Raw genomic sequence first — 72,089 nt, 5'->3', positions numbered from 1 at the left:
CATCATCACCCTCAACACACACATTGGATTTGAAACTTTCACACACAAGCATCAAAGATGACAATTGGCTTTCTAGCTCTTCATTTCTCCTTCTTCCCTCCTCAAAACGCTTCTCACTCTTTTTCATCATCTCCAATTGACTTCTTAAACAATCAAGAGTCGACTCCTTTTTAGGCCCAAGATCGTCACTAAGCTCAGGATGCCTAATTTGAGTTTCCAAGGTAGCAATAAGAGATTCAAAAGGTGTAGAAGATTGAGGCTCAACAAAAGAAGTACAACCAAAGGTAGGATCATCATTATTACAAAAATGAGCATTTTCATCAAATAGGGGATTGGGAGCATTTTCAAATGTATGAGATTTGTTAGCTTGAACATGTAACACATTATCATGAACAAAAGAGGAAATAGAATTGGAAGCATTTGCTCTAGGTTCAACTAAGGGGTCATGTGACATATCATGGTAAATCGTGCTAACATTGGAAGAATTAACACATTGCACATCAAAAATAGAAGCACGCTTACCCTTATTATAGACTTCCCAAGCAAACCAAACATAAAATTTACAAGCATCTTCAATGGAAAATGCTCTAAATTTACCATTATGCATTCCCTCAACTATATCTCTAGTTTGCTCATTCAAACCATGATAACAAATCTCACAAGCCTCCCAAAGATTACAGCGATTATAGTCTATTGAAATATTCACAAAAAGGCTCATCATCATGTTGAGAAAAAGATAGACATGCCATTTTTTTACAAAGGAAACAAAAAACAAATAAAAGAAAAGTATACACAAAGAACTAGACTCAAGCAATCAAAAACACTCAAACATAGACATCGTTCCCCGGCAACGGCGCTATTTTGACGAGGGGAAAACTAGGTCGTTGGACTAATCCTCCCTAAGCCAAACAAAATTTATAAACACTCAACTAACCTAAATACAAGTATAGAGGTAAGCCAAGGGTCGAACCCAAAGGAACGGTAATGTCTAAGGTGGGGATCTGCTTGGATTCCAAGCTCAGGTCTTCTCTGATGAGAGAGAAAGTGGATTTAATAAATGATTGTGAATGACCCAAAATGGGGGAATATCTCCCTATTTATAGGGTCATGGGGAAAAGTGCCCTCCCTTAGGTCATCTGACCTAGGGCAGCTGGGCTGCGCCGCAAAAGTGCGGATTTGGGGAATTGGGCCTTTGAAGGCCGCAATTCTGTAGACATATATGGGAATGCCACGTGTCAGCAGGAGAGTGGTCAGGGGTGACTTGACAGCCTCTGACACGTGGTAGGCCCTTATTGGTCCAAGTGTCTAGGGTAAAAATCCCCTAAACATACGTGGCAGGCCACGTGGCGCCTATGACACGCGTCACCCCAGGAGGGGTGAACAATAAAAACGACTAGGTTTAACGGTAGCTTTTCTATTTCAACTGCCTATAAATAAGGGTTTACCCCCCCCCCCTTCTCTCCTCTCACTATTTTCATCATTTTCATTTTCATTTTCTAGAGAGAGAAAGAGAAGTTTTTAGAGAGAGGTGCTCTGACCCCGGTTGCGTACTTGCGATTCCCAGATTTCCTTGTGCTCATTCAAAGTCACCTGGTCACCGGCTGTTGCGGTTTTCAGATTTTCAGAACTTTTTTAAGAAAGGTAACTATCTGTTTCCTTCTTTCAGTCTTTTTTTCTTTTAGCTTGTATACATCCTTTTCCGTCTGTATACATTCATTTTCCAAAATAAAAATGGACTCTCCATCCACACACACAGCACTGCCTAGGACGCTCAGCTGGTCTCCTGGTACGGCTGAGTCTAGAACCGGGGGTGCCTTTTCCAGACAATCGGAACTTCTTTGCTCATCCCCGAATCCCTCCCTCTCTGTGTCTGTGAAGGACACAATGGCCAGAGTTAAGCAGACGGCTGTTAAGCCCAAACACCGGCGCGCTAACAAAGTGCGTGCTGAAGATGTAACAAGGGATGAGGACTATGAGGGTCCGGATGAGCAAGAGAGCTCTAAAAATGGCGCCCCCTCCCAAAATGAAGAGGGAGTCAAGCGGTGAAGATGTTGCCTCTTCCTCTGAGATGGAAGAGGGTCATGCGGCGATGAGGCTGCTGAGATATCAGGGTCAGAGGCTTTTGGCTCTGAACAATAGAAATTTGCGGCTGACTATCAGGTGCCGGCAAAGACCTCTACCAGCCCTGACCCAAAGAAAATAAGGATGTTGCCGGTTGATAGAGCCTTGCTGAATAGCAGCTTCCAAGCCTTCAAACAAAGACACCCATTTGGAGACGGGTGGTATATCACGGTTCCGCCTGCGGATGTCGTCATGGCCTGGGAGGACAACATAAAGAACGCAGACAATTACTTTGTATGTTTCGTGGCGGTCATTGAAGCCGGCCTCCGATTCCCCCTCCACACTGGGATCAGGAAGATCCTCAAAGGGTACGATCTGGGGGTTTGGCAGTTAACTCCAAATTCATGGGGGAATATACTGAGCTATATTGCCGCTTGTGAATTCCAAGATATAGAGCCTAGTTTCTCGGCCTTTGCTCACATGCACTACTTGAGCAGGGCCCCAGGCGGTCATGGGGCTTGGTATACTCTCACTACCTTGCCCCAATATCAAATAAATTTGGACAAAGTGTCCAAATGGTCCGGATGGAGGGAAAAGTTTTATTTGATTTCCTCTCCCTCACTTGCCCACAACCGGACACTGTGCCAACAATAAGGAACTGGCTCTCCTGGGCAGGAAGTGTGCCCTCCCGGAGCTCTCTTCACGAGCCCGGCAGCAAATAATGGACCCGGGTTTCTTCAAAACCACAACTGAGCCCATGGGGGAGGGGACTCAGATTATTGTGGCCAAGAACTGCATCCCCCATCCGGATTTTTTCAAGGACGAAAGGTTCTTGTCCGCCTGCGGACTTAGCCCCGTGTTTCCTCAGGGTAGATCCACTTTACTTGACGAATTTGCTTTGTTTTTCATAATCATTTTTGTATTGCTTTAACTGATGTTCCGCCTGCCTTTTTGCAGCCGAAGCTAAGAGAATGGTAGATCCAGAAAAAACTCAGGCTAAGTCTACTACGCTGCTGCGCAAGGAGTAGTTGCTTGCCAAAAAACTAACTCTGGAAGCAAAGGACGCCAAGAAAGGCGGGGTAAGACCGTCTATCCTAACGTTTTTCACTAAGTATTCTCTAAGTATTTTTGCCGGCTACTGACTTTTAACTTTTCCTTTTGCAGGGCACCGGCAAGGTCATTCCTCGCTCCTTCTCCAAACACATCAAAAGACCGGGAGAGGAGCTTCAAAAGATTCCGGCTGCCAAGGCCCCTAGAAGGACCCCTTCCTAGAAAACCTCTTCTGCCAAACCAGATCATCCTAGAAATGGTGGCAAATCCCCTTCTAAGGTGAAGGCTTTGAGTGAGAGCTCAAAGCAAACAGGGGAGAGAATGCCGGATGCCTTAGAGGCATCAAAGAGTGGCGTGCCACTCAATGCTGCAGTCGGCACTGCAGCGGCTGGGGAGGGTGAAACCCCACAGCCCCAAACTCAAGGTAAGGCTACCAATGAAATCCCTTACCCCCTTGACTTCATGCGAGTCAAGACTAAGGTAGACCCATCCGGAGGCTCAGTGAGCAGCTGGCAACAGATTAATGCTGCCTATGCTGCTTCCCTTTCACCAAGTACTTCTTTTGGTGCAGATGCTACGTCCGGGGCACCTGACTTCACGGCTTTTGCCAAGAGGATGGTGAGGACCCTCACCCGGACTGAGAAAAATTTAGTACCTGATCTGTAGGTAGTGGATTTTGACCGGATTATGGGCCAACTGGCGGAGGTAAGTTGTTCTTAACTTCAAGACTTATATTTTTTTATTTCATTCCATTAAGTACTAACTTTCCCGGCTGACTCATCTAGGTTATGCTGAGAGTATACGGGCTCCGGGCCCTTTTCAGGCAGAAGCAAGAAGAGGTAATTGACGCCAAAAGAAGGGCAATTCAAATTCTCAACTCTGCTGAACATGCATATTATATGTCTAATCTTGCAATTAAAGCAGTGGAGTTGAAACAGGAGGAGCTGGTTCAGACTCTGACGGCTGCTAATGAAGCCGCGAACAACCGGGCCAACGATCTTGAGCTTAAACTGAAGAATGTTGAATCTGATCTCAAGGCGTTGGAAGATGCTAACAAAGAAAATGCCCAACTCCGGGCGGATGTCACCTGGTTGGGGGTGGAGATGGTCAACCTACCAGCATCGGGATGAAATGTCCAAGGAGCAGAACCAGCTGGTGGAGGAGAACGAGCGGGACACTGAGGCCCGCCTGAGGATGGCCTGGAGACTTCTCTACCTAGAAGTGGACTTTGAATATTACAAGCTGAGGTATGATTATGCCATAGTGGCATATGATGCCTAAGTTCTGGGAGAGGAAGCACCGCCTCGCTTCAAAGTCTGGGCTGAAGAGCAGGGATATGAAGTCTCTGACGATGAAGCGGAGCAGGCGGGGGAGCAGGAAGAAGGTCAAGAGAACCAGCCTGATGAGGCTGTGAACGCTAAAGAGAACCTCCCCCCGGTGCCTGTCCAGCCGGAGCAGAACTAGCCGGAGCAGCAACCTCCCCAGGAGTAAATCAGCTCTTGGTCTCAACGGCAGTATGCCAACCAACCATTTCTTCTAATCTTCTTTTTTTTCAGTGGCAATATGCCAAGTTTCTTTGCCTTTCCGGCCTGTGTGCCGAGTATTTGTGTAATTTATCGACTAGGGAGTCGGGTTGACAATTAATTTTCTCTGTATATCGGATATCATTCCGGCTAACAATGTTGATTGGCCTTGCGCCATTTAATTTTATGAAGTATACCGACTCAATCGGTTTTTCTTATACTTGCATATATACTTGTGATTATGCCTAACTTATGAAAAGCATGCGGCAGGTACAAATCCGGCTGTCCTTGCCCTTGGACGGCTGTGTGGTTGGTTTCATCTGAAACTGATTTATTGTCTTGGAAACTTCTTAAATAGCCGGCACATAACCTCTGCTCTAGACAGTTTAGGACCATCTGGGTGTTCCATTATAGCCTTTACGCGAAAAGTTTTGCCCCAATAGGGGGCAGTGCGTAACTTAAAAACTGAAATAATCCTAATTAAAAGCATGTGATAGTGCGCCGGCTGATGTTTAAGGACATCCGGAATTTCACAGTCTTAAAACGTTCTTAGGAGCAGTTCGAGTCAGACGGCTATGAGTTGGCTAATTTAGCCGTTCAATCGTTGCCGCCTGCATGGGTACTTAGTTAGAGCAGGTAGGCTGTTCTCTGCGACGATTGCACCTAGAGGGGTGTCGCCGGATGCCTAAATCCATGTTTGGATAGACGAATTTATAAAAAAGAAAACCAAAAGGCCATTGGCCTCTGGTCTAGTTAGAGACCAGCTGCATAGCCACTAGGCGGTTTTGTGCCTAGCTTCAGGATCTGGCTATTGGCCTCGTGTCACTATGGAAATCTAACTTTAAATACTAAGTATCAAACTTAGTTTGTTATCCGGCCATTGGTCTCATGTCATTCACACATTAAATTTGCTATTAAGCTTTACAATACTTGTATGGGTAAAACCCAGACGGAAATAAAAAGACAAACATAATTGAAACAAAAAGCACTTTTCATTAATTCCTCTTGTTACAAAAAACTTTACAATACTTAGAAGTAGTACTTTTTCAAGTTATCTACATTCCAAGTTCTAGGCAAGCGTCTACCGTCTGGGGTTTCCAGGCGGTATGTGCCATCTTTAACTTCTTCATAGATCCGGTAGGGGCCTTCCAAATTAGGAGTTAGCTTTCCAAGCTCATTGGCCATACCGGTTACCTCCATTTTCCGTAACACAAAATCGTCCACTTTCAAAGGGCATTTGTGCACTCTTTTGTTGTAGGCTCTGGTCATTCTCAGACGGTATATCTCATGACGCAAGGCAGCATTTCCCCTGCGTTCCGGGAGAGAGTCCAATGCCAGCCGCATGGCCTCCCAATTTGTCTCTTCATTATAGAGCATCACTCTAAGCGTGGGCTCATAGTGTTCAATGGGCAAGACGGCTTTAGCACCGTACACCATGAGAAATGGAGTTTCTCCGATTGACCCCTTAGTAGTTGTCTGGATGGCCCATAGGACATGAATCAATTCTTCAGCCCATAAACCTCTGGCTCTTTCAATTCTCTTTTTAATGTCGTCTGAGATGAGTTTGTTGAATGCCTCAACCTGACCGTTTGCTTGAGGATGGCCGACTGAGGCAAAGTTACTTGAGATCCCTTGATCTCCCAACCAAGTCTTGAGCTGGGGCGTTTCAAACTAAGGGCCATTGTCAAATACCATAGACATAGGTACTCCAAACTGGGTGATGATGTTCTTCCAGATGAAAGATATGACATCCTTTGTCTTGATATTCTTAACTGCCTCCGCCTCCACCCACTTGGAGAAGTAATCTACAGCCACTAAAATATAGCGCCTTTCGCCTGGTGCAGGCGTATAAGGACCCAAAATGTCCATGCCCCATTTAGCAAACGGGACTGGGCTATGGATGGCCGTCAGATCAGTAGCCGGGCGATGTATTAGCTTGCCAAACCTTTGGCATTTATCACATCTCTTCACAAAATCTTTGGCGTCTGCCTCGAGGATAGGCCAAAAATAGTGCCGCCTGGCTTTGACGGCTAGGGACTTGCCTCCTACATGGGAGGCGCAATATCCCGCATGCAGCTCTTCGAGAACTTCTTTCCCCTTTTCTGGGGTAACACACTTCAACAAGGGCTTGAGAAACCCAGCCTTGAAGAGTTCTCCGTTTCTCAACTCGAAGCTAGCTGCTCTCTTCTTCGTGACGGCTGCTTCTTGTGGTGAATCAGGGAGCGTACTGTCTGTTAGATACGCTCGGATGCCATCCATCCAAGTAGAATTTTGGTCTAGAATTCCAATGGGCTCCTCATATATACTTCTTTTTTCAAGAACTTCCCAAAAGACTAACCGAGGCGTATCATGACAGGCGGAAGATGCCAATTTTGACAATGCATCCGCTGGGAGATTATCTAACCGGGGCACTTGACTCAGTCGGAATTCTTCAAGTGTCCCGGCCTCATCTTTGACAGCCTGGTGATATTTGATCATAGCCAGATGAGTTGCTTCATAAGTGCCCTCATACTGGCAAACAACCAACAGAGAATTAGAGTGGGCGTCAATATTTGTTGCCCCTGCTAACTTACGCATGCGGATTCCGGCTAGCAGGGCTTCATACTCTGCCTCCTTATTTGGGGCCTGCGGATTCCGGCTAGCAGGGCTTCATACTCTGCCTCCTTATTTGGGGCCTGAAACTTGAACCGTAGTGCATACTCATATTTATCTCCTTCTGGAGATTCACAGACAATGCCTGCACCACAGCCGTTCTTTGTAGAGCTCCCATCTACATACACCTTCCAAACTTGATCAATATTATCCGGAGGAACCAGACGAGTCATTTCAACAATGAAGTCGGCAAACGCCTGACCCTTCACTGCCTTCCTTGGTTCATAGGTGATTTCAAGACTTTGCATTTCAATAGCCCATTTTAACATTCTTCCGGATGACTCCAGAGTGGACATTGGCAGCTTGAGGGGCTAGTCGGTGTAAATTACAACCGGATGTGCCAGAAAGTATGGCTTCAACTTTTTGAAGGCCATGTATAAAGCAAGACAAAATTTTTCACCATGGGGTATCGGAGTTCAGCATTTTTTAACACATGGCTAATGAAATATACCGGGAGCTGAGTGCCGTCTCGCTCAGCAAGGAGAACGGCACTGAGGGCATGGTCTGAGACGACTAGGTACATATACAACTTTTCTCTAGGCAAAGGACTAACAAGCCTTGGCAAAGAGCGCAAGTGTTCTTTCAATTTCTGGAAGGTCGCCTTAGCATCATCCCCCATTCAAATCTAGTCTTCTTCCTGATTGCTTGGAAGAAGTAAAGGCATTTGTCACCTGACCGGCTGAGGAACTTCCCCAATGCGGCCAGGCAACCGGTGAGTCTCTATACTTCCTTGACAGTACGGGGTGACTTCATGTCAATCACTGCCTGTATCTTCTCAGGGTTATCCTCTATCCCCCTTTGATCAATAAGGAATCCGAGAAACTTCCCAGACTCAACACCAAAGACGCATTTCTTAGGATTTAACATGACCTTATGCCGCCTGAGTGTGGTGAAGGTTTCTCGGAGATCAGCAAGGTGATCCGCCTGCTGCTTGGATTTGACTATCATGTCATCAATATATGCCTCTACGTTCCTCCCAATTTGATTAATGAAGACTGTATTAATCATCCGTTGGAACGTAGCCGGCGCATTCTTCAAGCCAAACGGCATCACAGTATAACAGAATAACCCCTGACCAGTGACGAAGGCCATCTTCTCTTGATCTTTTTTCCACAGGGGTATTTGATGGAAGCCGGAATAGGCATCCATGAAACTCATCAAGGCATGACCGGCTGTAGAATCGACTAAACTGTCAATTTTTGGAAGTGGATAACTATCCTTTGGGCATGCATTGTTGAGGTCTATGTAATCTATACACATCCGCCAGGTACCATTCGGCTTCTGTACCAGCACAATATTCGTCACCCAGTCAGGGAAATTACATGGCTGAATGAACCTGGCATCCAGCAGCTTTTTTACTTTGGCAGCTGCCGCCTGACTTCTTTCCTCGCCGTGATTTCTTTTCTTTTGCCGGATGGGCTTCATTTTTGGATCCACGGCGAGTTTGTGGACAGCGAGATCCGGGCTGATGCCTGGCATCTCCTTCACTTCAAAGGCAAAAATGTCTTTGAATTCTTTCAGCAAAAGGTGCAAGTCTGCACCCAGAACAGCATGAGCAACCGTCCCAACCTTAACAGTTCGCTCTGGACGGCTGTCATCCAGAGCAAGATCAATACTTTCACCAGCCGGTTAGGGACGGAGCTCCTCTGACCGCTCACCGGTCAGTGATTGCTATTTCTTTTCTTTTTTCACCTCCACCAGCTTTGCAGCTTTCCTTTCCTTTCCGGCTGCTGGTGGGGGTGAACTGGCATCCCTGACATTTTCAAGGTCTATTGGTTCCTTCCCTTGGCCGTCTGTGGCTACGGTATCTTTGACGGCTGAGAGATAACACTCTCGGGCCGTCTTCTGATCCCCGTTAAGGGAACCAACAGAGCCGTCATCCCGCTCATACTTGATGAGCATAAGAGACGGGATGATTACCGCCCTGGCTTCATTGAGGGTTGGCCTCCCAAGAATAATGTTGTAGGCAGTCAACTCCTCAACGACCAAGAATCTAACGATAATATGTCGTCCTTGGCCTTTCTCTCCCAGCCGGATGGGTAAGTCCATTATTCCGGCTGGGTGGACCATCCCACCCCCAAAACCAACCAAGGGGTGGGTGGCCGGATGCATGCTGCTGGTGTTATATTTCAGCTTCTACAAGCACCGGAGGCTGATGATGTCCGACGAGCTGCCGGTGTCAATAAGGATGCGTCCAACCAATTAGTTGGCGACCTTACATTCAATGACAACCGGGTCGTCATGCGGACGGCGGACGCTGCCCCTGTCCTTCTTAGTAATGAGGACATCCGGGAAGGTGGAGCTGGCAGACGCCTTCTCATCATCATCCTTATCCATCTTTCGAAGATGGCTTTTGGTGCCCCGGATGGTAGGGCCACCACAAGAGAATCCGCGTGCTATGGTGTAGACCGGATCCTTGTCGGTATCCGAGCTACTAGTAGGCTGGTGGGTAGTCTTGGAGGACTGACCCTTATTTTTCTTTTTTTCCCTAGCTGGGGACTTAGAAATATAGGACTTCAACATCCCTTTGTCAGCCAGACGGTCCAACGCCCGCTGAAGACTGAAGCAGTCGTTGGTGTCATGGCCAACTTCCTCATGGAACTGGCAGTACTTGTTCTTGTTCCGTGACTGGACGGAACTCTTCATTGGATTCGGCTTCTCAATAGACAGCCGGTCCTTTACCTCCATGAGGATGGAGTTGCAGTCTTTGTTAAACTCGTACCGGGGGACGTACGGTTTAAACTCTTTTTTCTTCTTCTGGGACGGCTGCTCAGAATCACTGACCGCCCAGACTTCTTTTCTTTTCTTGCTCTCTTCTTTTTTCTTTGCCGGCTGAGCAGACCGGCTCTCTTTTTGCTTGTCAGACTTTTTGGAGTCCGATTGGCTGCCAGGCGTGCAGAGGTCGGTTGCTTGAATATAGCTTTCCGCCTCCCTCAGGGCCGCCTGCAGCGTAAATGCCCCTTTTCTGACAAGGTCAAACTTAAAGTTGGACCCGTCTCTCAGACCCTTAAAGAAGTCTATAAATTCTACCTCGTCAGACAGCCCCTAGATCTGAATCCTTATCAGGTTGAACCGCCTGACATATGAGCGTAGCCCTTCTCTCTCTCCCTGCTTAATGGTGCTCAAGTCTAAACTTGTTTTCTTAGCAGGGATGTTCATTGAGAAGTTGGTGGCAAACAAGAAGGCTAGCTTCTTGAAGCAGTCAATAGATCCGGCTGGCAAGTTGCCAAACCATTGTTGGGCAATGCCCTTCAATGTAGCCGGAAAGCAACGGCACCAGGTGGCATCGTCCCAACCTTGTAAGCACATTAAGTTGGTGTATGCCATCAGGTGATCTTCTGGGTTGGTGGTACCATCATAAGTACCCACCAACACATTCTTAACCTTGGCCGGCTAGGCCGCCTCGGTTATATTTGCAGCGAAGGCAGACGGCTGTTCGCCAAGCTTCATCAGCCGTAGCTGCCAGTCCAGTGGCTGAACATTGTTATATGCCGCCGGACCTCCGAATGGGAGTGGCTGCATAAACTGGAGGCCATATTGCCCATACTGCGCCTGGGGTGCGTATGGCATAGACCCTATAATGAGTTGAGGTTCGGTATTGACGGTTTTACCGCCTGTCCAACTCTCAAGTAAGGACATTGAATTCCTTGCAGAAGCTTATCTGAAGCTGTCTGGAAAGCTTGAGGTAGAAGCTGACTCAGACTGTTGATGTCTCCTTCGATTAATGACATGTCGAGCATCGAAGGCAGACGTCTTGTTGGCTTCCGGCTGGGGTTGCCGATGCTGCCTCTAAGGCACCAGAATTTTAGCCCAGTCAAGTTTTGCGACTGCCTTCTCCTTGGGATGAGGAGTTGGCTGCCTGTCCTTGACTGGATTCTTCTTCCCATCAGTGGGAGTCTTTTTAGCCGGCTGACTCTTGCTAGAGCCAGCCTTGTTTTTGTTGATCATCTCCTTGATTTTACCCTTGAAGGAATTCATAAATTTCATGAGCTCATTCTGGGTGACTGGAGCTTCTCCTCTAGTCTTCCGGGTTTCCCCGTCTGACCTCCCAGGGGGCCGCCTTCTTGGACCCGCCTGGTCTTCGTTACGCTCCAATTGATCCTTGGAACGTATGGACTTAGAGATGAGGGAGCCATTTCTGGTTGTATAGGCCTCCACATCATCATCCTCTTCATCTTCCCCTCAGTAAAGACCTCCGGTTGAGGCTGAGGCTGAGGTTGAGGAATTCCAAAGCCCCCCGACTGAATAACCGGTTGAACATCAAGGTTACCCGTCTAAGTAACCGGCTGCAGTGTAGTGGAGTTAAAAATTGGTACAGAATCTTGAACCATCTTGAGGTACTCTCCCCACAGACGGCGCCAAATGTTTTGGGTGTTTTTGTCCCTTGGGAGAGTTACAGCTCGAAGACTGGTCCTGCTGGCTCTGTATCTGCAAAATCAACGAAGACACCGGTTGGGTGGTACTCCGCCTCCAACGCTCAAGTTAGTAACTTGAAGAAGGATAAAAAGTGCGGAATTTTAGGTGGGGATCCTTGGATTCCAAGCTCAGGTCTTCTCTGATGAGAGAGAAAGTGGATGTAATAAATGATTATGAATGCCCCCAAAATGGGGGATTTCTCCCTATTTATTGGGTCATGGGGAAAAGTGCCCTCCCTTAGGTCATCTGACCTAGGGCAGCTGGCCTGCGCCGCAAAAGTGCGGATTTGGGGAATTGGGCCTTTGAAGGCCACAATTCTGTACACATATCTGGGGAATGCCACGTGTCAGCTGGAGAGTGGTCAGGGGTAACTTGCCAGCCTCTGACACGTGGCAGGCCCTCATTGGTCCAAGCGTCTGGGGTAAAAATCCCCTAAACAATAGCAATGAACATAGCTAATTGGAATAGGAAAGTCGACTAAGTCAAGCAATGTGAGGGAAGATCAATCATGTAACCAAAAGAGCATATCAAGCTATTCACCTAGAGGTCTAACTAGCGTCAACTACGATAAACTCTAGCTAGGAAACATCACAAGACACCTCAATTGTGTAAATGCAAGGCACAAATCAATGGTCGGTATCAATGTGAACTTACAATGCAATCTAGTGGAACAATCAAAGTTAGCTACTCTTTAATTAATCACACACATGAACATGATCAATTAACCAATTTAATCACATCATCAACTCCATCAATTATCCTCAAATTACATCAATCCATCACATCATATAAGCTTCACCATACCCCTAACCAAACAACTACTCTAACAACATCATCAAATCAACTAACAACTAAAGAAATCAACAATCAACAATCTAAGAAGAGCAAATACACTAATCAAATATCAATCATCAAATTCCAATCAAAATCAAACAATCCAAACATGAATATTAAACAAAACAATAAATGAGATAGAGTTTAGAAATGCTCATTGATAATAGAGAAGATCTCCAATACAATTGTCACCATTGAATCTTTAATCTCTCAATCACCATTGAAATTCCTCACTTTCTTTCTCTATAATCTACTCCTAAAACTAACCCCTAAATCTAAAGAGAGAAGCTCTCAACTAAGCTAAGATTATGATCTAATTCTCTTTCTTAAAAACTTCCCCAAAAATCAGGTTTACAAAGGTATAAATAGAGGTGCAAAAACGTCAAAAAGCGAGCAAGAAGAACCCACGGCGGCTGCACCTAGCTGGGTTTCTTCGATTTCTCAAGGCTTCGAGCATTTGCGATGGGTGCATGACTTATGATGGTGATGAACACTAGAAGTGGCAGTATCTAAGGCTTAATATTGGTAAGTACACAACCCCTTTGATGGTAGCACCGCATGGGAGCGCAAGAAAAGAGCCAAGACTTGGAACTTCCACTTCTTTGCATCTTGAGCTTCCCGAATGCCATGAACTTGATCCAAAAGCTTCCTCCACCTTAGTGGGTCACCAAAATTAAGACCCGAACCTCGTTCAATACCTACAACCACGAAAATAGAGCAAATAAAGGAGAAAAGGCTAGAAAACCAACGAAATCCACGAAAACTACAAAATAAGAGAGGAAAGGTAAAACTAAGCAACAAAGCATAAAACTAAGCATTTATTGAGCATGAAAGCTATGAAAAGAGGATAAAAAGGACCTAAATACTCCTCAAATGGGTGCCATTTATGACACCCATCACATGTTCACTTGCACACACAATCTCAAACAAAATTATTAGTAGCATGGCTACAAATGTAGCTTAAAAGAAAATCTTTTTGTATTTTTGAATAAGATGGAATAAACTCAACAACAATACACAATCACAACACCGTTCCCCGGCAACGGCCCATTTTGATCAAGGGTCGAAGCTAGGTCGTTGGGGCTAACCACTACCCAAGGTCAAACAAAATTTATAAACACATAACCACCCTATACTAGTATATGGTAAGTCAAGGGTTGAACCCAAAGGAATGGTGAGCTATTGTTTATTGCATATAGTCAAGCTACTCCGAAATCTAATGATAGGGTGTAAACTCTATACTAGGTCAAACACAACTAGTAAGCTAGATGAAATCAAATGTATAGGTGCTAGGGTTCGGGATCCACATGTAGTCATAACGAATTCAATCAATTTGGGAGGTCAATTGACCAAGTCAAGCAATGTGAGAAAAGATTAATTTTGCAACCAATAGAGCATATCAAGCTATTCTCCTAGAGGTCTAACTAGCGTCAACTACGAAAAACTCTAGCTAGGAAACATCACAAGACACCTCAATCGTGTAAATGCAAGCCACAAATCAATTGTCCGTATCAATGCAAACTTGCAATGCAATCTAGTGTGAATAACTAGGGTGAACAAGCCTATATCAAACACACACATGCACAAAATTGATTGACCAATTTAATCACATCATCAACTCAATCAATTTTCCCAAATTAACTTAAATCCATTACTCATACATGCTTCACCATTACCCTAGCAATCAAACTACTCACAATCCATTAAGAACATCAAAATCAAAGCTAATCTAACCAAAAAATTCATATTCATCAATTGAAATCAAACTAAATCAATCAAACTATTAACAAACTTGAACAATCAACAAAACAATTGAAATAAAAAAAAAATTGAATTAAGGTGAAAAAAGAATTCTTACAAACTTGATCAAATTCAAACCAAATGTAGCAATCTTCAATCATCAATCATCAAACCCAAAGTTTCTCTCTCTAAAAATCTAATAACAAGAGTTTCTCTCTCTAACCAAAATTCAATCTAAACTAATTCTAATTCTATTCTAATCCTTCTCTCTCTAGAAATAGAAGAAAAAGCTATATATAGTAAAACTAACTACAGAGAAGTTAGTTAGATCGTCCAAAAGAAACCCCGGAAGATGCGGTCGCACAAGGGAGAAAAGCGGCTGCGGGAAAAAGGGTACAGAGCAGGGACCCAGGCAGGTGCGGCCGCACCAAGCTGATGCGCGGCCGCACCCTACATGTGCGCACCCGCACCTGGCAGCAAGACACATTTCCCCTTCTTCGTCCTAGCTCATCCTCGTGCGCTCGTCTAGGTGATGATGATGAACACTAAGGTAGGCAGTCTTGAAATAGACATTTTGGTGGGTTTGTGGCAAAGATGATGCCCCCACCGCATATGTGCACCGATCTCTTGACTTGCTCCTTGTGTTCCTTCAAACTTGAAGCTCCAAAAGCGAACACGAGGCACCCAATTTGATGAGAAATGTGAGAGGAAGGCTCGGGAATCCTTGGAAACACGATCATAACCTCAAAACAAACCAAAAAAAACAAATAAAAGGGAAAAAGAACAGATAAACAAAGAAATGCACAAAACAAGGAAATTAACTACAGAAAGCACAAACTAACGAAATAAAGAACAAAACTAAGAAAAACTAAGGAAAAGAGCTATAAAATAGAATAAAAAATCATCCTAAAAGAGACCAAATGAGTGCCATAAATGACACTCATCAGACACGGCCGCGCATGTGTTTCGCGCCCGCGCTCCTTTGGGATTCTTCGAGTTCTTTGGAGCTTCGTGCGCTCACTAATGAGTTTTCGTGTGCGCTTGCAAGGTCTTCATGATAGTCACTAAGCATGGAAGATTCAAATGGACTTGACAGTAGGTTCAACACCATGGTTTCATGAGAGCGCGACATAAGAACGCAAGAGCTAGAACTTGGAGCATGCCACTTTCTTACGTCTTGAGCTTTCCCAATGCTATAAAATTTCTCCAGAAGCATATTCCAACTTAGTAAACTACCAATATCAAGACCTGACCCTCGTATAATACCTACAACCACCAAAAGAGAGAAAATAAAGGAGAAAACACTAGAAAAACCATAGAAACACAAAAAACGAGAGAAAAAGGAAAATAAAGAGAAAATACATAAGACTAAGCATTTTTTATTGAAGAAATCCATGTGAAGGAGGTAATAACAACCTCTAAACTCATCAATTAAGTGCCAATTATGACACTCATCAATTATTCTTGTCAATTTTTCCTAAATCTAAATTAAATCTTCAACTTTTAGAAACTGATGCATCTAATAAATAAATCAAAGGAATTAAAACATTTATTGCACATAATGTGTAGCGTCCATTTTTAGTAAGTAAATGTTACCTATAATGTAATACTACCTCCGTTTTTTATAAGTTGACATGTTTTGACTTTAGCACTATTCACACACTCTCCTTTGACCATGTTTTGTGATTTATACGTAATGAAAAATATAGTCGTGTGGGGTCTTGTTAGATTCGTCACGGTATATATTTTCAAAATATCAACTTTTTATAATTTTTACTTATCGGTAACTCAAGATATTAACGTTTTGATTTGTGCATTAGCAAACGTGACTAAAGAAACGTGTCAACTAAAAAGAAACGGAGGAAGTATGAAACAATGGTTGTATTTAGGGGTATCAATTTGGGTTCATTGAACACTTCGATTTTGGGTTGGGTTTATCGGTTTTAGATTATAATGGGTCAGTTTATAACGAGTTAAAATCAGTAACGGGTCGGTTCGAATCCATATTGAAAATTATTTGGTCAGTTGAATTTGATTTTATTATTGCAGTTTCTATTTAGGTTGGGTCTTAATCATGATGGGTTGTAATTGGTTCCGAACATAATCAGTTTGTGTTGAACTAGGTCGGTTTGAATTGGGATTTGGGTCAAAATAGATTGAGTGAAATCGGGTGGGTCATTATCGGTTCAGTTCATAATCGGTTTGGGTTGAATTGGGTTAGATTGAAAACGAGTTTACCTAGTTTGAAGCGGGTTCCGATTCAAATCATATTAGGTTAAAATCAAATCTTGTGATAACTGAGTCGAGTTAATCAGATAATGGGTAGGAATGGGTTAGGTAATAATTGAGTTAAGTCTTAAATAAGTTTAGTTTATCAAGTAGTGGGTTGAACAAATGTGATCGTAAACATATTGAGTTAAGGATTTTAAACAGCTCAATAATATTGAGGTAAACATTGTTTTTTTCCCAACAAGTCAAATACCCTATCTTGTTCTAGAGTATAAAGGGGTTGCTCTTTTTGTTACCGATTTCAAAAAAATATTGATAATCTTGCTAAAGTAACAAAACAAACAGTAACTAAGTTTTTTCTCAATAAACTTAAATAAGTTAGATTGCTAAAAAAACGAGTAGATAAACACATGACAAAAAATGCAAATGCTTTCCATTAATTGAAAGATAAAGTCATGTCTCTTGTCTTTAAAGCAATTTAGTTCCTACTTCTTAGGCTTCACAATTGGCCTTTGTTCATAAACCATATATACCCCAGCACTGGATCAAGCCTTTGCATTGTTTTCAAAATCGTTTTCCTTAGTCATCATGCATAAGGCAAGAAAAGTCAAAATTTTAAATTTTAAGTGTAACAACAGGTACCTGGTTGGAACGGTTTGGGTTTTCGGATTTTTGGCGGGTTTAAATGGCTACGTTTTTATATTACTATTAGTTTTGGATGTAAATGGTTTGGGTTGTTTTTTATTTTGGTTTGGTCCAATTAAGTTTCGGGTTTGAAAAAATTAGGTCAGGTCTGTTTTCGATTATTTTAAAAAAACAAGTCTTGGACAATTTGATTCGGGTTAGAAATTAATAGCACTAGTAGTTTAAAATGTTTTTTTTAAAAAAAAAAAAAAAAAAAAAAAAATGGTGTCACCTTTATTAAAAAATTAGAGTTAAGAAAAATGAGTTATTAAATAAAAACAAAGAAATTAACATGAGTAAAAATACTTAGGTTGTGTTCTTTTGAGCTTTTGGGCAAAGCAAACTAGAACAGAACAGAGTAAATTTTAACAGAATAAAGCAGGGATCAGCATAGTAGAACAAAGAACATAAAGTCAGCAAATTAAGGAGAGCAACTCTAAGGCCCTGTTTGGTAATTAAGGTTTAGCTGATTGGTAAGAGCTGGTTGTATTAGCTATTTTGACTAGCTGATTTATAAGAGCTTTTAATGTAGAGTTGTTTGGTAAAATTAGCTTTCTATTTATAGTTGTTTATTAGTTGAACATATGAATTGACAATTTAGGATATTGATGATTTTTTTTTATTTGACTAGGGTAAGAAATTAGGAGGACAAGAATGCGAATTAGAGTAACTTTTAGGATATAATTGTCTTTTGACATCCATTACTCAATAAACTAATCTGAAAGGCTCTATTTTTATAACTTTTTACAAATTAGTTTATTTGCCTCAATAAGCTCATTTAAAAAGCTCTTTTACCAAACAAACAAATTAGATGATTATGTAGTCAAACCCCTAAATTGATCAAATAAACTCATTTTTAGTCAAAACTCTAATTACCAAACATCGCCTAAGCCACTAAAGTACGAGAAAGGCTACACATACAAGCCTAGTATGTGGGAGCCACATACAATTTGACATGTCACATTTTGATTGGGTGTTAAACTGGGGTCCAATATTTACTAATTTTGAACTTTCATTTGAATTCAAATGAAATTTCTAATTACCCTAATATTTGAAATCAAAGTAAATGTCATCTTCAATGCTTTTTTTTTAACTTTTTATTTTTCAGTTTTCATTTCACTTGTTTTTCATGAACACCTTTGAAAGCCCAGAAACTAGATGAAATATCGATTCCTTCAAAAGACAAATCTAAACATGTTATTATTTGCAGAAAATTATGATTTATTTCTTCATCATGTAATTGATTTACTCTTCTTTTGTTTAATTTGGATATTTTTTTTTTCCATTTCTTCACCACCATAAATGTTGAATGGTGAGCAGAATACTTCATGTTATGTTTTAATTGGGTGTTTTTAATTAGAGGGTTTTTTAATTGGGTGTTTTTCGATTTGGGGGTTTTGTAATTGGAGGTTTTCGATTTGGGGGGTTTTAATTGGGGGTTTTTCGAATTGGGAGTTTTGTAATTGGGAATTTTTTTATTGTTCATCTTATCTCTTTAATTAATTATCAAATTGTACATCGATTCAAGATCTAAAAATAAATTGCTATAGAATTCCTAAATATATTATTCATCCTTGAGAATGCAGTCTAGAAGTTTTATACCCAAAATGGTGAGTTCATCTTCTTACTATATTTTTATTCGTATATGATGAAGTTTATTGTAATGTTTCAAGTACTAGATTTACGTTATTAAAATTCTATTGTTTAGTTTTTCTTTTTGCAGTCTGACGATGAAATTGCATCCAACCAAATGTAATTGAAGGGATTAAATTGAATTACCTTGATGGCTCAAATTATGTTTTTAGAGGTTAATTCAATGTAATTTTTCACTTGTTGAATCAATGATTAAAGGAGTATGATTCCTGGCGTATTATCGAGTACCGACTACATGACGGTGATTATCTTTTGGATTTGCAAATGGAGTATAAGTTGTAAAATCATTTTGTTGGTAGATTTATTAGTTTCATTATTAATTATGTTGATTACTTTGTACTATTGTTGGCAATTCTAGATAATTATCTTGGCTACTTCATTATATATGACATGTACATTTTCTTTGGTATAATTTGATATTTTACAGATCTAAATATTGATATTATCTCCCATATTATTTTTCGTTAAAATTTATTGGATGTAAAACAGTAAAATATGGAATTTGTCGTTATCTTTTGATGAATTACTGAATGCATTATTATTTATTATTTATTATTTATTAATTAATTAGATAAATATCAATGAGAATACATCGCCATGCTTGTTGAAATGATGACTATAATCTCGGGCAGGCCAGTTAATTACTTTATTACTCCCTCCGTCTCAAAAAGAACGACCCATTTGGCCAAAACTTTATCCCAAAAATAATGATCCATTTGCATTAAAACACTCACCAATTTGCTACAATATTTGTGCAAAATTAGCTTCCCCATATAAAAATTTGATTTTTCATGTTATTTTATTACTTTCTCTCTCTATTTTTTTACAAACCCCATGTAAATTTTTCTTTCCAATATACTTTTACTTCTTTTTACTTAACTTCCTTAATACCCGCGTAATCAACTCAAATGGGTCGTTCTTTCTGGGACGGAGGGAGTACTTATTTTAATTATTTTTTTTTTAAATAAGGGAAAGAGACCGGTTATCACTAGACACTGGTGTCTTAAACTCTATAGGAGAAACCTGTTATCCGAAAAATCTGATCTGGTGCCTTTGCCTTGTTATTTTAATTCTCTTGTAAACATCTAAGAAACCGGTTACGAGGCAAAATTGGTCTCTTTGCTGAATTTAAGAAACCAAACAATAATCCCGGTTTCTTAGGCTAAGAGACCTACTACCTAGGCACCGGACATTTTGCGGTTTCTTAGGCCTATTTTGTCCGGTCTCTTAGGCCATTTTTGTAGTAGTGATTGGTTATTGATGCTACACACATAAATATTTTCCTGCTATATGGTCCTGCTACACACATAACTTTGTATCCATTATATATGAGTCAAGTACAATTTCATAAACTAACACCGTTAGACATGTGAGAGATCTGAAAAAATTTCCGTATTGATCTTATTAGGAGAATAATATATTTAGGTTTATTTACGTTAATATATTATTTAGAGATAATATTTTAGGGTTTATGATTATCCTAGTATATCTTTAAGAAATATTGTAACCTATCTTATGACCGTAGGTTTTGTATAAATATTCTACCTATTGATGACTAATAAATAAGCCATTTCATTCTATTGTCTCTTTTTTAAATTTGCCAAACACTCTTATAGTAACATGATTTTGAATAAGGAATATATGATTCAAATATAATTTTACAAAATTATATTTTGTAGTAACACGATTTTGAATAAGGAATATAAGATTCAAATATAACTCTATGAAATAATATTTTATAGTAACACGGTTTTGAATAAGGATAAAGTTGTAAACATATTATAGTACTTTTGTAATAAATTAACCCTTCTTGATTTAAATATAACTCTCTAGTAGTTGATTATAGCCCTCCAACATTTAATTTAATCGTACAACATCTTATTGTAACTCTCAATATTTCGAATTTGACCGTCCACCCCCGCTGCCCCGCATAATTGAATGCCAAAGTTATTTTAATACTTCCTCCGTTCTAGTAATATTGCAACACTTCGACTTTCGCACTATTCATCACGATTGTTTGACCACACTTATGATTTATACGTAAAATAAAATATATCAATGTGAGGTCTTGTTAGATTGGTCTCGTAAAATATTATCACAATATCAACTTTTCATAATAATTACTCTAATATAGATATTAAACATATAAAATGTGATTTGAGATGTGTAATTTCATCCTTGTTGTAAAATTATTATAACAAAGAAAGTATTTAGTACTCAACGTAGTCTTTGATTCTATTTAATAATTGTTGATTACATTGGTTTCATGATGAAAGAAATATTGAAGTTATTATTCAAGATGTACTTTAGGACATCGATTGTAGAAATAAAGGTAAGCAAATAGTAACAAATGAGATATATAGAAATAATTATTCATAAGTAATTATTCAAGATGAACTTTAGGAGTTTTGCAGTATGCACGAGGCACTTACGTTATTTTTTTGCTAATTCTGAGTTCAATTCAGATCCTTAAGGGCTAAAATGGCCCCTAAAACTTTAACCGAATATTTTTCGACATGTAAACCGATGAAAAAGTTGATACGGGCTTCAATTTACAAGATGGCTGCAATTTGAAAAATACAAACTTTAAATGGCTACAATTGACAAATTTTCCTAATTTTTAAAATTGTTTTAATTATTTAATAAATAATTAATTTGTAATTTTGCTGAGTTTGAAGGTATTTTTTTAGTAACATAATGTTATTGTATATGTGAATCTATTAATTAATTTACAAAATAATGATGATGCTATCTAGCTTAAATGGTAAGGAAAGACTAAAGAATGGTATCTTAAACTATACCTCTCATTTGCGTCGAATTTAATTTAAAAAAATTTAAAATTTCGTAGTAACCTTATCATCGAATAAGAAAATATATTCAAACACACGAGATTATACTGATTATAACTTTTTGATTTTTTTTTCATATTTTTTTATTGTGTAATAAGTGATATCAATAGTTGTGTGTACCTCACTGGCTCACTGCTATTTGATTAAAAATCTAAGTAACTTTAGTGATGTTGGCATACTTTTGAGATATTTTTTTTCTTTCCTTAATATAAAGGATTTTTTTGCTGCTACCCGAACTCGAGTCGATACTTGACCCGGTCATACCCAAAACTGAATTGACCCAGCTCGACCTGCACCTGACTCAATTGTTAGCTGACCCGAAAGTGACTCGACCTAATCCCGTCCTGAATGACCCGTTTGCCAGATCTAACATAATGTATAATGTATATGTGGATTTATAATTAATTTTTAAAATAATGATGATGCTATCTAGCTTAAATGTTAAGGAAAGACTAAAGAATTTTATCTTAAACTATACCTTATATTCTTGTCAATTTAATTTCAAAATTTTTAAAATTTCGTAGTAACATAATCATCCAATAAGGAAATAAATTTTAAACACACAAGATTATACTGATTTTAACTTTCCACTGTTTGATTATGTTTAATAAGTGATATCAATAGTTGTGTGTACTTGACTGAGTCGCTGCTCTTTGATTTAAAACCATAATGACCTAGGTTATTATTTATATATTTTGGCAAAAGGATGACATTGTGAAAATCCCTTAACCTTGGATACAAAATGTGTGTATATAAGAACATCATGTTGTCTTTGGTCTCGATTTCAAAATTGTTTTCCTCTAGTGATGTAGGCCTAATTTTCCAATATTTTTTCTCTTTTCTTAATATAATTTTCTCCACAAATAATTGACAATTTTCAAGTAACATACCTTATTATTTTACTTGTTATGTGTTCTAAATCCTTTGTTTTGACAACAATGAAATAAACTTCAGTAATGAAAATTTTAAAACCACATCAACATTTTTTTAGAAAAGATGATGAATTTATGTCATTTAATTATTGTATTTTAACCCTCTAATATTTTACTGTAGCCCTCCCTTTTTTTAACCCTCTTTTTTTTTTTTTAAAAAAAAAAAAAAAAAAAAAAAAAAAAAAAAAAAAAAAAACTATGGGATGAAGATAAAGAAAAACCACAAAACTATACTACGTATTAAGGTTAAAACCGTCCAAAATATAACATTTTTGAAAGTTTGTCGATATGGATGTCTATTGATAGAGCATAAAAAGAGAATTTTATTAGTTTGGTTATAATAATTTTTTGATTAGTAGCTCATGAAATATTGTCAAATGAAATATTAAAATAATTTTTATACAAATCATCTCTCTTCATTTATGACGCTGACTAGTACTCATTATCTCTGGTAAGAAATTTGTATTTAGTAGTAACATAATATATTTATTTGATAACGATTGTAACGTTATATATTTTTTTGGTAACATTATATATATTTTTGGTAACGAAGTAGTATGGCGCCAATAAAATTCGCCATTAAAAATTCCCCCCTACTTGTACTTTTTGGCGCCAAGCACCAAAAAAATTTCCCCCTCAATTTTCCCTCTCATTTTTTTGGCTTATGGTGAGTTGGCAATTTATAAGTGGTATTGTATACTTGGCCCGCATACTACGTATGTGTATCACTACTCCTAGAGTACAGGCCCTTAAATGGTTGAGGATTGAGATAGGTTACTTCACTTTACTTGGTTAATATATCTAAATATCTAATCTTGCAACCACTTAAAAACTGACAACCACCAAATTCACTGAGCAACATTGTATTCCAAATATGACGGCGTTGCATGTGCGCTGTCAATGAAGATTACACACACTTAACAGTGATGTTGAGCCATGGATGTCTTTGTGGTGGGCCATGAATGAAGATTAACGCATAGCCAAATGAATCTGGAACACCACTAAAGATGCTGATACCAATTCTGTCGCAATCTTGCTTACTTATAATTTTTTTAATCACAATTCATAAATTGTTAAATTTCAATACAATGTGAAATGGACCTGGGCAACCCGAACAAGGATGAGGAGAGTTTGGTCCACAAATAAGGGTTTGGAGCTTCCATACTAAAACCAATTGGCAATAGTAAGAGTTACTCCTCTACCTTATAAAGTGGAATCACCTCTTCTCGTTTTCCAATGTGGGACACTCACAAGTGATACCCCTTTAGTTCCAACATAAATATTCATAAAATTGAACAACGAATCATGCATGCCATCTTAGCCATGGATGTCTTTTGCTTTTGGGTTACTATGTGAATATAGCGGATGTAGTTTTAGCCTTAATCATAGGCATCTTTTGGTTGTGCATCAATTTTCTATGTAAAAACTATGTGCTGCAATTTTTAAATAACATGGCATTAGCCTTTTAATATAATCTATCTTCTCTTTGTTAAAAAAAGAATCATGCATGCCATCCTACCGATCCTGGTTGAATAATTTGAGGGTACCGATAGTTTCTTAACTTTATAAGTTATAAATAATCCTTTCTTTTATAAATGTAATGTTTGATGGAGGTATTATTGTGTGTTTAACACTCTCTACCAAATGTAATGTAGTGATTCTAAAAATCTTGGAAAAATTAAAGAAGTATTTAATGCAGTGATTCTAAAGACGGTGAAAAATGAATATAAAGTATGTAACTAGGGATTCGTTTGGCCTCGCTGTGATTTTCTACTTTATTTAGTTTTTTGTTTTCTTAAATCATATGATATATGTCACATAATGAATCAAAAGTTAGTCAAGATCATTAATTTCCCTTTTTGTTTTGTTTTTTTTTTTTTTTAAAAAAAAACATGAAACTGAAAACAAAAAACGATACCAAGCAAGCCCTAGAGTTTAAAAACCAGCATTTAAGAATTTTGGCTAAGTTGTACAGCAAGTGGCAATAGCAGATAAAAATGTCATATTAGACATATAAAAGGTTGTTCAATCATCTTATATTCTTTTATCCACTTATATACAACTACACAAGTGTTCCTATCAAGTATCAACAGAAAAGTTGTATAAAAGTGGGCAATTTGAGCAAGGAGCTTAAATGTGATAAGAACATTTATTTTAAAAGTATACGTAATTTTTTTTCAACAAAAAAAATTTTCCTACGTTGATGAGTTACCGTCAATTTTAGATTTTTTTTTTTTATTAGGTTAGCACTCGTACGATGTACGGGTTTACCAATAATTTATCTTTGGATTAATATTTTTGTAAATTTTTTATTGAGTTTAAAATATTCATAAGTTTAATTTAGTTGATCTCAACGTGCTAACAACTCCTATAAAGACTCTAACAACCTAATATCAACATAAATCACCAAAGTAATAGGTACTTATTTTAAATTAATTACCTAAATAATAGCTACAATCTGTTTAAAATTATTTAGCATTTTGTTTCAAAATAAAAAATAAAAAAAATTAGCATTTGAGCGGGAAATCTTTTCATGAAATAGCGCCACATGTACAACTTTGAAAAAAGATGACATCAGTGGTTGCTACTTTAGTATTTGTGATAAATATGTATTTTGAGGGAAGTCACATTAACATCAAATTTAAAACAAATCCAATTAAAATTTTATTTTCTTTTTATTTAAAACAACACTCCTATGTCCTATTCACTTCACCTTATTTTTGCTAAACTGAAATTATTTTTTTACTAAATTCAAAATATTTTTGCTCAATTATAATTATTTTTACTAAATTAGTTTTTTTTTTAATGAAATTATTTTTGGTGAACTGAAATTTTTTTTAACGATTTTCTGTTAGACCCTATTCACTTCACCTTTCAAAAATAATTTCAGTTCAGTAAAAATAATTTCATTACAGTAAAAAAAAATTTAGTTCTGTTTAGTAAAATCAATTCAGTAAAATCCGGTAATTTTAAAGAAGATATATAACAGAAAACTAGTAAAAATAATTCCAGTTCAATGAAAATAATTTTAGTTCAGTAAAATTAATTTCAATTTAGTAAAAATAATTTAAAAACAGCAAAAAATAGTTTCAGTTCAAAAAAAGTAATTTCCTTTCAAAAATAATAAGGTGAAGTGAAGAAGGCCTTATATCTTTTTTAAAGTTACTGATTTTTGCTTATCTTATATTAATTTTATTAAACTAAACTTATTTTAATAGAATTAAAATTATTTTTACTAATCTGAAATCAATTATATTGATCTGAAATTATTTTTACTTAATCGAGTCATTTTTACTGATTACTTCAATGTTTACTTGGCAATCTGATTTACTTTGTTCATCATTTTAGAGTTATTTATATTTAAGAGGAACCATGTCCAAACTTTGTACTATGTATATCATGATCCAAAGATATTCAATAACTTTTGATTGTTTATCAAAATGAATCAATCAATAACTGTATACTAAAAGACAGACCAACAATAATGACACATGTCAATTTCTGGTGTGTCCTTAGTTATTTTATTTTTAAAAAAATCCTTTCATAAAACTTACATATTTTAAGAAATTATTATATACAATAATAATTGTCATAGTTAACCTTGTAAAATAAGTAAAGATCTTTTACATTTAAATGGATACGCAACTACTATAGGTAGGTGTTTTGGCAACATATTTTTGTAAAGAACGTTTTGGTAACATAAAATTACTTAAAAATATGCAATCTTTGAGAATCTCTTTTTGAGATTACAATCTTCATATACTTGACATGAATAATTATTGAATTAGGAAAAAGAGTCAATATATATAATTTAAAAATACTTCTTTAATTACATGTAAGAAATTAAATAAAAATTAGTAAAAATTGTCCCCATTAATCCCAACTTTGCCTCGTCCACCAATATTAATCCTAACTTTCATTTATTCACTATCACTCCCAACTTTGTACTCTATTAATTCTATTACACCCAACCGGTAACTAGGGATTCGTTTGGCTTCCCTCATGTTTAATCTTTTTGTAAAGACATGATGTAACACCCCGTATTTTCGAACCATTACTTTACGTGTGTTTCAACCTGTAAGGCCAAATTTCTAATTTAAATCACAATTTCTAAATCAAAATGTTAATTTAATTATTCAGATCGTTCTTTGTTTTAAAGGTCATCCCAACCTTTTTAGACTCTAATTATAGTATTTTGACAAAACGTTTGAAAGGTATTATTTAAAAGGGTTCTATATTTGAGTTTTAATAATTTCAAACTGTATTTGACTTATCTGAATTGATATTAGCTTTAAAGGGTGATTCCTTAAGTTTAAGTGTCAATTTAGATATTTAACCTATTTAAATTGATACAGATCATCATGGGTGATTCCTTGACTAAAGTGTCAATTCTATATGTATAAAATGATTTTAGGGTTTTTAAGACGTTTTACGTTCAATTGTATCAATATCGATAAGTAAAGTGGTATTGGGTGATTCCGTGAACTCGTTTATCGAATTGATATTGTTTATAAACTATTCTTTAATTTATATTTATAAAACTTATTATAATGTCCTTTTATTAATTAGGTCATTATAAATATTATTGGTTTCGCATCTTGCCTTTTTATATTACTTTTCTATAAAATACGAACTTTATATATATATTTGTATTGTAATTTAAAATTATTGTTTTCATTATTACTATTGTTATTATTATCGAGATATCAATAATATACTATTTATATATCTATCTATACTATATATTAAAAGGCGTTCCTTTTAAAGGAACGGTGCCACGTGGCACTCTTCAACGTATATGAAAACATGTCACAATGCCACGTCAGCGACACGTAAGCTTGCGACTTCATTTAACAAAATTAATAAAATATGGTTATATCTAGATTCGAACCCTCAACCTCAAACAAATAAATGCTACACACTTACCAACTCAACCAACTTCTATTAGTGTTATAAATGTCACATATTTAACGTTATATATTCCTTTTATATTAGAGGTTATTTAATTTATTTATTTTTCACAAAATTAGAAAATAAATACATATGAAGAAAAAAAAAAACCAAGACAACACCCAAATCACACACTAGCTAAACAACAGTTAAACATAATTATCAAATTAAAGAAGTACAAACTAGCAATCCGGGGCATCGCCCGGGACACACACTAGTTATCGTTTTAAAACATGATTCAATTCGCCTCCGTTACATTTCTTTCCTAGTTTAGTTTCGGGCCAACTAGACCTTGTTTATTAGTTGGGTTTCGCCTTACAACTTCCATGACTAAATAAGATTAAGATATGCTTGTTTATTAGCTTCCTTATCCCATTCTAACGCCTAAATTAATTATCCAGTCAAGCCCAAAAGAGAAGCCTTGAATCCTAGCTTTGTGTGGCCTTTTTGTGAGCCTCATTTGAGCCCATTCTAGGATGTTTTACGCAGCATTTTTGAGGGTTTAGAAGCTTCCCATATTCCACCTATGTAACCCCCCATATTCAATTTCATTAATTCTAATAAAACCTATTAGGGGGCGTTTGGTTCACGAAATATAGGTATGAGGTATGGGTTTAGAATGACTAAAACTCATACCATATGTTTGGTTGACAAAAATATGAATTTCAAACCCATACCTCAAACCCATGAGGTATGGGGTTTAGAAACCTTGGGGGGAGGTGGGTTTGGCTCATTCCATTCCCTTAGGTATCAAATAAAAGGAGAGAATAGTGAGATATTCCATTCCAGAATTAAACCAAACACATGATATTAAGTTTCAAGTTCCAACCCGATACCACCTTAACCCCATTCCTGATTCCAACCCCATACCACTTTGTGAACCAAACGCCCCCTTAATTTGCTGCCCAAACCCTTTCTCTTCCTCTTCTCATTTCACTTACAAAGAAGGCAAAAATACATCAGTTTTTCTCCACCAAAAGATGCAGCAAATCACTCCTCTTCTCCCCATCTTTTTCGTGGAATTCAAGGTGGGAATCAAGGGGAAATCAAAGCTTAACTTGCTGCCATAATCTCTGCCAAAATCGTGCTCTATCTCTCCTCTAGAACAAGCAAAAACGAGGCAAGGGAACAAGACTGTTTGGGTGGGTGTTGTGCGTGTGGTTGCTGCTGTTTATGTGCGGTGTTGCTGTCCTTTTCTTTGGGTTTTGGTGTCCTATATATCAAGGTAACTAGCTTTACTCCCTTAGGTTAGAACTATTGGATTTTAGAGTTGAATCGATAGGTAGAAACATGGCTAGGATTAGGTTCATTTGTAATTTTCGTTCATTTTGTGGCTGCTGTTATTTGTGTGACATAGAACGTGAATTAGTGATATTAATCCTTGTTTTTGTGCCCAAACTTGATTGATATCAAATCCTTGATGTTGTATGATCCTTTTATGATGTTTTTAATGAGTTTATACATGGTTTTGAGGCACAAAATGCACAATAGGTACTGCTGAAATGTTACATACCTGTCATGAGTTTTGTTGTGGTTATGAGGCATGTTTAACCTATTTTCTTGGGCTAATTCTTGCTGTTTAATGTGAAGTAGCATATAAGGGATTGTTGAGTATAATTTCCATGTGTTAAACTTCGATTTTGGGCATGTTTTGGACTTGTTATTGAGCACGGGAAACTGGAGTCCGCGAATGAGTTACAGTAGTTTTGGGGGTGTGAATTTGAGTTTTAAATCTGATTATATGGTTTAATTTCATGCCTACACTAAATTAGTATCTTGTTAGGATATCACCTAATTAATTTGGCATGATTCCAAGCAAGTTTGATATGTTTTTAGAGGCTAAAACAAGTTATGTAGAAGCTGCCAGCATGTCAGTCTATGCGTGTAGTTTAGGTGATTTTCAAAGGTGTATTGCCTAATTTCTAAGCCCAAATTGATGTTTGTTATGGCCTAATATATTGTAAGATCATGTACAATAATGGGTTAAGCTTAGTTTCATGTTTAAGGTGAGTTTTTGGGTGGATTGGTGTCCTTGGTTCTGCTGCAATTCAATGTAGGGGCTGCTGTATGTATGATTTTATTTGGGCATGTTCTCTCTTGAATTTTAAGCCCATAATGGTTTTATATGATGCCTAATGAGTGTATGTATATGCCCTAATTTTTATTTCGCATTTGAAGCGTGTTTGGTTGGGTTTTTATGATGATTATTGGACTTGTATATTGCTGTCCCGTTTTGATTGTTTATGAATTGGTAGTCTGGATTTTTGGTTTAATTAAATGATTTTATGCAATTTTTATTGTAAGTATTATATATTATTTGAAATTATATTTTAAATAGGTGATGAGTAAGTTTTTGGGTATTATAACCCCTAAAGTGAAATATTTCTATGTGTGTTTGAATATGTGTGGGTTGTAATTGTATTGTCGACGTCGTAATGCTTTAGAGAAGGATAACACTGTCTTTAGCATCACTTCGCCAAGAGTTGTGAATGCACTTAATTGTTGAATTTCGATAATTAATTATATTCCCAAACTCAGACGATACATTTTGTGTTTTATTAAGTTGAAGTGTGTTTTGAAAGGGAGTTTCGATTGAATTTAAGAAATATGATTTTCTTATGCAGTTTGAATTGAGTGTAAGACTATTTTTGGCTTCTCTGCAGATTTCTGAGTGAAATATATTGTATTATCTATTTTAAGTGATTTTTGAATTGTGTGTGGGGCCATAGTTGGGTGTGAGGCCGAGTTGCTTCCCGATGGTTAATGAACATGCTAACTACCTGGATTGCGAGTCTTAGGTAGCTCAACTTGGGTTAATTGTTGTCGTCCGGGGGTGTGTAAGACCTTATAGGCATCTACCCATAACCGGGAGTTGGCCAATCTTAGACACGGTCTCTGCGAGATGACCGGGGGTTCGTCCTGACAAACCTTAGGAAGTGGATTGCGAGGCCACTAGCGTTCCCTCCATGCCAGTTCTACTGTTTTGAAGGTTTTGGGTTTGAAATATTTATATTATAAATTATTACTTATTTGAAGTCTATATATTATTATGATTGAAATTGAGTGATTTAATGTTGATATTTTTGTTTTAAGTTTATTTTGAAATATTTCATTATTTGTATGGTTTGATGGTTTTAAGTGATTTCATTTGAGTATTCAAGTTGATTGTGGTTATGGTTTCTTTCTGTTAATTTAAGTCTAAAATCTTTTATTTCTGATTTAAGGGAGAACTGCTAGTTGCTCCCCACTGATTGTGGAACGTTGTTATAATTTGCAGGTTTCATTTGTTTATTTGATATCTGTGACGCTGGGTTGGGGATTGAGAGTTTAGAACCTAACTTTTAGGCTTGTATGCCTTTGTTGTTAGTTGACTGTTTAATCATTTTGAATTTAGTCTAGTTTGGCCGATAAGGGTTGTTCTGCCCTTGGCTTTTGAATGTAATTGATTTGTCCATGTTAAAGTTTGTTTGCTATTTTCTTTTGTTCACATAGTTTGCGCTTAGCTTAAACAACTTAATTTGGACGTGCAAATAAGTTAAATTTGACTTTTAGACCTAGGTTAAGCTTGACTTTTCTAATTGAAGTTAAGTAGCCTCCCGTTCAAGCGTAATTCCGCTAACGCTTCCAGTTCCAAAAGGACGGGGTGTTACACATGAAAAAAGAAGAAAATAACTATATTTGGTATAAAATTTGTTCACAGTAATTTTAGAAATTTTTTAATTAAATATAATTCTAATTTAATAACGAAATTTAAAATATACCGTGCATGGCACGGGACCTAACCTAAGTAATTATAACATAAATATGTCATTATACAACTTTTATTAAATTGTATTGTCTCTTAAGCACTACATATATAGTGAAAAATTTAGTACTTTAAATCACTCGTAATATTTGACTTGATTATGATTTTATTGAGTTAGAAAGCATATTGATAAGAAAATCATGATGAAATGGTAACCTTATAATATAGTACTTGATAGTCGTCCCATGTAAAAGCTAGGGACTTGCTTGTAATATCAAATAATCCCTAGCTACTAGGTTAACCATTGAAGCTAGAAAAAGCAATTAGTTTGGTCAAGAAAATTAACTTTGCTTGGAAAAAAACTTGCTAAAATAAAACAAATTAGGATAAATAAAATCAAATTTATCAATGTAAATTAAGAAGGTGTGGTCCAATTAAATAGTAAGCTATTAGCTAGCCATAGGAGCTAAAATGACAATTAGCTTAAAAACTTATGTGGCGTGGCAAGCTAATTTGACAATTAGCTTGCCATTGGAGTTGCTCTTATAAGTTTAAAACATAATATAATACTTCCTTGTTGCGTCGTGGCCTGTTCATTTCACCTTAAAAAATACGAAGTAATCAATAAAAATAATCAAGTTAAGTAAAAATAATTACAATTTAAAAATAAATTTGTTCAATAAATATAATTTCAGTTTAGTAAAATAAGTTAAATTAAGTTAAAATCAATAAATTCAAAGAAAAAAAATAATTCTGAACCAGTAAACAAAAAAAATTTCAGTTCAGTATAATTAATTTTAAATTAGTTCTGTAAAATTAATTTCATTTTAGAAAAAATCATTGATTAACTTTAGCAAAAATAAGGTTAAGTGAACATAGCTTACTAGAATATGTTACTAACTAGGAAAAATTGCTCCCATTAATCTGAACTTTGCCTCTTCCGTCGAAAATAATCTCAACTTTCGTTTATTATCTATTGCACCTAACTTTAGGGGGTATTAATTTCTATTGCACCCAACAGGTCATCTAACCTGATGTAGCAGGTTACCTAGCCACGTGTTAGCGTATGATTGGCGTAAATTTTTTTAAAAAAAAAAATCAAAAAACAAAAAAAATAAAAAAATAAAACCCCACAAACCACCCAAACCCAGCGGTTGCCACCACACCCCCACCCCCGAAAAACCCCTCCCCTGCTGCCGGAAACCACCGCCCAGCTTTCCCCCTCCCTCGAAACCCACCCCTTCCCTTCCCCCACCCCCGAAATCCCCTCCCCCACCCACGAAAACCCCCTCCCCTGCTGCCGAAAACCACCGCCCAGCTTTCCCCCTCCCTCGAAACCCACCCCTTCCCTTCCCCCACCCCCGAAATCCCCTCCCCCACCCACGAAAACCCCTCCTCCACCCCTTCCCTTCCCCCACCCCTTCCCTTCCCTTCCCCCACCATGGTTTCCCAAATCACGAGCAAGAAGGCCACGAAATTGCCCGAGAATGGCAAAAATCGGCCGATTTAGGGCTAACTCCAACCATTTAGCCCGAAATCGGCCAATTTCGGCCGTTTTCACCCATTTCTATGGCCGTTTTCATGGAGAAATAGGGGTGCGTTTCAGGTGGTTTTTTGGCGTTTCTGGGGGTGGTTCCGGCGTCGAGGTGGGCCAGGGGTTGCGACGCCGAGGTGGGCCAGGGGTTTCGGCGTGGAGGTTGGGGCTGAGAGAAGCTAAGGGAGGTGGCGGTGGTGGACGGTGGCTGAGAGAAGCTAAGGGGAGGTGGCTATTGGGGGGTTTTTTTTTTTTTCTAATTACGTTTTTAATTTTTTTTTTCTATTTTTTTCAACCAATTACATGTTGACACGTGTTCAAAAAAATAAATCAGAAATGTTTACCTGATTTACCGGTTGCAGGTCATTTGGGTGCAATAGAAATTAATGCCTCCTAAAGTTGGGTGCAATAGATAATAAACGAAAGTTGGGATTATTTTCGGCGGACGAGGCAAAGTTCAGATTAATGGGAGCAATTTTTCCTACTAAATAAAGAGGTTATGTCACATGTTTTCAGTGCTTAAAAAGGGTGTCACTTTACAAATATATTATTCAACGAATTCTTGTGAATTTTAGTATAAAATGCTTCTTTTTATCTTTTTACTTACAAAATTTCTATTTAACATTTACTAATGAATTAATTTTATCAATAATATTTGTAATTATCAACACTCCCTCCTTTTTTAAGTGTTACATGCATTTGACTTGCACATAGTCTTAAGCAATTTATTTGACTTTGACGATTTAAATTGAGTAAGGAGATCAGAGTGCAATGCCGACGCCATAGTGGAGGAGGGCTGGGGTTGGATTCTTGCAATAGAAGAAATATCGGGGGAGGACAAATTGGGGGTCTTAGGTGGGGTGTTAAGGTAGTGGTCGTCAACATGGGGGAGGCTTGGTGCCGGTGAGGGGAGGGGGCGAGGGAAGGGATAAGGGCGTGGTGGGTGGTTGGATAGGGCGGTTTTTTTGTAAGATTTATATTTTTTATTTATTAATTAGTCAATATATTTAAAAGAGAGCCAATCAAAGGTTGTCACGTGACATAATTAACCTTAATGATTGACGGAGTCTGTTAGTCATTTGATGACTTTTTCATGAAACTCGGGAGTATACTATGAATTTGAAATATTTTATGATCATGTGGAGAATAAATAGATTAGTTAAAGTTATATAGTGAAAAAATTGTAAACATACGAAGAGAGTATGCAATACTATACATAAAAGTCAAAATAATTGTATATACTCAAAATTTCTTTAAAAAATGTATTTTGATTAGAACATCAAATACAAACAATAGGAAAAATTGCTAAAAACCACTTTTTATAACACCAATTTTTTATAAAAAAAAAAAACAAAAACAAAAAATACCTTATAAAAATTATCTTGTGAAAACACACATAAAACCACTTTTTGTATTTGCGAAGTAACACATTAAATTAACTTGCTTTCCGGCGTTTACCTTTTTTTTTCATGCTTTGATTCTAACGTGAGTCGCATGTGGTCCGGTCAAAACCCCTCTTTCTTTATTTTTCCCTCCAAATGAACTTTCTCTCCCATCTATTCTTCCAACCAAGCCTCAATTACTCTCAATTGAAGAAGGAAACTCCATTGTTGAGCTCAAATTACTATAATTAACTTAATTTCGAGGCTAGTAAGTTGTATTTATTAATGAAATTGTTTTAATTAATTTTGTTGGGTTTTCAAAATTTCTAAATTAGGGTTTGTAATTGAAAACTTAGGTTATCATTTTGGGAATGATTTATGTCCACTAATGTGTTTAGGATGAAATTCGCAATAATTTCGAGGGGCCAATGTGTTTTGTATGCCCACCAATGTGGTCTTTGATTCAATTTTTTTAATATGTTTGCAATATTGGGCTTCAATGGAGGAAGGGAGTGAGGAATTGGGGTGGGGTTTTTGGGTGGATGGAGGTGAATTAAAGGCTCGTTCTCTTCACCCTAATTTTGCTGAACTGAAATTATTTTTACCAAACTGAAATTATTTTTGCTGAACTTAAATTATTTTTACTGAACTTGAATTAATTTTACTGAATTGAAATTATTTTTGCTGAACTGAAATTATTTATACTGATTTTCTATTATAATTCTTCTTTAAGAAAACTGAATTTTACTAAACATAACTTATTTTTTACTGAACTGAAATTATTTTATAGAATTGAAATTTTTTTACTGAACTGAACTTATTTTTACTGAACTGAAATTATTTTTACTTAATATTATTTTTTAAGGTGAAGAGAACAGGGCCTAACAAGGGTAGATTTTCATGGGAGTAGCGTTATTCGGTGAGATGGTGATGGGGAGGGTGGCACTGAGGTGGCGGTGAGGTGGTGTTGGTGGGGGTGGTAGTGAGGTGGTGGTGGTGGCGGCGGCGATGAGGGTGGTGGCGGTGAGGGAAAGGGGACTAATATAAAGGAAGGTGGTTTTATGAGAGCACTTGACCCACACATGCAAAGTCAACGTCGGAAAACCAAATCAAATATCGGAAACCGTGTTAAGGTTTTATTTCGCAGAAAAAAAAATATTAAAAAAATAATAATAGAATAAAATAAAAATATATAAAAAAAAAAGGATATTTTGTAAAAAAACTACCTTTTATAATCCATTTTTTGCGAGAAACTACCACGAAAACGAAATGTTGTAATTAACTACCTTATAAAACACAAATTGTTGTAATTGACTACCACCTATCGGAAAGTCAAGTTTAACTTTATTTTCCCGGCGTTGACCTAGTCACGTGCGGCTCACGTGACCCTTTAAGGACAAAATTTCCCCTTTTTTCCCCAAATTCTCCCTCCTGTTCCTTCGTAAACTACTGTTCTTCTTCTTCAACTTCAGTTTCATGTACTCTGCTTCATCCATTATCCTCTTCTTCTTACCTTCAAGGTAGCATACTCTGTTCCTCAATACAGCTACCTCACCCTTAAGAATATGCTTTTCTTAAATGATTTGATTAGTAATATCCCATTGCCAGTCAATTATTCCTTCATCCACCCAACGAAAGTATTTGTAACCGCTTTGATTAGTTTCAGGATTATAAAACGTACAAGCTTCAAACTTCCTTCCGAGATTATCACGCGTCCACGATATCACCCTCGCAATGAATTCTGGTTTAATTACCCAATTTGAAGAGGAAATTATGAAGAACAATGGAGCTTCGAATTGAAATTAGGGATTTGGGGATGAAATGAGGTGTTTTCGAAGGAACAGGAGGGAGAATTTGGGGAAAAGGGGGAAAGTTTGTCATTAAGGGTCACGTGAGCCGCACATGACTAGGTCAACGCCGGGAAAATAAAGTCAAACTTGAATTTTCGATAGGTGGTAGTCAATTACAACAATTTGTGTTTTATAAGGTAGTTAATTACAACATTTCGTTTTCGTGATAGTTTCTCGCAAAAAATGGATTATAAAAGGTAGTTTTTTACAAAAAATCCAAAAAAAAAAAGTGATTTTAGATGTGTTTTCCCAAGAAAATTTTTATAAGATGTTTTTTCTAAAAAAAAAAGTGGAAAGCTATACGTCGTCCTCGAATATCTAACTAATGCTCGCAAAATAAACTTAAATTACAAATTTACCCTTTTTATCAAAAAAATTACCCCCTCAATTTACCCCCTCTTCATACTACCCACCACCACCATCACCTCCTCCTCCTCTTTTAACCACCAACTCCTTACCTCCGGTTTCACAATCTACACAGCCGCGGTAATGACAAGTGAGGACAGAGGGAAGTCGGTCGCCGACGGAGAAAATGTTTTTTTTCTTTCTAAATTCGCTGCAAACGCCTTGATTTTTCGCACGTCCTAGGCTCAAACGCCTAGTTCATGTGAACAACCATGTGGTTGTATGAAAATTTTGAGCGTTTGAGGTGAAACGCCTAATTTTTTAGAATACCCTAGGCTGAAACGCCTAGTTTTTTCAAATAGCCTAGGATGTTTCGAAAAAACTGGGCATTTGAGCCTAGGGTATTCTAAAAAACTAGGCGTTTCAGCCTAGGGTATTCTTAAAAACTAGGCGTTTCCTGGTTTCGAATTTTTAAAAAGAAATTTATTGCGACGTACTGATTTCATACGGTTCGACGAGCCTTCTAAGTGCGTCTAAGGTTGTGTTTCTTGTACTTCATCGTTGTCCATAAGATCTAACGAAATTTTATTATAAGAATAAATACGTAATTTTATTTTATTTTGCGGGCGTTAGTTAAATATTTGAGGGCGATATTTAACAACCCAAAAAAAAAGGTTTAATAAAAGGTGTTTTTTTTTACAATTTTTCCTAAACAATAATACATTTTGATAGCAGTAATATTTTGTCTTCGGCCTATGCTTCTATAAATTAACCTCTTACTTTTCTCTTTAACAACAACAATCGCCCAATTTCCCTCACCATCTCTGTAATCTCTAGGAAAGAATTTTGTTATTTTATTTTTTTTTAAAATGGCTTCCTCATCCATAACAATCTTCTACTTATTAGCGACCCTTTTCGTAATCTCTTCAGCTTTAGATATACCCATAGTTTCACTCAACCAAAATAAGGGGCCGCTAGACCGGGCTGCTCGGACCGAGGAGGAGGTCATGGCTCTTTACGAGTCGTGGTTGGTTAAACATGGTAAGAATTACAACGGTCTTGGCGAAAAAGAGCGTCGTTTTGGTATATTTAAAGATAATCTCCGGTACATAGATGATCATAATTCTCAAAACCGGAGTTTTAAGCTTGGGTTGAACAAGTTTGCTGATTTGACTAATGAGGAGTACCGATCTAGGTACCTGGGTACTCGGAGGAAATCCAATTCTGTATCGGTCGGATCGAAGAGCAATAGGTATGCTTACAAGGAAGGCGATAGCCTCCCTGAGAGTGTTGATTGGCGGCAGAAAGGGGCCGTAGGTGCTGTTAAAGATCAAGGAAGCTGTGGTAAGCTTTTATCTTAGTATTATTCAATGATTTCAATCTGCAATTATGTCTCACAATTATTGGTAGTTTATCAAATTTAATTAAAATTACATAAGCATAATTTTATTGATATGATAAAATTGTTTTATTTAGTTTAGTGACACTCGAAATATTAGAATTATGCTTGTATAGAAAATTATTAATCACTAAGACCCTACATCATATTAATATTATAATCTACCTCCATTCTTAATTTCTTATTAATGGTAAGTGTAATAGAAAAACGGTGTAAACTTAACAAACACAAAGAAATATAAGTAGTTTAATATTTTATATTGATAAATTAAGTAGAATTATGTAGGCTGTGATTGGCCAGCCCCCACAAAATTTAGCAATTAGCCAATGAGGCAATGACGAATGACCCAAGTAAGGACATTGACTTTTTATCCGCATTCCACGGATTAAACATTTTTTTAAGAAAAATTACCTACTCAACATATTACCGATTTACCGGTCACTTGTCACTATTTAAAGCGGATTCATATTAAAGTTCGGATTACTAAAAAATAATCCAAAGTTGGAATTATTTTATGCGAATGAGACAAAATTAACATTATTCTTGTCAATTTTTCCAAAAAATAAAGCGTTATATGCTGACGTAAATAAGATCTTACTCCCTTCGTGTTTTTTTAAGTGTTACAATTTAACCGGCACATAGTTTTAGGCAATTTAATTGACTTTAATAAAATAAGAAGTAAGTGGGGGTAGTTGGGGCATTAAAAAATTGTAAAAGAAAAATAGTGGGGTTAACATTTTATTGAAAAGTAATGAATGTGAGAGGAAAAATATAATTTAAAAAGTAGTAGTGGATTTGGGTGAGAACCATGGGAGGAAAGAGATATATAATAATTTTATTGTAGTTTTTTCCCAAGAAAGGAAGTGTAACATTTAAAAAAAACACGGCCGAAAATCGAAAGTGTAATACTTAAAAAAACACGGAGGGAGTATAGAGTACTGATCATAAACTCCATTCGTCACTTTAATTATACGTTATATCATATTCCCTTTTTTTTTTCTTTACTCTTAACGAAAAAATTCGATTTATAATAATTAAAAAATTACATAGGAAATAATAAGTAAATGAAAGAGACTTATTTTTTGACAAAATGAAAGAGATTTATTATTGGGATATAATGCCAAAAATAAAATACCAAATTACCAAGTACCACTCTAGAAACGATTACATAAACTAGAATCTTTAGAGTATACGCAACTCCTTCTTGTTGGAATCTTGTCCTCTTAAAGTCTTAAACGGAAAGAATCTATAAAATATTTATGACTGGTGTAGTGATGTGGCCCATATTCTGGGTAAGATTCATTTCGCTCCACTCTGGTAGATTAGTCCAATTTAGGTGTCTCATTTTACTCCACCAATTAGTATTTCCGTAAGACCGTAACAGATATTATGGACAGATTCATAGAATAATTGATGACGTGCAATAAACAATATCAGATGGACTTGTCAAAAAAATAAAAAAAAAAAAATCAAATGGACTTGTCAAAGAGACCCAAACCAAACGAAACAACCGTGATTATCTAATAATTGGATTGCCACGTCAATTGTTTATTCTCCATTCATTTTCCACAAAGTCGTATATGTGGCTGGCTACACCGCGTGGCAAGAGTTACTTTTTTTTTTTTTTTTTTTTGAGGGGTGGCAAGGGTTACTTTGTAGTGTAATAGGGGTTACTTTGTCAGTGTTAAAGGAGTTAGGCCCCGTTCTTTAGAGTTGCTCTGCTCTGCTGAAATATGCTTTGCTGTGCTCTACCCTGTCCTGCTTCAATCTGCTCTGCTCTGCTTAAAATTAATACTTAATATTGAATTATTATAATAATAATTAATATTTATAATAATAAAAAATAATTAATATTTAATAATAATAATTAAAATTTAATAATAATAATAATAAATAATTAATATATAATAATAATAATAATAAATAATTAATATTTAATAATAATAATAATAAATACTTAATAATAATAATAATTAGTTATTAATATTTGATAATCATAATATTAACAATAATAATAATAAAAAATTAATAATAATTAATATTTAATAATAATAGTAATAATAATAATTATTATTATAATAATAGTAATAATAATACTTATAACTAATAATATTAATTACAATAAAAATAATTGAATATATAATAAAAATTAATATTAAGATAATAACCAATATTTAAAGATAATATTAATAATAATAACAATAATAATTAAATAATATTTAATAATAATGATTATAATTAATATTTAACTTTAAAAATTTAATGATTATAATAATAATGCGATAGTAGTAGTAGTAATAATAGTAATAGTAATAGTAATAGTAATAATAATAATAATATTAGTAATAATTAATATTTAATAATAATAATAAAAATTTTAATATTAGTAATAATAATAATAATAGTAATAATAATAATAATAATAATAATAATAATAATAATAATAATAATAATAAAATCTAATTTGCTCTGCTCTGAGAAGCTTAAAAGAACAGGATCTTACTTTATCAGATTATAGGGTTACTCAATTAGTATTATAGGGGTTAATCAATCAGTATTACAGAGGTTACTTGGTCAATATTATAGAGGTTACTTTATTCTTTTTTAAGTTGTCATACAAAGTGGCTAGCCACACACAAGATGAGCTGAAAATCTAATTGAAATACTTTATAAGAATTTATATGCCAACGGGCCAAGATTGGATTCAAATCTAACTTTTTAGACTCACATTCGAATTAACCTAAATTTTGACTCATAGATGATCTACATATACAAGTGTATTTTTTGCCTAATATATTAACTGAAAAATGTTTTGTTTTTAGTCCAATAACAAATTTCGTGCTCTATTAAATTGATTAAAATTGATTTAAAATTTATCTAGGCTTATTTTTCACTTTGTTTTTGAAGTTAAACTTTATTATACTTGTTTCCATTTCATTAGTTTTATAGGTTATATTGCAAAATTAAATACGGAGTTTGATACTCTTTTGATCAATATAAGAAAAAGCAACTCATCTCAAATTTAGTTTGATTGGTCATGATGTATATTTTAAATTGTCAATTTATTTCTTAATCTAAACAAAAGAATCATTTAATTTTTATAAAATTTGTCGTAAACCTTGCAATATCTGTGAAACAAATCAAACAATTATATAGGGAAGTACATGTAAAACATCTTTAAGGCAAACTTGGAATGTTTTAGACAAAAGAAATTCAATTATACAGCAGTGTAATACAGCAAGAGTATTTGTAGACTACGCTTTGTAAGTAGCAAATTTGACATCATATAGTTAATAATTTGTTAGTCTTTAATTAAACCCAAAAATTAATAATTGACTATGCTTTTAACAAGTTTGACGTATGTTATATTTCAATTATACTTGACTTAAAGTCGACAATTCTTGAGGCCATAAAAGTCTAACTAGCATTATCTACTTGTAATCTTGATACAATTTCGTATTGTAGATGACTAAGTTCTTGTCTAACTATACTTGAATAAAACAGGGAGTTGTTGGGCATTTTCAGCCATAGCAGCTGTTGAAGGTGTAAATCAGATAGTTACAGGAGACTTGATCTCTCTATCCGAGCAGGAGCTGGTAGATTGCGATACTTCGTACAACGAGGGATGCAACGGCGGTCTCATGGACTATGCTTTCGAGTTCATCATTAACAATGGTGGTATTGATACTGATGATGACTACCCTTACAAGGCCCGTGATGGCACTTGTGATACATACAGGGTAATTTAATCAGTTCTCAACATGTTTTTGATGTTACACATACATTATAAGACACTAATAATGTGAATGTTACTTAACATTTCTGCAGAAAAACGCCAAGGTTGTTACAATTGATGACTATGAGGATGTTCCTATTAACGATGAGAGGTCATTGCAGAAGGCTGTTGCAAATCAGCCAATAAGTGTTGCTATTGAGGGTGGTGGTAGAGACTTCCAATTATATGCTTCGGTCAGTGTTTGTGGCATTTTTGTTAAATACGTTAAATTTCTAGTTTATATAAATTTACCATTAAGAATTAATAGTCACATCTCACATATACAATTTTAGTACATGAAAAGTTGTACTCCCTCCGTCCCTAAATTACATTCTTGTTTGAAAATTTACACGGGAATTAAGGAGGCCGGATAGAATAAGACAAATAACAATAATTAGATAATGCAATGGGAATTACAAAGATAGATTAGTTATTACTCATGACATGTCATCAATCCTTTGCTAAAAAAAAGGAACAATCACATGCTCCTAATTGAAAATTTTTAACCAATCATATTCATTGTAATTTGACACAAGGATTATGAGTGAGATTAGGTAAGGATGAGTAAGAAAACATTAAATATAAAACAGAAAAAAAGAGTTGATTTACTAAAAAAAACTTACCAAAAATAGAAAGGAGGAATGTAATTTAGAGACGGATGAGAGTAACAAATACATCCAAGGGTTGCAACAACTAATACAGTTAATTACAGCTACTGAATTCATTGGTAGCATTGCATTTACCAAAAAAATTGAAAATTTCGTCATCACTTTAATGAACCTATGACAACAATATATGAATATGTAACCAATCTAGTTAGTAAAATAGAAAAATGTGAATTATATAAATTCTTATAAGTTTTTTCTTGTAATTTTTTTTTTATTTTTTTTTTATTTTTTATTTATCAGGGTGTGTTTACTGGCAAGTGTGGAACAGCATTGGACCATGGTGTTATAGTTGTTGGTTATGGGACAGAGAAAGGATTAGATTATTGGATAGTAAGAAATTCATGGGGTGCTGGCTGGGGAGAGGAAGGGTACATTAGAATGGAGCGCAACGCGAAATATACTGGCTTGTGTGGTATTGCAATGGAACCGTCTTACCCGATCAAGGAAGGCATGAACCCACCCAATCCAGGCCCATCCCCGCCAACGCCAGTCATGCCTCCCAGTGTTTGTGATAGCTACTATTCCTGTCCTGAAGGCAACACTTGCTGCTGCATTTACGAATATGCTAATTACTGCTTCTCATGGGGCTGCTGTCCTCTTGAAGCAGCCTCGTGCTGTGAAGACCATTACAGTTGCTGTCCCCATGATTACCCCATTTGCAATGTCTACCAGGGCACCTGCTCGATGGTGAGAACTATTCATGCTTTCCCGGCCTTAAGTCTCTCTTCTATTACTCTGCTTACTCATGCTCACAATATATAATCTCTAGACTCAAAATTACTTCATACAATAATTACTGTGAAAAACTATTTTTGTATCTAGATTAGATTCAAAATTTCAAAAAAATGACATTCAAGGTAATATTTCTATGTGAGCTAGCTTATATGGTGTGTTTCTGATGTTTCAGAGCAAGAACAACCCCATTGGCATTCCAGCGTTGAAGCGTACTCCAGCAAAAGCTCACTGGGCATTCGGTAGCACAGGGAGGAGCAGTTCTTAATTACATATTTTCGCAAAGAGGCTGTGAATTTTGAACACCATTATGTGCTATGCTCACATCAAGCCCATTGTGGTATCGGATTCATAAAGCAGCTGTTGCTTTAAACATTATAAATGATGCATAACTTAAAGTAATACAGGTAATCCAGTGGTGTAACATTCCTGCAGATGTATGCATGAATATGATCCTACGCTGTTAATAGCCCAGTAATGTAAATAGATTGGATAGTGGTCCATCAACATTGGCAAGGATCAAATTAGATTACTTGTAATGGCTTATTGTATGTTATTTATTCTTGTATAATTATCTTGAACATTAAAAGTTGTATTAAAGAAACAATTATAATCTTAGTTTTATAAGTTGTTATTTGTTTATTGTTTATGCCAAAACTCGCCTAAGAGCGATGTAAGATTGAGATGTCGATGACTAGATGGAATAACTATATATATATATATATAAGAATGCTTCAAATGTAAACGAATAAGAGACAAATGGTATTTTGATGATGCAATTCAAAGACCCAAGGAAGATGGGAAAAATCGCGGGTGGGAGTAAGTCCACCGATTTTTATTTTTTTTTTTTGACGGGGAAGTCCACCGATTTTACTATGTGAACTTAAGATAAAATAAGTATAAATGTACGCTTAAAAGTATTCGAGCGTATTGTAGTAAGTAGAGAAATATCGAGTGAGTTTTTTTTTTTTTTTTTTTTTTTTTGGGGAGGGGGGGGGGGGGGGGGGGGGTAGGGGACCCTTGCCTCCTATTTATAGGCTGAGCTTCCTTCCTCCTAAAAGGTGGAAGTAGAGGTGGGCATCGTGCCGTGTCGGGCCATCGCTGGCCGTGCCTATATGGCTCGTGCCGTGCCTAATTTTTGACTGGTCCACCTGCCTGGCGGGCCGTGTCGGGCAGCGGTCCACCTTGATTTTTTCAATTTTTTTTTCAAATATAAAAAAATCGATATATATTTTTATTTGAACAACCTTAAAATGAGTATATTTAAATTTTTTTATTAATTTATGTTTATGTTTTTGTATTATTATATTACTCCGTATCATTTAGGAAAAAGTAACAATGCATATAATTAAAAAAATTACGAGTGCGATAAGCCAATAACACAAAAATTGATGAGTAACTTATTTTATTATATGATGGTACGATAAATCGATGTTACAATAATTTATAATGATAATTAAAAATCGTACAATAATTGGTGAATAAAAATCGTAAAATAATTAAAAATCGTGTCATGCCGTTTGCCGTACTGGCGGGCCTAGTGACCGTGCCTGTGTCATGCCTGTTTTTTAAAAATTTGTTCACGGCATGGCCCACGGCCCACAAATGGGCCACCATGCCGCCCGAGTGCTAGTTTCGTGCCGGGCTCGTGTCGGCACGACACCTTTAGGTGGAAGACCGTTGATAACCGAGTTTTGAGGGATACAAGGATGTGGTGAATTGGAAACAAGACCAAAATCTCTGACCAAATTAAAACATACTATTTTAATTTGACTTTTGAGAAGATTAAGCCGGCGCGTAAAAAAGCAAAAAGGGTTAAGACATTGTCGTGAACTATATCAGAACAAGAAAGTATCAATACGATGTTTAAATTGCATGTATAACATTGACATCTATTTTGGATGCATTCCAACAAATTCAACTTCCTCTACAATGACCTTGTGGGTTTATAATATGAACGGATTCATAACTCAAAGTTTTACTTAATCTATGAGTATTAGAGGGACAAATCATAGTTTCAATAGTAATAATAACATATGGTTTACATTTCTTTTTAAGAAAGATCATCTCACTAATAGCTTTAGATGGCTTAGCTACGCTAACAGAAAGGAATGGTGTCCTTCGATCAAGTTTATTATTCTGATAGAGGGTGCGGAGTTATTAGAAAGCTAATTATTCAATAAGGTCAAGTGATCGGAATGCCTAGGTGGAGGCCGCTTCTGATCAATAATATTAATGTATAATAAAATGATAGTTTAATCTTGACTGAACCCTTCGGGTCGCACCCAAGCAACTAACGATCCAACACGGCGAATTAATCCGAAAGGAATTAATTAGTCACTTGAGTATTATGAACAAAGACATCGGATTCCGAGCTTAGAGCGTTGGAACCGAATCTCAAAAGTCAAGCCAAAATTTAGGAATTGGCGAGACAGGAAAATGTTTCAAGTAACAAGTAAAAACCCTAGCTACACAAAGGCTAGGGAAGCACGCCAAATAAAAGCAAGCCATGTGGCAGCGCACATGGAAGCACGCCATGTGGCGGCGCACGTGGCAGCCACCAAGCGGCAGCGCGCCACATTGGCAGTTCCATGTGGCAGCGGGCCGCGGACCCGGGTGACGGGTCATGGACACGGGCCAAAGGCTAGTGGCCCAACCGAAACCGTCTTGGGGCTTAAGGTTAGGTGCCACATGGTTAGCTCACATTGGATGTGAGTTGCCATGGGGAGCAAGTGAGGAAGTGGTCCTCACCTAACCATGTGATACTTGTTACTTAGTGATCCCTTTGTTTATTTAACTAAGGATTGAATTTAACATTCTTTCCATGTGGGATCTTTTTGTGAAAAAGTCCCACAGTGAAAGATGAGTGGAATTCACAAGGAAGCACTCCTTATAAATAGCCAAGGCAGACCTTTGGATTGTTCACTTGAGTAAGAGCTCAAAGGCATCTCCACTAAAGAGAAAACCTTTAAGCACATTAATGTTGGGGTTTGGTGAGTCCGACTCACCGCGGAGAAACCTAAGCCAAGGATCTCGCTCGCAATTATTAAAATCACATAAGCATAACAAAATAAACACAAAGGGTAGAATAGGAATTATACCTTTGTCGCGTGCTTAGCTCGACCAATAGGGCTCTTAGTTAAAAGCTAGCCCCAAAATTACGACGGCCTGCAACGGAGATCCACCCGCAACACGATCACCGACTTAAGGTCCGTTGCCTTGGGGTTAGCAAGGCCCGACCAAGCCCGAGTAATTATGTGAGTTCAAGGGTTTTTACAATGGAAATGCCCTATTCAACTCTTACTCAAGCATCATTCCCAATGCCCCAAGTTGGGTATTTATAGGGAATGATGAGAGTATGAAATTCTCTTCCATCAATGTGGGACAATGAGATTTTAACATTTTATTTTAAAGCTAAAATAAAATAATTAAGCAAACTAGTAATAAATCAACTAGTGTCAACTATACATGAGAGAGCAAGTGAGGACTACTTGGGGGGGGGGGGAACTTGCTCCCTACTATCTCCTTCACCTTGCGCCACATGTCCTCTCCCACTTTGGCATCAAGGCTCCCAAGTGGGCTTCCCATTTATTCCTCCCTTGGTCTCGGCCCAGCCACCCGCACCTTGGAGTTACGTGCTACTGCTGCTGCTCTCGGCCAGCATGCCGTGCACTCCAAGTGCGGGCTGCTGCTGCTCCTTGGTGCTGAGGCTTGCCTTGGCTGCTAGCATTGGTGTGCTAGCACGCACCAGCCAGTCAAAGCATGGCTTGGTCTAGCCACCATGCTTGCCATTGTGCCCCTAGCACTCGGTTTGCTCGGGGCATTCCGATGCTAGGGGTATTTTGGAAAATACGTTGATTTATTACTATTTGCACGTCTCATCTTTTACTATTTTTGACTCGACTTCCGACGCTCGGTTTCAACGCTCTAAGCTCGAATTTCCGACATCTAAATATTTATTACTCGGTCGACTCATTAATTCCTTCTGAATTAATTTGTCGTGTCTGTTCGTTGGTTGCTTGGGTGTGACCCAAAGGGTTCAGATAAGATTAAGCTTTAATATTAATTATGCATTAATATTACTGATCGAAAGCGGCCTCCACCCAGGCATTCCGATCACTTGACCTTACTGAATATATTAGCTTTCTAATAATTCTGAACCCATTATCAGAATAATACAATTGTTCGAAGGACACCATTCCTTTCAATCTCCCACTTGTCCTTTCGAACAAGTAAGCTTTCAGTGTATAGCCCCTTTCCTATGTCACTTCATGTCTCTTCTTGAACTATAGGGTAAGATTATTCGTCATCCCTATTATGTCCAGAAGTGTTTCTCGAAATTCGAGTTTGACTATCAATAAGTAGATGATTTTTAAAATCCATTTGAGCACGGCCATGCATTTTCACAGTCTCGCTCTTCGAGAGGCCTTGTAAACAACAAAGACATGTTCCCTATTGTTAGTAGGGGGACATTCCCAGTCTTGTAATGTAGCATCTCTTACTAAGAGGACCTAGCCGTCTGATTGCCGTCGTTATAATCCCCATTTACGGCAGACGTTTGACCAACATCAAAACGGACTAGTACTCAAACAAGAGACCTTACAATACTCATGGTCCAGGAAAAGGGTTCCAATAGCAATAATGAGAATTATACTTATGACAATTTTGAATCTCTTAAAGTATTCTCATAGGTCGATCCAGTATGGTTCTAAACCAATACATGTGCAAATGATTTATGTCCTCGTAGCACAAGAAACGGTGCTATAAATCATACTACACACTAATCTGTATTGGGCATTAATCGTCCACCATATAAATGACCTTGATTAGGGATAATTTTCGATTAAAAAATTCAATGTTCACTTAATAGGTGTTTCTTCTAAGACATTGTCTTGATACCCTATTTTGAATATTTTTTAAAATTGAATGGACTCATTATTTACTTTTAAACCACAATTAAATAAATTTGTGGAATATTTAGAAAATTTTTATTCCACTATGAAACTTCACAATGTTTCATCTTATGATAAATGGTTTTCCCAAATGTTTTAAGAGTAATACTCTTCATAAAAAAATTCATATAAATCACACCCATATATGATATTCTTGATTTCTTTCATGCAATTGTGAAATGTTGTCATTTTCATATTGCATAGGTTTAGTTATAATTTGCAAATTTTAGCATCTTCATTATCGACTATTTTCATAATAAGATGATAAAATTTTGAGAGTGTTAATGGATTACATGTGATTTAGGATTTATTGTCCAATTGATGTGATGGGCGTTAGAACGGTCGCTTGTTCCACACTCAATCAAACACATTTATTAACAAACACCTTACAAACCAAGTATAATGACAAGTAAGAGTTCGGTGCTCAAGGAACGGGATATGGTTGCTAATGATCTTAACACTTAAGCTAATTCATAGTCAATGGTGAATTGGGGTTCGTCAAGTAGACAAACAAACTATGGTTCTAAATCAATGGATTAAAGACACTAGGGAATGGGATCCACTCAACCAAGGCAATTAGGCAAACGGGGAGTAAAATAGACAAGATATAGCAAGGACTATATGTAAAATCAACCTCATGCAATTAGAAAACAACTCACACTACTAAACTTAGATTCCTCATTAGTCTAGCAATAGATGATACATAATCAAATTGCAATAAGTAATGACATACTCAATTTACACTTCCATGTCAAATTAGGCATATCATGCTATCAAGCTCCTAAGTCAAGGGTAGCTAATCCTATCATGAAGAACTAACAAGCAATCTCATATAATCAATTTAATTGCAATACAAACATCAATGTTTCTCCCACATTTGCATAACTAACCCAAAAGTTTGAGCTTCACCCAACCCCTAGCAAGAAGACTACTCACAACTCATGTTTATCAACATGCAATCAACAATTAGGGTTCTAACTACTTCAATAATTGGGGAAAAGTGGTTAACAATTGAAATAACTATCATCCAATAACAAATTACCAAGAACTAAGAAGATTTAAATAACATGCAAAAGCAAATAAAATCAGAAATTTAATGGAGAAAAGTAGGAGGAAATTACTAATTGAAGCTTTAAATTGTTGAATACAAAGTGCCAATCTTGAGAAACAATCTTGAAACCAACTATTACAATGATTGAATTGATGAAAATTAAGCTAAATTAACTAAAGGGAATGTTTCAAACTAAGAGGAGTCTCTAAAAACTAGGCTATTTCTATCTAGGTTACAAATGAATAAAGGAGGAAGTATTTATACTCCCCGTAACACATAGGGAAATCCGTAAAAGAAAACGGATTTCCCAGCGAGGAGCGCCTGCTCCGAAAGTAGGAGCGCCCGCTCCACAGCCAGGAGCGCCCGCTCCTCAAGGCTGCACGCCCGCTCCTCACAGGGTGTGCAATTCTTGAAGCTTTGGCAGAAAGTTGGCAGAAAGATCGGAGCGCCCGCTCCTGAGGGGTGCACGCCCGCTCCAGCTGGAGCGCCCTCTCCATTCTTTAATTCCCTTGCCTTAAACACAAACCATGCACCGAAAGCTTGCCAAATTGAGTCCATAGACCTGCAAAACATGGACAAACACAAACCAAGAGGGGGAAAAGCCGAGACAAAACATTTTCATTCAAAATTGGGTTAGAAAGAGGGGAAATGATCGCAAAACCGAGTTTAAATTAACACAATAAGTGGTCAAATAAACCACTTATCAAATCCCCCCAAGCTAGCCGAATGTTTGTCCTCAAGCAATTCACATTGCCCAAAAACAAACCCAAAGATCAATTTGCTCAAAGAAAAGCACATGCATAGATAAAAGAATCCTTAAGCAATAAAACTCGAGCATGAGGTATATGCCTAAGATCAACCACGGTCATGACTAGCCAAAGCCTAGCTAACCTTCCCGAAAATACTCAACTCAAGCCTATTCAACATATCTTACCGCTTCCCTATCAAAAACTTCAAATCCCCCCTAATGGTAGTGTCTTGTGACTCCACGAAGGAGCCGGAAAAACATAGATATAGCGGGTTTCGAACGCTCGACATCTCAATGAAAGAGTACCCTCTCCATATGCTTGCGAATCAACTCCCTCCACCAACAAAGGCATCCACTACTCTCCTAATCATTACAAGACTCAAGGACTACCACACAAAGTTAAGGCATATATATAAAACTAGAAGTGTTTTGCAATATGAGCCGACTAAATTGTATCATTTATAGCAAACCCAAAAAGGCTTCTAACCTTGACCCAAGTTGCAACTATGAATGAACTTTTTAGAGTACACCCCCAAGCTTATTTGGTTGCTAGGGCGGTGACAATACATTCCTTCTTCGCATTATTTCCCTTTTCTTTTTATTCTTCATTCATTCCCCTTTTTTCTCTCTCTCTTTTTTTTTTTTTTTTTGGTATGTACATCACTAACTACTAATTATAGAGAACTAAAAATTAAACTATGGAAATGGTAATAATAGAAATAAGGAAAATAATATGCCTTAACCCTTTGTGAATAAACATTACATGACACCTTTTATCAATACTAAGAGTAGTTTAGGCCACGACCTTGGGAGTTGAGACTCAAGTTCTCGATCTAGGTACCAAATCAAAGAGGATCCTTGCCACTCATGCAAAATGTAGTAGGCTTGAAAAATAATAAAACCTCACCTTTTTTGGAACAATGTGGGATCAAATAATACCATCCGGGGATCAAATTCCTTTGAGATAGGCGACTCCATCTTACCACAAACCTAGACTTTAAGTCTCGTACATTCGGGAAAGTTATTCTCACACTTGCCTAAACTAACCAATTCTATGTTCAACCAAGGGCATCTAAACCATGCTTGAGATTTTATTACGAAAAGAAAACAAACATCCACCACATACAATTCAATATCATCATTGCAAACCGATCAAAGGCAAACAAAATCTTCTTTTTTTTTTGTTTTTTTTAGCTCATTTTTTTTCATTTTTTTTTTTTTAGAAAGCTGAAAATGGGGGAGAGGAAAACTAATTAAAGAATTTGGATATTAGGGTTTTGGATATTAGGGAATTTGGATGTTAGAGGGGTTAGAGGATAAGAAAAAGAAATTTGGATATTAAGGGAAACCATCATCATAAATCCACAGAAATCATCATCAAAATTCATCATCAAGAAAGACCAAGGATAATCCCAATCAACCCAAGATACCAACCAACAAGCAAACCAACCAAAGCATAATCATATCAAAGCCATAGATAAGATGCTCCAAATAGCACACACATAAGGAGAAATGAGACAAAAACATCAATATGCAATTGTTCTAACCTAGGCATGCCATAAAAACGTGAAAAGGGCAACAACCAACTTAAAATAGGCATGCAAGCTAGAACATAATACCATATGAATCCTACCACAAGTCACGAAGGCTAAACTAAGCCTTTCATGCCAAACATTCCACATACAAACTCAAAATTCTCCATACATAGCACAAAAAGCATCACAAGAAAGCACACATCCTACCAAAACCAAAACCTACTCATAGGCATAAAAACCCCAAAACTACCCCCAAGCTAGACTTTTGAATACCGTTCCCACAAAAAATAGACACGAAGAGGACAACTCTCCCCCTCCAAGCTAGAACTTGACACCGCCCTCGGTGTCACAAAAGACGGGAAAGAGTAAAAGGGAACGGTAAATACAAAAGCCTAAGCCTACTCCCGATCACTCCTCCCTACTCGGCGATGGAAAGAAATTGTAGTTAGGATCTACATCGTCGGAGTAGGAAGGTTGATCCACATAGGGAGGGAGATCATAGTTGGGGCTACTACGGTAATGACCGTAGTCCGGTGCATCACTAGTGCCCCAACCAGCATTGTACCCGGGTGGGAACCCGAAGTATTCCCTTTGGGGGTGGTTATCGATCTCCTTCGGAGTGATCCTACCACATGTCTCGGGGACGTGGTAATAAGAGGGGTCTCCCCTATAATCGTAGGGAGGGAAGGAACGAAGCTCCGAAATGGAGCTACGGGGTCCTTGCCAAAAAGGGTAGGTGGGTTGGTTGTTGTTCCAACCCGCAACCGGCCCTTGTTGAACGGGCCGATTATGATAGTTGACATAGGGGAGGAAGTCTCCCCTTTCAACTTGGTTTTGGTAGGACATTTGGAAGACATATCTTTAATATTCATTTTCTTGAAGAATTCTTTGGTTGGAAAGATTGAGGTGATGGAAAGCAGATTCGAGGTTAAAGGAGGAAGAAGAGGAGGAGGAAGGGCCGCCCATATATCCGGGAATGGTGGATATGCTATGGCGGCGGGGTTGAATAGATTGGTCGGGGTCGGGAACATTACCGGGGAGCCTCTCCCTTGGCACTTGCCAAGTAGTTCCCACGGTGTTCATCACCGCCGCATTCGGTAGAATGCAACGGTGTTTCCCCTAACCAACCAAGAGTAGGTGGTCAAACTACCACGGATTTCCACAATCATGTTCATTGTGACCAATCCGGAAAGGTCAAGGGCATTTGAGCCTTCAAGCGGGGTTAATTGATCAACCCAACGGGTGAAGCCCAAAGCCTTGGCGATGATAGTGATCATCCCACCACACTTTATTTCCCCTGTCAACTCCGTGCTCTTCTTAATGTCGTAGCACCGTTTAATAAAGATGTACCCCATATTTACGTTGCCTTCTAAGTCTCCCTCAAATCGGGAAGCTATAAAGAGGCATTTTATCTCCTCTTTTGTTAGCTTCCCGAGGTCTTGCTTCGTGAAGCAAGCATACCCCATAATCCTCATCAATATGCGGAGTACAGGATGGAGAATATGGCTAGCGTGGCTAGACCGGGACTTAAATTCGGGGTACCCCGCGATAGTGTTCCACCACGTTCGTTCATCATAACTCGAGAGGGGATAACTATCAGGTTTAATTATTTGGTTGTTAACGGGCCAATCGAACATCTCCTTGAGTTGAGTCAAGGTTAATTTTTGGGGTCGATTAAACATGGAAAAGCTGATCTCACACTCAAAGGGTTCTCCCTCACCACTAGTCTTTTCATAGAAAAGGGTTGAAAGGAATTCGAGAGTGAGCGACGCGAATGTATCCTCCCTCTTTTTAAGGAAGTCAAGCCATCCGAAATTGTCGGCCACTTGTCGAATTCCTTCATCTATTCCTAACAATTGGCAAGTCCCTTGGTCATTAAAACGGGTTGGGAGCATTTTCGTGAGGAAAGCAATCTGTGGTAACCTTTGGATTTTTCGGGTAATTTAAGAGAAGGAGGAGGACCGGATTGGCTTATTGCTTTGTTTTGGGCTATTGTTTGGTTTAGGGATTTGGTAGGGCTTCCGGAGGAACGGTTTTCATTTATTTGGATGCCGGAAGTAGTCTTCCTCTTCTTCCCTCCCGCACCTCCATGCCGGAAAGCTTACAAAAATCACCACAAACAACACTCAACAAGACACAAACAATCTCCTTAACTTCAAACCCCCAAATAAATCCAATGTACCTGCTCACAATTCAATAATAATTCCACACAACCAATTAACAATCTCAACACAACAATTCCCACACAAAAATTCACAAATTCACAAAGTATAATCAATTTTTCATGCACAAGCCATTCTCTTACTCTACAATTATCCACAAAAATCAACAATTTAATTATCAAAGGCAAGAAAATTTGTTTAAATCACCTAATCATGCAACTAATTACACAACAATCATGAAATAAACAAATTGAGAGAAAGATTGAAGAAAAACCCTTAGGTTTAAGAGGGAAAGTGAAGTAAGGAAGAAGATTATACCACTTAGAGTATGAAAATACTCTAAAATCCTCCAATTTACCCAAATTTCTCCTTTTCTAGCAAGCTTGGCCCCTTTTCCTTTGATTTTCTTCAATCCCCACTTGTGGGTCTTTGAAACTTTTGCCCAAATTTTTGTAAAATTGTGGTTTTTGGAGGGAGAATTTGATGTAGATTAAGAATTTGTGAATTTTGATTGAAGAAAGATGAGATTTGATGATGAAAATAAAGAGAGAAGTTGGAGAAAGTGAGGGTTTTTAGAGTGAGAAGTAGATGGGGATAAGGAGAGAAAGTATGAATGTTAGAATGATTGGTGAAAATGGGTGAAGCAGATTAAAAGAAGGAGAAAGATTCCCCTTTTTTTTTTTACCCGGATCGGCTGGAGCGGGCGTGCAGTGAAGAGGAGCGCCCGCTCCGATCCTGGGAATTCACTTTTGTTTTTTTTTCGTTTCTGTATTTTTTTTTTGAAATTTCTTGTGAGGAGCGGGCGTGCAGGAAGTCGGAGCTCCAGGGGGTGGAGCGCCCGCTCCAGGTGCCGGAGCGCCCGCTCCAAACTTACTGCAACTTTCTGTTTTTCCTTCTGTTTTGGCTGAAATTAATTTCCTGTGACGAGCGGGCGCGCAAGGCTGAGGAGCGCCCGCTCCTCACTGCTTAAAGCCTTGATTAAATTCTTCCTTGCTTTCTTTTTTTCTTCTTTATCCTGCATTAAAACCACAAGGACATAATTCAACCAAATTAGCCAAAATCAGATATTCTCAACACTCTTATTGTTTTCTTCTCTCACTTATTGTTTTATTTTTCACTTCTTTTATTTTCTTGACTCTCTTTTCTCTCTCTCTTTTTTTTCTTTTCTTTTTTTACTCGGGTTGCCTCCCAGAAGCGCTTCTTTAATGTCAATAGCTTGACGACCTCCACACTCAGGAGGTAAGATTACATTGAGTTGATTCTAAAACACCTACATGAGCACCCTCGTAGTAAAGCTTGAGGCGATGCCCATTCACCTTGAAAGATCTCTTGCCGTCCATATCCCAAACTTCCACGGCTCCATGAGGAAAAACTTCCTTGACAACAAAAGGTCCACTCCACCTTGATAAAAGTTTCCCGGGAAACAATTTCATCCTAGAGTTGTAGAGGAGTACCTTATCGCCTTTTAGAAATGCTTTCTTTTCAATGTTCCGGTCGTGGCAATCCTTAGTGCGATTCTTATAGTTGCTTGCACACTCATAGGCTTCCAACCTTAGCTCTTCAAGCTCATGCAAATCAAACCATCTTTGCTCTCCCGCGCTAGCCAAGTCAAAATTAATCTTCTTGATTGCTCATTGGGTTCGGTGCTCAAGCTCCAACGGTAGATGACAAGATTTTCCACACACTAGACGGTATGGAGTTGTGCCTATTGGGGTCTTGTATGCCGTTCTATATGCCCATAGAGCGTCATCAAGCTTTTTTGACCAATCCTTCCTATTCTTAGCAACCGTCTTCTCGAGGATTAGCTTTATTTGACGGTTAGACACTTCCGCTTGTCCACTTGTTTGTGGATGATAGGTAAGGCCGAATCTTTGGTGGACCCCGTGCTTTCTTAGCATCTTTTGAAAAGCACTATGAACAAAATGTGAACCATTGTCGCTTACCACCGCCCTTGGAATACCGAATCTTGGAAATATGACTTTTTTGAACATCTTCATGACAACCTTGTGGTCATTAGTTGGGGAGGCAATGGCTTCCACCCATTTTGATACATAGTCGACCGCCACAAGGATGTATTGATTTCCATAAGAAGTTGGGAATGGCCCCATGAAATCCATACCCCATACATCAAATATCTCAAGCTCAAGAATCGGTTGTTGAGGCATCTCATTGCGCTTGGATATGTTGCCGGTTCGTTGACACCGGTCACAAGTCTTCAAAAATCCCCAAGCGTCCTTGAAGATGTGAGGCCACCACAAACCGCTATGCAAGATATTCAATGCTGTTTTGTTGGCTCCCATATGCCCTCCACATGGATCGGAATGGCACATCTTGAGCACTCCTTGCACTTGTTCATCCGGGACACACCTACGGAGCAAACCATCTACTCCTCGTTTGGAGAGAATGGGATCATCCCATACATAATGTCTTGCTTCCCTTTTTAGCTTCTTCCTTTGATTCTTGGAGAAATCGGGTGGGCATTCTCCACAAGCCAAATAGTTCACCAAGTCGGCGAACCAAGGAAGCTCCTTTTCATTCAAGATGTAAAGCACATCATCTCTCAATTCATCACATATAGGGATTTCATCATCGCTAGCTTGTACATTCTCTAGTCGGGAAAGATGGTCCGCAACCACATTCTCGGCCCCCTTTTTATCACGGATTTCAAAATCAAATTGTTGGAGGGATAGGACCCACCGAAGAAGACGTGGCTTGGATTCTTTCTTTGCAATAAGGTACCTAATGGCTGCGTGATCGGTATAAACAATAGTTTTGGAACCAATGAGGTAGTTCCAAAACTTCTCAAAAGCATGAACCACGGCAAGAAACTCTTTCTCCGTTGTGGTGTAATTCCGTTGAGCTTCATTCAAGGTCTTAGACATGTAGTAAATCACGTGAAGCTTCTTCTCTACCCTTTGCCCCAATACTCCTCCAATCGCAACATCACTCGCATCGCACATAAGTTCAAATGGCAAATCCCATCTTGGCCCTTGCACAATTGGAGTTGAGATTAAAGCCTCCTTTAATTTGTTGAAAGCTTGGAGACACTTTTCATCAAAAATAAAGATGACATCCTTTTGAAGAAGAGCATTTAGGGGTCTAGCAATTCGTGAGAAATCCTTGATGAATCTCCTATAGAACCCGGCATGCCCCAAAAATGACCTTACTCCTCTCACATTGATTGGTGGCGGTAGCTTCTCTATCACCTCAACTTTGGCCTTGTCGACCTCAATCCCTTTGCTTGAAATCTTGTGATTAAGGACAATTTCCTCTTCCACCATAAAGTGGCATTTTTCCCAATTCAAAACCAAATTGACCTTCTCACATCTTGCCAAGCACTTGCCCAAGTTGGACAAACAATCCTCGAATGAAAGGCCCCCTACCGAGAAATCATCCATGAAAACTTCCATTTCGGCTTCAAGTATGTCCCCAAAAATACTCATCATGCATCTTTGGAAGGTTGCCGGTGCGTTGTAAAGCCCGAAGGGCATCCTCCTATATGCAAAAGTTCCATAGGGACAAGTAAAAGTTGTTTTCTCTTGGTCATCCGGGTTTATAGGGATTTGAAAGAAACCCGAATAATCATCAAGAAAGCAATAATACTTGTGCTTGGTTAGTCTTTCAAGCATTTGGTCGATAAAAGGGAGAGGAAAATGATCCTTGTTGGTGGATGCATTTAGGCGTCTATAGTCTATGCACATCCTCCAACCGGTCACCGTTCAAGTTGAAACGAGATCACCATTCTCATTTTCAACTACGGTCATTCCTCCCTTTTTAGGGACCACATGAATGGGGGAAACCCATCTAGAACTCGAAATGGGGAAGATGATGCTGGCATCAAGGAGTTTGGTGATTTCTTTCTTCACCACCTCCCCCATTTGAGGATTGAGTTTCCTTTGTCTCTCAATGGAAGGCTTAGAACCTTCCTCAAGTGTTATGTGGTGCATACATAAAGCGGGACTAATACCTTTGAGGTTATCTATGGTATAGCCTAAAGCACCTTGGTGGTCTCTCAAAACACCACATAACATTTGAGTTTGGCACTCGTTCAAAGAAGAATTCACAATAACCGGAAAAGTTGAATTGGGGCCCAAAAACTCATACCTTAGGTGTGATGGTAGAGGTTTCAACTCTACCATTGGAACACCCTTACCTTCTCTTGAGGTAGCTACTTCTATTGCATCATGTGTTGTGATTCCCATGCACACTTGCTCATCGCTTGATTCCAAACTTCATTCAAGCATCTCTTCATACAATGCCATCTCTTTGCTTTGGTCACCTATCTTTTCCTTGTTCAAAAGGACATTCTAAAGGGCATCTTTAGTAGTGAGCAAGTGCTCATGCATAGAAGTTACAATAGAATCAATAGTATCAATCATCATGCAATTATCAAGATTAGAGCTTGGATATTTCATGCTTTCATTCAAATCAAATTCTATTACCTCATCTCCTATCTTTTAGTGAAATTTTAGTACTTTTAACATCTATTAAAGCACCCGAAGTAGCAAGAAAAGGTCTTCCTAGAATTATTGGAATGTTAACATCTTCGTCCATCTCTAACAGAACAAAATCCACCGGGATTACAAACTTCCCCACCCTTAGAGGAACATCCTCTACCTTACCCTTTGGGAATTTAATAGAGCGATCGGCTAATTGTAGGGTGATGTTGGTGGGTAGAAGTTCCCCTATCCCAAGTCTTTGGTATACCGAGTATGGCATTATGCTAACACTAGCCCCTAGGTCACACAAAGCATTATCAATTTGCATCTTGTATATTGCACATGGGATAGAAAAGTTACCGGGGTCTTTCAATTTGGGTGGCATCTTGTTCATGATAATTGCACTACAATTCTCGGTGAGATTCACCGTTTCAACCAATTCACACTTTATCCTTCCACTCAAAATGTCTTTTGAAAACCTAGCATAATTAGGCATTTGCTTGATAGCATCGGTAAAAGGAATTGAAAGATGAATTTGCTTCAATGTCTCAAGAAACTTTCCAAATTGCACATCTAATTTGTTTCTAACAAATTTATGAGGATATGGTAGCTTTTGAAATTGTTTTGTTTCCCTCTCTTTTTCTCTTTTCTCTTCACTCTCCTTTTCAAAATCTTTCTCTTTTTCACACTCTTTTTCTTTCTCACATTCTTTTTCTCTTTCACTCTCTTGATTTTTCTCTTTTTCTTGCTGACAATCACTCTCAAGGGGAGGCTCACTCATGTTCACTCTCTCATTGCTTTTCTTAGGAACACTCTCTTTCAACACCTTCCCACTCCTAGTAGATATGGCATTAACGGGTCTCTTAGGATCTAGTCCTTGGGGTGGAAGTTTGGAAGTGCTAGCCCCTTCCTTCAAAGCATTGGCCAATTGTGAAATTTGAGTTTCAAGCATTTTATTATGAGTCATTACTTCATTAAACTTCTTGTCACTCGTGGCCATGAAAGTGTTGAACATTTTGGTTTGACTTTCCATCATTTCCTCTAGATTGGACTTACTAGGTGGTGTTTGGGCATAATAGTTATCTTGGGGAGCTCTATTACCTCTCACATTTGAATTGGAAGCATTTTGATTAGAAAAGCCTCTATTGTTATTGTTGTTCCAATTATTCCTATTATTAGAGTTCCCCCCTTGGTGATATTGGCCTTGATTCCCATAATTCCCTTGATTATTAGGGTTATGGTTACCATAACCACCTTGTTGGTTGTAGTTACCTTGGGGATTTTGGTCCCTTTGGTTCCTATTACCCCATTGGTTTTGGTTATGGTAATCATAATCATTTCCTCTTTGGTTATAAGCATTTCCCCCTTGTTCCCTTTTATTAGGTGGTAAATATCTTTGATTGTCATTCCTAGGTCTATTATCATAAGACAAAGCATTGACTTGTTCATTTTCATTATCATTACCCTCTTCATAATGGGATTGGGGTTGGGAATCATAATTACAAGAAGAGGTATCATGGTCATATGACCCACAACTTTCACAAAACAAACACCCATGTGGCATGTTATTAGATGTAGAAGGAGAAGAGTTAGAATTCATACCTCTCCCCTTAGATTGGGAGGGATGCTCTTGTTGTGAAGTGGAAGTCTCTAGTTTTGCCTTGATAAATGTCATCTCCTTGCCAAGGGTTGGCGATTTGAGATGTCAAATTATTGATGGCGTTGAGGTGATCGACGGAGTAGACCGCATTCCTCCTTTGCTTAAAGACTCCCTCTCTCCTTCTTGCCAATCCATGTGGTGTCTCACCACATCCTCAATTATCTCGATGACTTGCTCCTCCGTTTTGTTCATAATCGGGCCACCCGCTCCCGCATCCAAGCTAGTCTTTCCTTGTGGGCTCAAGCCCCCATAGAAAATTTGAAGCACTTGATATGATGGAATGCCATGATGAGGGCACTCCCTTTGATATTCTTTGTATCGTTCCCATGCCTCATATATGGTTTCACTAGCCTTTTGACGGAAGCCTTGGATCAAAGCCCTTGCCTCGGCCGTCTTCTTTTGAGAATAGAATCTCCCTAAGAAAGCCGTGGTGACCTCGTCCCAAGTTCTCAAGGAGTTAGGCCTCACCTCCTTCTCAAGCCATTCAAGAGCCCTTCCTATCAAAGAAAAAGGAAATAGCTTTAGTCTCACAAACTCTTGAGTTATCCCATTTACCTTGATTGTGTTGCAATATTTTTCGAACTCGTTCAAGTGTGCAAGAGGGATCTCATGTTTTGCTCCACTATATTGCCCCCTTTCAATCAAATTTATCATCGCGGGCCGAATCTCGAAGTCATTGGCTTGAGTGACGGGTGGAGCAATGCCGCTTGAAAGCTCTATAAGCTCCCGGAGTTCCCAACTCCTTTAAAGGTCTTTGAGGTGGTGGTTCCGCGTCACCCATTTGATCTCGATCCTCCTCGAAATTGGTCTCTCTAGTTGGGGGAGTAGTAAACGGCCTAGAACCGGCTCTTTTTCTCCTTCTATAAGTTTTCTCAATCTCGGGATCGTAAGGTACCAAGATCCCGTTATGAGTTCTGCGCATACACTCTCAACAAACGCAATTAGTACCAAGGCTACAAGTGTAGCAAAAAAGAAACAATCTTTTTGAATTTTTTTTTTATTTTATGGTGAACTAGACTCAAGTAATCAATTAGCAATCAACATCACCGCTCCCCGGCAACGGCGCCATTTTGATGGGCGTTAGAACGGTCGCTCGTTCCACACTCAATCAAACACATTTATTAACAAATGATGGGATGAAGAACGGTAGGTCGTTGGGCTACCACCCCACCCAATCCAACAAAATTTGTAACTCAACAAACCCCTATTAAGTGTAGTGGTAAGTCAAGGTCGAACCCAAGGGAATGGAGGTCGAATGCACAATGCCTAAGTCAAGCTATTCTGAAGTCAAATAAAGGGGTTTATGAAGGAAACTAGAGCTAGAGCTAAATGATGCAAGAACTTGTATGAAATCAATCTAAAAGACACTAGGGCAATGGATCCACATGTAATTGTTATGGAAAATGGTAATTTGGGAGGTCAAACCGACTAAGTCAAGTGATATGAAGGAAGATCAATCATGTATCCAAAAGAGCATACCAAGTTAGTTCACTTAGAGGTCTAACTAGCGTCAACTACGCTAAACACTACCTAGGGAACGTCACAAAGCACCTCAATCGTGAAATTGCAAGTTACTAATCAATGGTCCGTATCATAGCAAGCTCACAATGCAATCTAGTGCAATAATCAAAGATGGCCAAACTTCAATCAATCACACACATGCACATGAATTATCAACCAAATTTAATCATATCATCAACTCCATCAATTATCCCAAAATTACTCTAATCCATCACTCAAACATGCTTCACCATTTCCCCAGCTAGAAAACTACTCACTAGCCATGGAAATCAAGATCAAAACTACACTAATCATCAATTTCATCATCAACATAATTGAAATCAAAGATCAAATCAACAATCAATCAAAAAATCAATAAAACTTCAATCAATCATCAAACAAACTTCAATCAATCAACAATAACATGGAAAACAAATGAAATCAACTAGAATCAAACTTGTATTGAAATCAAGAAGAAGATCCTTACAAAACTTTGATCTAAAGATCAATTACAATGAAGAATTCTTGAACAATCACCAAAAACCATGAGTTTCTCTCTCTTCAATCCTTGAGTTTCTCTCTCTAAAATTCTAATAAAAAACTAACTATATGAAATCCAATCTCTAGAAAGAAAAAACTCCTCAAAAATAGAAAGAAATAACTATATATACAAAGAGGAGGTCAGTATTGACGCCCAAAAATAGACCCACGTCGGTGCGGGCGCTTGGAGGAGAGAGAGTGGCGCGCACGGGAACACACCCAGATTGGTGCGCCCGCACGCACCAGGTGTGCAGCCGCACCCGACCAATGTGCGGCCGCACACTCCCTGGGTGCGCCCGCACCTAGCTGGGTCTTTCCCCCTTCTTCTCTTTGTCCTAGCTCAAGTGGTGCACACATCCTAGATGATGATGATGGAGGACAAGGTAGGCAGAAACTTTCTTGAATTTCTTGAAGAGTATAAGCCATGAGAAAGGCATATACAAGGCCTTGAAGCATGCCCCTTGGATCCACCTTAGACTTGAAACTTCTTGCACAAGCTTTAGGCATGAAAACAATGAAAGATCATAGAGAGGAAGCTCGGGAATTCTTGGACAATCAATCACCACCTACAAACAAATGATAAAAATCAAGTAAAAGAGAAAAATAACAAGTAAACTAGAAAATGCATAAAATAGAGAAACTAACTACAAAAAGCATAAAAATGAAGAAAACAAGAATAAAACTAAGGAAAACTAAAGAAAAGAGTGATAAAATGAAATAGAATTCATCCAAAAAGGGACCAAATGAGTGCCATAAATGTCACTCATCAAATTCCCCCAAGCTAAACTTTTGCTCGTCCTCGAGCAAAACAAAGCAAGAAAGATAAAGGATGAAAATTTTATTTGAAAAAGAAAAAGAAAAAGACTCAAGATAAGAATATACACTAAGACTCACTGTCGTAGGAATCACGGTTGCTTTTAGCTACAACAAGCCCTTTAAACCCCAAAGTCGCCTATGAGGACGAGTGAGGTCTCGTAAGGATATCCTAAGAGTTTGACCCATAACTCTCCACCAAACATCAATGAGGCAAACCATAAAAAGGAAGGAAAATAAAATGAAAACAAACCTTTGCGAAATGAACTAACATAAAGACTATAATGCAAATGAATGACAATCTTTCTCAAGTAGTTAAGGTATGCACTTTTCAAGATATCTAAGGTTGATTGAAACATAGGGTATGCTAGGCATAGGAACTAGTCATCACAATCCACGTTCATCCCAAACAATCTTACCGCGTTCTCCCCACTAGTCTCAAATATCCCCTTAGTGAGTGTCCCAATGATTCCTCGAAGGAACCGGAAAAAGAATTATTTTTAGGCTACTCGACAATCTTGACTATGCATCCCCTTTCCTTAGGCAATGACCCATGATGCCCTCCCCCGAATAGTGACTCAACTATCTAAGTCGAAAGGTCTTTCCCAAAGGTTGTAACGTAAGGCATAAAGGGTGAAGGTAGGCTAAAACTTAAAATTTGGTGATTTTCCTAAAAAGTGAAGCAAAAGGGTGATCAATCCTTAACACCACAATCAAGAAATTACCAAACAAAAACAACACCCCCAAGCTTACTTGAAGCTATACTCACAAGAATATATACAAAAAGCGTACACGCTGCTCCCCCAAGCTAAAATGAAGCATTGTCCTCAATGCTTAGAAAGAGAAAAGAATACATCAAAATAGTTTTGAATTTTTTTCACTTTTTCAATTTTTTTGTTTTTTTTTATTTGTTATTTTTTATGAATTTGCAATGTCCTTGCATTTTACTTAATTCGGACGGCTTTTTCTATATGCAACTTATTGGTCCATGCCTTTTATGAAGTAGGACGGCTTTTTCACAAATATTTGCCCTTATTCACAAAGAAATGATATCACAAACTTGCATACATAAAAACCAAAATTCCAACTTCATTCACCACAAACTCCACCACAAATGATCAATTTGCTTCACAAAAACCAAGAAAAGTAGAAAATGAAACAAAAGGTCGAATAACTAAATATGTGGCTGGAAAAGAAGGGATAAGGCTCAAATGGTTGCAAGAAGGAAAATGTAAACCCAAAAATAAAGATAATAACAAAATATATCAAAAATGAAAAACACCACCCCGAAAAATGTGCCTTTGTCCTTCCTAGATAGTTCGGTCTCAGGTTTGAGAATCATACATCAAGCTTTATTAGATTAGGTTTGCATAGTCAAGGATCCACGCCGCTCATACAAGAAATGTTGAAGGCTTGAAAAACAAGTAACCTCACAAGGATGTGGCAATAACTCACTAATGGTGTCAAATTGACTATAGGGAGCAACTACCAACATGCCACAAACAAGTAGAATCCGGCTTCATGATCCTCCTAGTTCAAACCAACTACCCTAGCATACACTTATCCTAGAGTCAACCGAACATAGTCTCAAACCGTGCATACCTTTACAACCTAGGAAGAAAATCATGCAAAAGACAAGTCCAATGTACAAAGTTCATGTCATAAGAAAAGTGAAAAATAAAGCCTCAAAATCATATCAAAAATGAAAAGAAAAATAAAGGAAAGTAAAAGAAAAAGTAAAATAAAAGAAAATAAAAGAAAGGAAATGGAGACATAGAAAAGGAAATATAGGAGAAATAGCATGCAATGGACTAGAAAGCAAGTTAAACACATTAAAATCCCAATCGACAAACAAGTGATCGATCGACATCAACGTCATCGATCCCAAACACATTACGTGTTAACAAGCATTCATCCTCGAACCATTCAACTTCCCCTAAACTAATCCTATTATATGCAACCAAGGAAAATAAAAAGAAAAATAAGAAAGGTCTCACCGGGCTTCCAAGCTTAGCAAAAATAAACGAAGCAAGTAGAAACCACCTCGTTGCATTCCATATCCAAATGCTCTTCAAGGAACCAAGTGAGAAAAAGAAATAAAAGAAACTATGAACAAAGAAAATGGTTAGTAACTTCAAAACAAAGAAAAGAAAACAACAAATTAAAGGAAACTAATCTAAACAAAAAGTATATACAACCAAAGGAAATAAAAGTTAAACTAATCAAAGAATAGAAAGAATAAAAGAAATGAAACTAAGAAAGCAAGAAAGCCTAAACTAACTAAAGAACTACACTAAACTACAAGATTTGGATTCAAGGAATTTGGATCAAAGGGTTTTGGATTGAAGGGATTTGGATATTAGGGATCAACAACAACAACATCTCAAGCAAAGCATCATCACAAACAAAAAGCATCCAAACAAATGGGGCAAGCAAGCTAGCTACAAGGAAGGTTGCCTAGAGATCAAGAAAATGAGGAAGTCAAACAAGAGGAATAAAAATAAGCATGCAAACAACCAAGGTATGTACACAACAACAAAATTGGTCACCGAGCAAATTATTAGTTCCCCCAAGATAGATAAAAATACATCTCAACATCCCAAGCAAAACAAAACATTCATAAAAAATATAAGGGATGGAGGCAAAAAGCATGAAAAGCAAAAGGGAACTAACAACTACTACCATCACTACCACCACTACCACTCGGCCCGGCCCCATTGGGGTCCTTGTTGCGCTCGGGGTCATCGAAGGGATGAGGGTAAGGCTCCCATCCTCCGGTGTACCCCTCGAGCCACCCATAATGCCCCTTGAAAAGATCTTGTTGCCAAGAAGAAAGAGGGGTGAAGTTATCGGGCAAAGTGAGTTCGAAGAGGTGGTTGGGATGGACATGGGGGTAGTTAGGATCAACCCTATAGTCACTACCACCCGGAGCCTTGTAATCATAGTTACCGTGCTCATCCGGATAGTAGCGACGCTCGGTATCGGGGTTGGAAGGCCCCGACCAATATGGATGCCTATACGAAGGTAGAGGACCTTGTTGGGGCGGGAAATACGGATAGTTAACCGGGGGAGTAATGTTCCCACGGTTAACTTCCGCATCATAAATTTGTTGTTGTTGAGCAAACATACCTTGATGCATTTCTTGAATACCTCTTAGTTGTTCATAAATAGCCCCAAAGTCTTGATCATACATGCCATCCACGTGGATTTTTAATCCACTCATTTGCTCGCTAAGAGCCCTCAAATCGGCATTGGCATAAGCATGTTGCCCTTGTTCTTGTTCTTGAGGAGCTTGTTGTTGTGGAAATTGTTGTTGTTGTTGTTGTTGTTCTTCTTCTTCATCATCTTCCTCATCCTCATCGGAGTCGAAGTTAGGACGCCGAAAGGACTTGGGGACATGCCAGACATTGTTGGCGATCCGGGCCAAAGAAGTCAAGCCGGGGTTAGGCAAATAGCACCAATGCTCATTGCTCCTTAGCCATTCATATCTCCCTTCACTATAGCCCTTGGAGATGAAATGGATTTGAACCAATTGTTGCATGTCAAGGTAGAGGGAGGTGCTATCCCCAATCTCCTTACAAAATGGGAGATATGCATCAAGGCGAAGGTGAGTCAAGAGCCTAGTCACCATGCCCCCGCATGAGATCTCTCCCGAACTCCGGCCACGAAGGTCCACACAATATTGGGCAAAGATATACCCCAAGTTCAACCGGCCCACATACTCCGGGCGGGTAAACAACCACAAGACCTTGAGCTCCATCTTGCTCAATTTCCCCAACTCTTGTTTAGGGAACACCACATAGCCCAAAAGACGGTGCACAACCCTAAGGCAAGGTTGGTACACCGATGAAATCTTAGCCCTGTTGGTGATAAACTCGTTACCACCCGAGATGTCTTCCCACCATGAGTTGTGATCGTACTCCGGGAAGATATAGGGTTCAACGTTCAAAATATCCCCATGGGGATCAAAGTCCAATGCCGCGTTGAACTCTTCCAAGGCATGATCGAAGATATGGTTGAACAATTGGAATCGCACCCGATATACCCCTCCTACGGGTACAAGCTCCAAGGTAGCCAAGAATTCCAATTTAGGCTCCTTATAGGTGCGATAGGCATCGGTGATGAAAGAACCCAACCGAAGGTTTAAGAGCAACGACCGCACATCATCATCAATCCCCAATTTTACCATGTCGGGTTGGAAATAATGGCGGGTTTGTTTGAGGGTTCTCTCTTCCTTCAACTGTTGGTAGAAGGTCTTTTGTTTGTCGGTGAAATTTTTCTTTTTGGGTAGAGAGGTTGGAGGTCGTGTTTGAGAGGAAGAGGGGTTGGAAGTACTTGGCCTAGAAGATGTACTCGGCCTTGAGGAGGTACTTGGGCGAGGCTCATCGATGCTAACATCGGTTTTTGTTTTCTTGGTGAGTTTCTTGAAGTATTTAGACATGTTTGAGAGTTTGAGAAAGGTCACCAACAATGAATAATGAGCAAAACCAATGAACCAAGAATACCACACCCAAATTCACCACTTACTACCAAAATCACCAAACTCCAATGTCACACTTCCTTTCAATCGAAACCAATTCCAAACCAATCAACAACACCAATAATCCAAGAAAAACTCCTTTCAACAATTCAAGAACAACCTCAAGACCAATACCAACAATCACAACATACTACCCATATTCCAAAAATCCAACTCACAAGATATCAACCAAAAATGATGAGAATCACTACAAAATCAACAAACAATACAATGTTATGCAAAATCAATCAATAAACATCACCAAATCACAACCAATGTCAAGATCAAGCATCAAAAATCACAAAACCAATACTACACTATTCATGCTCATACAATTTTTCAATCTATGCAAAATTATGGTATATTTGGCAAAATTAAAGCAAGGATTAGTGATTATACCATAAAAGAAGCAAGATTAACCAACTTAGAGCAAGCAATTTCGACTCCTTACAAAAGCCCCAATTTTCGGCCAACAAGAGTAGGAGAGAGAGTAAGTGAAATTTGGGTCAATTTGTGAGGAATTTTGAGTGTAGGAAGGGTTGTGAGTGATTTTGAGTGAAAATGGAGTGATTTTAGTGAGGATTTGAGAGATTTTTGATGGTGAATAAGGGGGTTAGAGGTGCGCACAAGAGGGTTTGGAGGAGGGTTATGCGTGAGGAAGATAAGGGGAAGTGATGAAATGAAGGGAAGAAGGAGGAGGAAGAATATATATTGCACGTCCAGCTATGTGCGGCCGCACAAAACTGGTGTGCGCCCGCACACGCAGGCTGTGCTCCCGCACAAGCCTCGTGTGCGGCCGCACACCCCTGTACGTCTCCAAATCTTCTTTTTTTTCTCATATTTTTGATACTTACTGCCTATTTGGGTGCGCACATGAATCATGATGGTGATGAGGAACAGCATAGGCAGTAGCTAAAATCATTTTCAAAGACCTCAAAGTTGAAAATTCATGTGCTCACCACAAAAATTCACTAAGTATCAAATTCCTCCAACTTTTAAAACATGGATTTCCTATCTTACCTCTCTAAAATTCTTACCCTTTTTACCTCAAATTTCGATTAGAATCGAACAAAATATAGTTTTTGCCACAAACACCTTCCATTCACCATGCATTCTTGTAGAATTCCAATCCCGCAAAAGTCATCCTAAAAATCCAATCAAGTAGAAAAGTGAAAGAAAAGACAAAGTAATAGAAGAAACCAAAAATAAGAAAATTCAAAAATCAAAAGGAGAAGTTAGAAACTCCGGGTTGCCTCCCGGGAAGCGCTTGCTTAAGGTCCTAAGCTCGACCCTTCCTCCAAATCATGGAGGGTCAAAGAACACCACCTTCTTCAAGGTGGTTGATGGAGCAAAATCTTCTTCAATTTTGAGCAACTTCTCATCGTTGCTTAATGAAACCTTCACAAAATTCTTTTCAAATTCTTCCTTCTCTTTTCTCAATTTCTTTCTTTTTCTTGATTTCTTCAAGTCACGGGCCTTTTTCTTCGGCTTGACTTCAACATCCTTAACCATGGAAGCTGTCTCTTCATCTTGAGAATTAAGCTTGAACCAATTTGGAATCTCAATTTCTTTCTCATCCCTTAGCTTTGGAATTACAATTTCTTCTTCACTAACATCATCAAAACTTGCACAAACATCATCAACAATCTCAAAAGTATTGTTAGTAGAAGAATCAACCATGCATACATCATCAATGGAACGAGAAAGACTAGCACATGCTATATCTTGCACACAAGATAAGGGTTCATGCATTGGCTTTAACTTAAAACTTTCTTCTAATTTTCCACATCTAAAAGTGATTCGGCCTCCCTTCACATCTATTAAGGCTCCCGAGGTGGCTAAGAAAGGTCTCCCTAGAATGATTGGAATATGCTCATCTTCCTCAATCTCCAAAACAACAAAATCCACGGGAAAAACAAACTCTCCAATCTTTAGAGGTACATCATCAATTCTCCCCTTAGGAAGCTTAATAAAGCGATCGGCCAATTGAAGTGTTATATTAGATGGTTGAAGCTCACCTAGATCAAGCCTCTTGAAAACCAAAAAGGGTATAATACTCACACTAGCCCCTAGGTCACACAAAGCACTCTCAAAACCATCTTTTTGATTTGGCAAGGGATTGAAAAATTCCCCGGATCTTCCATTTTCTCCGGAAGCTCACCATGGACAAGAGCACTAAAACACTTCCCTCCTTCCACCGAACTACCCTCATCAAAATTTTCCTTCTCCTCTAGTATCTCCTTAAGAAACTTGGAGTACTTAGGCATATCGAGAATTGGCTCGGTAGAGGGTGTGGAATCATGGACTTCCTTAAGAACTTCAAGGAACTTCCCAAATTGCTCATCCATTTTGAATCTCAAGTATTTTTGGGGGTATGGTATATCGGGAAATCTCTCTACCTCACTCATCTTTTCAACAACACTTTCTTCTTTTTCCTCAACCTCATAATAAATTTCCTTAGACTCAACCCTCTCATCTTCATTCTCCATAGCACCACTCTCATCTTCTCCCTCTTTTGAACAAGAAACTCCCTCACTAAAGTCATTTCCTCCACTAGTGGCAATAGAGTACACGGGTTTCTTTGGTTCAACACCTTGGGAAGGCAAAGATGAAGGACTAGCATAATCCTTAATAGTGCTTGCTAATTGGGTTACTTGAGTCTCAAGCATCTTATTGTGAGTCATCATCTCATTGAATTTCTTATCACTAACCGCCATATAGGTGTTAATGATCTTGGTTTGATTATCAATCAATTCCTCCAAAGTGGTCCTAGGAGAAGAAGGTTGTGAATAGGAATTTTCACCTTGAGTCTTTGAAACAAATCCGGGAGGGGGACCTCTTTGAGCATTGTTTTGAAAATTTCCCCTTCCTTGATTGTTCCAATTACCCCTATTTTGATTTTGACCATAACCTTGATTATGGTTACCACCACCTTGATTATGGTTACCATTACCTTGGTTATGATTTCCATAACCTTGGTTTTGATTACCATAACCTTGGTTTTGATTACCATAATTTTGGCTTTGATTTTGGCCACTATAACCTTGGTTATGGTTACCACGAGAACCTTGATTCCCTTGGTTCCTATAACCACCACCATGATTATAGTTGTCAAAATTGCCTTGGTTTTGGTAATTTCTATTCCATTGGCCTCTTTGATTATCAAACCTTTGGACATTGTTGTTTGACACAAAATTCACATGCTCACACTCATTGTTGTCAAATTCATCAACACATTCATTGTTGCAATTGCTAGAATCATGGTCATATGATCCACATACATCACAAAACAAACATCCCATAGGCATATTATATGAAGTAGAAGGAGTTTGAGAGTTAGAAGAAGTACCTCTCCCCTTAATTTGGGAGGGAAGATTTGAAGCTTGAGAAAAGGAAGAAACACTTTCCAACTTGGCCTTGATTGCCGTCATCTCCTTTCCCAAGTTTGTCATTTGAGAGGAAAGATTGTTGATGGCATTGAGATGGTCCACCGAGTACGACGAAGATTGCTTGCTTGAAGAATCTCTTTCCCCATCTTGCCAATCTCTATAGTAAGTCACCACATCCTCTATTATGTCTACAACTTCTTCTTCGGTTTTGTTCATGATTGGACCACCGGCCCCTCCATCAAGACATGCCTTGCCTTGAGGACTCAAACCACCATAGAAGATTTGGATCAATTGATATGTTGGAATTCCATGGTGAGGACATTCTCTTTGGTACTCCTTGAATCTTTCCCATGCTTCATAAAGACTCTCATTTGGCTTTTGCTTGAACCCTTGAATTAAAGCCCTTGCCTCCGCCGTTTTCTTTTGAGGATAGAAACGGGACAAGAAAGCTTTAGTGACATCATCCCACGTTCTCAAGGAATTGGGCTTCACCTCTTTGTCTAGCCATTCCAAAGACCTTCCTATGAGGGAGAAAGGGAACAACTTAAGGCGGATAAATTCTTGAGACACTCCATTAACCTTGATTGTGTTACAATATTTTTCAAACTCCTTAAGATGGTTCAATGGGCTCTCGTTCTTTGCCCCACTATATTGTCTCCTCTCAATTAGGGTGATCATTGCCGGCCTAATTTCAAAATCGTTTGCCGGTGTTGTAGGTGAAGCTATGCCGCTCTCGAACCTATACGCACCGGGCACTCCCAATTCTTTCAAGGCAACTCTTGGTTGTTCTCCCATGACTTGCTCTTGTTAAATCTCTTCTTCGCTTAAGGAACTATAATCCAATGTCTTGTTTGCTACTCTCCTCCTTGAGAGAGTTCTTTCAATCTCCGGATCAAAGGGAACAAATGAACGATCTCGGGACCTATGCATACAAAACTCAAAGAAAATATAAGTAGCACGGCTACAAGTGTAGCCTAAAGTGTAAAATCTTTTTGTATTTTGCAAATAAAGTGAAATAGACTCAACAACAACATGCACTCAAAGCACCATTCCCCGGCAACGGCGCCATTTTGATGGGATGAAGAACGGTAGGTCGTTGGGCTACCACCCCACCCAATCAAACAAAATTTGTAACTCAACAAACCCCTATTAAGTGTAGTGGTAAGTCAAGGTCGAACCCAAGGGAATGGAGGTCGAATGCACAATGCCTAAGTCAAGCTATTCCGAAGTCAAATAAAGGGGTTTATGAAGGAAACTAGAGCTAGAGCTAAATGATGCAAGAACTTGTATGAAATCAATCTAAAAGACACTAGGGCAATAGATCCACATGTAATTGTTATGGAAAATGGTGATTTGGGAGGTCAAACCGACTAAGTCAAGTGATATGAAGGAAGATCAATCATGTATCCAAAAGAGCATACCAAGTTAGTTCACCTAGAGGTCTAACTAGCGTCAACTACGCTAAACACTACCTAGGGAACGCCACAAAGCACCTTAATCGTGAAATTGCAAGTTACTAATCAATGGTCCGTATCATAGCAAGCTCACAATGCAATCTAGTGCAATAATCAAAGATGGCCAAACTTCAATCAATCACACACATGCACATGAATTATCAACCAAATTTAATCATATCATCAACTCCATCAATTATCCCCAAATTACTCTAATCCATCACTCAAACATGCTTCACCATTTCCCTAGCTAGAAAACTACTCACTAGCCATGGAAATCAAGATCAAAACTACACTAATCATCAATTTCATCATCAACATAAT

At 37.9% G+C, this 72,089-nt stretch overlaps 1 protein-coding gene, 1 long non-coding RNA gene and 2 other non-coding genes across 4 annotated transcripts; all 4 read left to right on the top strand.

Annotated features, from left to right (window-relative positions):
- The first annotated feature begins 28,443 nt into the window (after window positions 1-28,443).
- LOC145615456 (uncharacterized) lies at window positions 28,444-31,046 on the top strand. Its single transcript, XR_014107279.1, has 2 exons — window positions 28,444-28,798; window positions 30,851-31,046. It is a non-coding gene; the product is annotated as an uncharacterized LOC145615456 (long non-coding RNA).
- Window positions 31,047-37,214: 6,168 nt separating this feature from the next.
- On the top strand, window positions 37,215-43,639 carry LOC145615291 (cysteine proteinase mucunain-like). The gene is made up of 5 exons (XM_081670354.1): window positions 37,215-37,773; window positions 41,333-41,568; window positions 41,657-41,797; window positions 42,512-42,958; window positions 43,179-43,639. The coding sequence occupies exons 1-5, from the start codon at window positions 37,299-37,301 to the stop codon at window positions 43,269-43,271; spliced, it is 1,392 nt and encodes a 463-aa protein (XP_081526480.1). The 5' UTR covers window positions 37,215-37,298; the 3' UTR covers window positions 43,272-43,639.
- Window positions 43,640-59,830: 16,191 nt separating this feature from the next.
- Window positions 59,831-59,936, top strand: LOC145615748 (small nucleolar RNA R71). Its single transcript, XR_014107341.1, has one exon. It is a non-coding gene; the product is annotated as a small nucleolar RNA R71 (small nucleolar RNA).
- A 10,679-nt stretch (window positions 59,937-70,615) lies between these two features.
- Window positions 70,616-70,721, top strand: LOC145615776 (small nucleolar RNA R71). The gene has a single exon (XR_014107367.1). It is a non-coding gene; the product is annotated as a small nucleolar RNA R71 (small nucleolar RNA).
- Window positions 70,722-72,089: the final 1,368 nt, after the last annotated feature.

The sequence above is a fragment of the Chenopodium album genome, chromosome 25 (assembly GCF_948465745.1).
Source record: "Chenopodium album chromosome 25, dcCheAlbu1.1, whole genome shotgun sequence".
Classification (NCBI taxonomy): Eukaryota; Viridiplantae; Streptophyta; class Magnoliopsida; order Caryophyllales; family Amaranthaceae; genus Chenopodium; species Chenopodium album.
This window is presented reverse-complemented; position numbering and strand designations above follow the sequence as displayed.

Excerpts from the sequence above, each read along its gene's own strand:
- LOC145615291 (XM_081670354.1), top strand. The coding sequence starts at position 37,299 with ATGGCTTCCTCATCCATAACAATCTTCTACTTATTAGCGACCCTTTTC. Across the intron at positions 37,774-41,332 it reads TAAAGATCAAGGAAGCTGTG|GGAGTTGTTGGGCATTTTCA; the intron begins GTAAGCTTTTAT and ends TGAATAAAACAG. Across the intron at positions 41,569-41,656 it reads GCACTTGTGATACATACAGG|AAAAACGCCAAGGTTGTTAC; the intron begins GTAATTTAATCA and ends ACATTTCTGCAG.